General features: G+C 46.2%; 1 protein-coding gene and 1 pseudogene across 1 annotated transcript; one reads left to right on the forward strand and one right to left on the reverse strand.

Annotated features, from left to right (window-relative positions):
* Window positions 1-20379: 20379 nt before the first annotated feature.
* On the forward strand, window positions 20380-55384 carry LOC135018061 (uncharacterized; the record flags this gene model as incomplete). The annotated part of the gene is made up of 2 exons (XM_063952990.1): window positions 20380-20901; window positions 55103-55384. Coding segments are annotated over 2 exons (804 nt in total), but the record flags the coding sequence as incomplete, so codon positions are not given.
* LOC135051560 (5S ribosomal RNA) lies at window positions 35224-35342 on the reverse strand (annotated as a pseudogene).
* Window positions 55385-72089: the final 16705 nt, after the last annotated feature.

Genomic DNA, 72089 nt, shown 5'->3' on the forward strand with positions numbered 1-72089 from the left:
AATAATGGAATACTAAACAAAAGTAATAAATAAGCTATGAGACATCTGGTCTTAAGCAAATCTCTATGGGGAGATCAATAAGGGTCATGTGAAGAATACATTGATTATAATAGCCATACATCCAGGTGGGTCACGAGGAAAGTGGGTGCCTTAAGAATATAGTGCTATGGGGGTGTGGCTTGGCTGGCTAACGAGGCAGAAGCAGGGGACAGGAGCTCCTGCCTACCGTTCTATAAAAGTGCCTCTACCTTGCCATCAAGCCTCCAGAGCCACTGACTTGACCTGGGCCATCTGCTGGCAGCCACGCTGACTTGGGCAGAGCCAGTCTTACTGTCTCTGCGGGTTGCGGCCTGCATGCCTCATTGAAGCCGGGACCTCCACCTCCAGCTGCCTCGGAGGACGCCGGGAAGCAGTTCGCCTTACAGCCGCGACTGTGCTGCGGGGACCCCTTTAGCTTCTGCTGGCAGCCGGAGCTCCTGACCGCCCTTCCACTGCGGTGTGCCTCCTCCCATGCACCTCGGGACTCGTAGCGGGATCTGCCGGAGGACGCTGGCCAGGAGCAGAGACGCGGCGTCCATCTTGACGGAGGCGGGGGTAAGCGGCGCCGCTGCACGCTGACTCCCTGTTCACCTGCTGCAGTCACCAGCACATCTCCCTGCTCTTGCTCCCCACCAGCTCTCACAGCCATCTCCCTGACCCCCGTTGAGCATATCTACCATGCCCAGCTGTCAGCTCAGGGTTGGAAATCCTCTGTCCCCAGTGTGCTCACCAACCCCCACTGTATAAGCAGACAGTGTGCCAGATCCTCCCTGGCACTGTCCACTGACCACTACTGTGCAAGATCCACCTCTGCCTCTACACCCTACAGGTTGAGGTGAGACTGATAGGGGACATTAGAGATCCTCTCCTGACTACATCCTATATTTATAACTCCTGCAATATTTATAATTTGGGAAATACACAGCGTAGAACAGTGACATCTGTACCAGACTTCTATATTAGTACAGAGGAAGTGCATTAGTCTTACCTACATATTATATCACTGCTGCTGTTATTACTTTCCTTATACTGGGCCCAAGTGGGCGGGTACGAGTACCGACCATCCCCAGATACCGGATCTGCCACTGCTATGATGGGATATGACCACCTCTAATATGTGCTTCCCTTCTGCCTCCCTGCAGTCACTTTAGCCGACACTCCTACGCACACAGCATGATCACCTCTATGCACTATTGAGGCCCCCGCTGAGCTCCCCCTTTCTACTGGTGTTGAAAGCTTCTTTGGAAAGTGTCACATCATGCCTCCTAAGAAGCATAAAGCCACCAAACCGATCTCTCAGGTCGCCTTTTTTAAGCCTTCTCCTTATAGCAACAAGTCTCAGGAGACTGGGGCCCTTGCGACCAGATCGAGCCCCTCACCTGTGCGGTCCTCTCCTATGGCGACTGCTTCCCCAACTCAAGACTCCCCTCCCTCGCCACGTCTGGAGGATGGTGAGGCCTTAACAGTGGGCAACATGAAGCTTTTGTTACAACAGTTTAAGGACGAGGTGGCGTCCGAGTTTAGGGCAATATAACAATCCTGCCAAAGCTCTATCGATGACTTGGGTGAAAGAACCGGTTAACTGGAAACAAAGATGGGTGAGGTTGTGGGCTCGCACAACTCCCTTATTGACTCTCATGATACCCTCGAGGAGGAAGTGGCCGCCCTGTGAGATAAAATGGCGGCTTTGGAAGACCGCTCACGCAGAAACAACCTTAAGCTCAGGGGGTCCCTGAATCAGTTTCCAATAGCAGCGTACATGACTATACTATAGAAGTCTTCAAGAAACTCCTGCCCTCTGCCACCTCTTCAGATCTGATCCTAGACCGAATCCATCAGGTTTCGAAGCCCCGAAATGCTCCAGAGGGGTCGACGAGAGATGTCCTCATGAGAGTTCACTTCTTCCACATTAAAGAGTCCCTACTCAAGGCGGCAAGACCTTCGTCTGACACGGCTGAGGCCTTAGGCCCGCTTCAACTCTTTGGGGACTTGTCGCAGTACACTCTCACCAAAAGACGTTCCTTTCAACCTGTCACCGTTGCTCTTAGGAAAGCTGGCATTGTCTATAGGTGGGGTTTCCCCACGCGTCTGCTGATCTCTAGAGAAGGTTCCACCATTGCTGTGTCCTCAGTAGAGGACGGTATGAGACTTCTGCACAAATGGAATTTAGGGGGAGATCGCGGGACTGGCTCTCCGGACCGCCGACTTCAGCAGGACTGCTCGACGGTTGAGAAATAGGACCTTGCCTTTGTTACGTCCATTTGCCAGGACCGGCCTCTTTTGAGCTGGTATCACCTTTTCATGATGTTTTGCTGCAAAATTGCTATGGATATTGCCTTTGCTGCTCACTGTCTTTGAATTTCTGTTATGGTTTTCCTCTTTCTCCAGTTATAATTACCTATGTACTGTTTAGAGTTCTGTTTTAGGAGATGAGGATGCACAATACGTTTAAGTCTGTTTTCACTGCTATAACCACTAGGATACTTGTTTGTTTTTTAAACCTAGTGTTTTGCTCAAAATAGCATGTCGATGTTGCCCTGCCGTTATGTGTTCTCTATGCCAGGTGAATATGTGAATATATAATTACCTAGATTTGCATCTCTCGGCTGCTTGACTGCGGGGAGGTTGGCCACTAACCTCTCTACTTAGTAGTGTGAGGCGCTGGATGTATTGGCGCCTTACTATGACTCCGTATCTTTACGGGGTCAGTTTCTTTCCTTTCTGTCTTCTCTTTCCTTTTCCCCCTGTTTGTCTCCCTTCTGTGTCTTGTCTCCCCCTTGATTATTGATATACTATGTTTAAGTATTCAGGATATGGAAATCGCCAGGTATGCACCTGTTGGATTGAGCGGTTGGCCCGATTCCCGATTAGTCAGTTATGGTCAAATTGGTGTCACTGAATGCTAAGGGATTGAATTCTCCGCAGAAGCATAGGTTAGCTTTGTCCTCCTTCTATAAAATGAAGGCGGATGTGGTCGCGATTCAGGAATCTCATTTTTGGAAATTAGACCCCCCTAGATTCCATGATAATCGTTTCCCTACCTGCTACATGGCGAATGGTCCCACAAAAAAGGCCGGTGTTGCGATATTAATTTCCTCGCACTGCTCTTTCACACTAAACTCCCAATTTGTAGACCCTGAAGGTCGGTACCTCATATTGTTAGGGCACCTCGAAAATACTAGGGTCACCCTAGTCTCATGCTATGCACCTAATTCTGGTCAACTTGCGTTCTGCAAGAAATTATGCTCTCTAATACAGAAACATGCTACGGGGACCGTTTTGATATTGGGGGATTTTAATATGGTCGTTGACCCTATAATGGATAGATCTCGTCCTACTAGATGTACCTTGCCTAGGAATCGAACCACCCCCGAGAGAAATGTTGGCCTTCGGCACTTACTAGATGAATATGACCTTTATGATGCGTGGAGAACTAAACATCCCACGGATAGGGACTATTCATTCTATTCGCATGTTCACTCCTAATATTCCAGAATAGATCTCGTTTTGACTAATAAAGATACGTTATTGTCCATTAGGGAAATAACTATATTGCCGATGACCTGGTCTGACCATTCGCCATTATTGGTAGTATGGGACCCGGAGGCCTGTAAAGTTTCACCAGGCCCATGGAGGTTGGGGAATTTCTTACTTAGTCACCCTGAAACCAACCTCACTATACGAAGTTCCATACAACTATATCTAGATACTAATAAACCCGAGGATACCTCAATCTTTAATAACTGGTGCTCCTTTAAAGCTGTAGTATGGGGATCGGCCATTCAAACAGCTTCACAACTTAAATGTTCTCAACTACAGGAACGTGTGTTGGCTGAAAGAGAGGCGGCCAGGCTGGAGTTGGCGCATAAAGCTGAGCCCCAAACAAGATCTCTTTTCAACTTTTGCTAGCCGCCAGGGAGAAGGTAAATGTATTCTCTCTTCGGAATGTGCAACGTAATATTGCACGACTGAACCAGAGATTCTATGTGTTTGGTAATAAGGCGGTTCGTCTCTTGGCCCGAAAGTTACGGAATAGGCGAGCTAGGGCTAAAATCCATTATTTTTGTTCTTCCACAGGATCCAGGGTGTGTGACCCTTATGATATCACAAACACCTTTGCAGAATATTATTCCCAACTTTATAATTTGCAGTCTGACTCGGCTGCTCCTCAGCCCATGGAGGCTGAAATCCAGTCTTTTCTGGAGAAAATCTCCCTCCCGACGTTGGACTCCGCGACCTGCCTGTCCCTTAGCTCCCCTTGGACTATGAAGTAACTAGAAGCGGCTATCGATAATCTCCCGAGAGATAAGGCCCCTGGGCCTGACGGCTTCCCATCCAATTTTTATAAAACATATAAAGCTGAATTGGCCCCAGTGCTGTTGCCAGTTTTTAACGAGGCGTCAGATGTGGGGCGGCTTCCGAGGGAAATGCTTGAAGCACAAATTGTTGCTATCCCTAAACCTGGTAAGCCTCCTACATCTGTTCAAAATTACCGCCCAATAGCTTTGTTGAACACAGACGTTAAGCTTTTGCGAAGCTTATAGCTAAGCGTCTCTCCCCGCTACTACCGTCTCTAATAGCTGCTGATCAGGTTGGTTTTGTTCCGGGCAGGCAGGCCCTGGACAACACTCGGAGAGTATTTGACGTTGTGGAGTACTGCAATGCACATAAAACCCCCCTTTTAATTCTTTCGTTGGACACCGAAAAGGCGTTCGATAGACTCCATTGGGGATATCTGAGAGCTGTTCTGGGTAAATTTGGATTTATTGGGAGGTTTTTAGATTAAATTTTTGCTCTGTACTCCACTCCCTCTGCAAGGGTGTTTGTTAATGGGTGTCTGTCGGGTGGATTTGCTATATCGACCGGCACTAGACAGGGCTACCCATTATCGCCCCTTATTTTTGCTCTGGCTATAGAGAACCTAGCTGAAACTATTAGGTGTGAGGTGACAGTTACAGGACCCGATGACTCACAAGATTAGCTTGTTTGCTGATGATATTTTGCTATGTTTGACTCGCCCTGACACCTCCCTCCCCGCCCTCCATAGTATCCTTGATAAATATTCTAGAATTTCCTACTATAAATTAAACACTTCCAAAACAGAAGCCCTTCCGATTCATATCCCGCCACACACTCTGACTTTGCTCAAGGACAGATACAGATATGCTTGGCAAATGCGATCTATCAAATATTTGGGTATCCATCTTTCCTTAGACAGGGACTTACATGATTGTAACTATGTACCTTTATTGGATGCATTTGAAAGATTAGTTAAAGAATGGTTCCTCCATGAAATCTCCTGGCTGGGGCATGTATCCGCAACCAAAATGATTCTGCTCCCTAAGCTTCTCTACTTGTTTCCGGCTATCCCTCGCAGCTTCCCCAAACCTCTCAATGTTAGGGCTAATAAAATTTTGTCTCACTTTATTTGGAAGGGGTCTAGGGTAGATCTTGATTCTACCCAAGAATGTGGGAGGGGTAGCTTACCCAAGTTTAGAGGCATACCCAGTGGCGGTTCTTGCCACGGGCAAGCGGTACTTTTGCCCTGGCGCCGCCTTCCGGAGGGCGCCGGCGCCATCCGGAGGGCGCCGCACCAGGGCAAGATCCGCCACTGTGCCCCCCGCAGTGCCCTGCTGTGCCCCCCCCCCCGCTTTGAAGGGAACCAGACGCGTAGCGTCTAATTTCCCTTCATGTAGAGGACCTTTGCTGTGCGATGCGCGATTACGTCATCGCGCACCGCACAGCATAGTGGCACAGACACTTGGGGTCATAATTGACCTCTAGTGTCTATGCTGTTCTATGGGAGAGACGTAATAACGTCTCTCCCATAGATCGAAGAGAGGAGAAGAGCGGCGCCGCCGGCGGATGGGGGTCTGCAGCGGTCTGGATCAGGAACGGGGATGGTAAGTATACGTTTTTTTAATTTATTTTTTTCTTTCAGCGTCGTGACCACGCCCCCATTCGAAGCCACGCCCCCATATTTTGCCCGGGGTGGCCACAAGACTAAGAACCGGCCCTGGGCATACCACTCCGCATGTCTTCTTAGTCAGGCTTGGGACTGGTTCACAACACATAACACCAAGCCTTGGGTCCTCATTGAAAGGTCTTTCTTGGGACTGATTAACATTTGAGATCTCTTTCTGTTACCTGTCCATGGCGTTCCACAATGGCAGGGCCCAGGGGAAGCGATTAGAAGTACCTTGAAGCTTTGGCATTCAGTGGTTGCGTCTGACCCAACCATATTGCTGCCGTTGGACGATTTATCTATTAGAACTGTTGCCTGTACTATACCTAATCTCGCGCTTGCAGCTTGGACGGATGCTGGGATTGTGCACTTGAGGGACTTCTGCTCGGAAGGGGGTTTGGTGCCCTTCACCAGCTTGCAATCCCGCTTCCATATACCAAAACATGATTTCTTTAAGTATATGCAAATACGCCACTGGCTTCATATTTGTGCTGAAGGGTCGCAAGGTTCCTTTCCCCTCCCTGCTTCTGTGTATTCTAGATTATCTTCCCCAGGTCATAGGGGTGGAATATCTAGATGGTATCAATATATTGTCCTTCTGACTAAAAAGGGTAAAACTCCCTCGCAGCTTAAATGGGAAAGGGACCTTTCTATAGTTCTCAGGGAGGAGGAGTGGGACAATATCTCTTTAATGTGTTTTAAGATTTCTAAATGTCTCCAACATTCTGAAATGTTTTACAAATTATGTCACAGGGCGTACTTTACTCCGCAGCGGCTTCATAGCATTTGGCCATCGATTTCCCAACTATGGGGTATATTTACTAAGGTCCCGATTTTGACCGAGATGCCGTTTTTTCTTCAAAGTGTCATCTCGGTAATTTACTAAGCAAAAATCACGGCAGTGATGAGGGCATTCGTAATATTTTGGAAGTCCTAGGAAAAAATCACGAATCAATACACCATCGGTCAAATACGCCTGCAATTTGCTAGAAATCAGTCATTTACTAAAAAGTGCAAAACACAAACACTGCCGACAATAGCCAAACACTGCCATGATAAAATACAAATCGTGAAAAAGTGCTAAAAAAAAACAGACCTGTTTTTTTATCCCGTGTTTGTATAGGCATGCACCAGTTCGTGGTCGGGTATCCGTTTTTTTATTTTTTCAAGTACGTGGATTACAAAAGGATTACAAGCAGAGGAGCCTTCAACCATGGATTATGTGAGTATAATTTTTTTTACAGGTACACCATGGATTCTAGTAGTAGTACTACAGGTACCAGCGGGCCCATTTTTCCGCCGCATGCTGGTACTTGTGGTTCTCCAAGTACCAGCTTGCGGGGGAGGCTTGCTGGGCCTTGTAGTACTGCTACTAAAAACAATATCAATCACTTTTCACAAAGGCTATCAGCCCCCCATCCGCAGCCCATTGGATGGGGGGGACAGCCTCGGGCTTCACCCCTGGCCCTTTGGTGGCTGGGGGGGGGACCCCTTGATTGAAGGGGTCCCCACTCCCCCAGGGTACCCTGGCCAGGGGTGACTAGTTGGATATTTGATGCCACGGCCGCAAGGCACTGTATAAAAGTGACCCCCGGCTGTGGCATTATCTGTCCAGCTAGTGGAGCCCGGTGCTGGTTTCAAAAATACGGGGGACCCCTACTCTTTTTGTTCCCCGTATTTTTGGAACCAGGACCAGGCGCAGAGCCCGATGCTGGTTGCTTAAATATGGGGGAACCCCTGTCCATTTTTTCCCCATATTTCTGCAACCAGGATCGGCTCAAAGAGCCCGAGGCTGGTTTGCCTTAGGAGGGGGGACCCCACGCAATTTTTTTTTTACATTTAAACATTTTTTTTTTTTTACATTTAAACATTTTTTTTTTTTTTTTTACAAGCTGCACAATGAAGCCCAACACGGATCTCTCAGATCCGGCCGAGAGTCATTGTATTAAAGTCGGCAGTGTTTTACAAGTCACTCACGTAAAACACTGCCAAAAAAAACGAATGACATCGACATCGGAAAACCCGAAAATGCAGAATACGGCAGCTTAGTAAATTAGTCGTAATCAATTCAAAAAGTTGCATATTTACACTTTCGATGTCATTCGTGATTGAACTTTGACCTCAAACGGGAAAATACGAATCTTAGTAAATTTACCCCAATGTTGGAGGAATTGTGGACAGGTGGGGATGGAAGTGTTCTCTCTTATGAGGTGTTGGGGGTGGAGGTGCCACTGAATCCCATGTTTGCTTTATTTCATTATTCATCATGTCCCTTACTGAACTGTGATAGATATGTGGCTGGTCATATCCTTATTTCCACTAAGGCGGCAATCGGACAGCTATGGAAATCGCAGTCAATACCCGCTATTCAAACTATTATTAATAATACCCACAAACACTTCTTATTTGAAACAGCGGGAGGCGTATATTCTATGTTGCCTCCCTTAGTGCAGAGGAATTGTTTGAAATGGAGGGAATATCGGGAACGGCAGGGTCACACTATATTTGTCACTGATTCCACAGATCTGTCGCAATTACACTCCCCACATTCAGATTCTAACTGATTGTACCAGTCACTTCATGTCTAACCCCCTCTATACCCTCCCCTGGTTATGCCGTTTCTAGGAACACAATTATTGAAGAGCTTTGCCTTTGTCTTTATGTTCCCCCGTGTGTGTCTTTGTCTTGAATCTTTTCTTATCTTTCTTTTCTTTCTGCATTATTAGTTGTTTGATTTGTTCTGTTTCTGCTCTGTATTTTATTTGTTTGTTGGTATGGTGCCAAGATTAGGAGTACATGATGGACGAATTGGAACGCTCTGTTCTAAATGTCAAAGTATTTTTGTAAACTTCTGTAGTTCACTCAATTCGGTAATTTTTGTGGACATTTTATGTGAAAGTACTGTAATTCTTGTTTTTTTTGTTTCTCTAAAAATGTCATAAAAATCATTATTCAAAAAAAGAATATAGTGCTATAATTTGAACTGAGCATCGGTCCTTAAGATTAAAGGCACCTGTCCATGAGTTGGATTAAATTTTGGACTTTTTGCCACAAGTGACATAGATGTATATACTAACAACTCATTGCTGGAACAGTTTCTGAGATACCTGTTTGGAGTTTCTATCTAAATGGTCTGGTCAAGCTTTATTCATGGATATACCAGTGGCACTGGCGGATACTTTTGGCTACACGACTGAACAGGCACAGAAAATATTATTTAAGGAGGATTTCCTCACCAGCCAGGAAAATGTCTCAGTGGAGGAGATACATCACAATTTACTACAGTTAAGAAAAAGGAGGTGGGCTTCCTATTGTATGGCACCTCCCTATCAGACTATTTCCGTGCCAAAAGAATACCTAGGAGATTCCGAGTTAGGAATACCCCCACGATTGGCCGCAATAGTCTTGAATTTTGTCATAAATGGATTTCCATTTTGAACAAATGTAGCATGGATCTTATGCTCCTAGTAACTGAAAAAGCGGGCAAGGAACTAAAGAAATACAGGGCCAAAATCCAGGAGTATACTACTGAAAATCCATCCACCATAGAGGATAGCAAGTACCAGGCCACCTGGGAGAAACTGGAGGCACAAATTTGAATATATAAGAGTGACCTCATAAACTTCAAAAAGAGGAGACTGTCTACAGTGAACCTGGACTACGAGGAGAACCGGGTATACAGGTGGATGCATATGCTGGAGAATGAATACCAACAGTCCAGTAGGAAACAAAGTAGCTGGACAGATAGACATACCAGGGGGTACAAGATCCCCAACTCGTCAAACAGTGACAGTGACTTTAATATGTTGGAATCTGATGATACCTCAACCCCAGGTCGGGCCCCTTTACGGGTAACAACAAGAAGAAAACTGGAGGGTCGAAGTTCCACCAAACCAGACAAGGGGGACAAAATGAAAGGAGCCGCAAAGCCTCCAACAAGTTCAACCAGAAGGAAGAAATAATATTCAATTTATCACAGCACAAATTAACAGAAACAGAGATAGGTATATTAAGGAAGGGGCTATCCTTTATACCCACAAATCTTTACGATCCATTTAAATGGAAAATAGATGAATACCGCTTCTCCATATCATTATAATGATTAGATGAATACCACTTCTCCAGATCATTAAGATTGAAGGAACACATTTATAACCAACCCACTGTGGCTAGGAATGCATTTCTTACTAAAACTTCTAGATCTACATTTGACCCACCCTCGTCCATAGACGCAGTTAAGACCTTCTCTAGACTTCTGGATGGGTCTATTCACAAATATGCAGCAGCACAACCGTTGGTACACAGAAACACTACAAGGCCCTTAAAGACCTGGCATCTTATACTGACGTTGTCATACACACTGTGGATAAGGGCGGGGCGATAGTAATCCAGGATAGATCCAAGTAAATGGATGAGATTGACAATCAGCTCAAGGATATGGGTATTTACAAAAAAAAACTGCGGGGACCCTACCAGTAGATTTAAGAAGAAGTTGGATACTTTGTTGAAAGAGACTGTCACTAAGAATCTTATAGATCAGAAATTAGCTAAAGCATTGACGCAGCCATTCCCCATCACTACAATATTCTACACGGTTCCCAAGGTTCATAAAGATAGCAATAATCCACCTTGGAGATCGATAATCTCGGCTAATGGTTCCCTATCCCAGCCAGTCTCACAATACTCGGATACCCTATTACAGCCTTTAGTGTCATGGCACAATACTTACCTAAAGGATACAACACATCTACTCACTCTCTTGGGAGATCTGCATAATGTGCCGCCACATACCATTATGGCCACCATGGATGTCAAGAGTTTGTACACGAGTATCCCATATGTGGCAGAAATGGAGGCCATGAGTCGATTCCTGACTTTGAATGATTTCAAGGCTTTGGACATACAACTGTTCTTGGATTTACTATACTTTACATTGACACATAATTATTTTTTACATAACGGGGATTATTACCTTCAACTAACAGGCTGTGCCATTGGATCTAACGTGGCACCTATGTATGCCAATGTATACATGTTTACAGAAGAACATAAGTTTTTCTTATCGTCTACAGTGATCAGCAAGTAACTGTTATGCACACCAGTGCCTGCAGGAATGTACTGGTGTCAGAACTGTTATGCACTCCAGTGCCTGCAGGAATGTACTGGTGTTTGAACTGTTATGCACACCAGTGCCTGCAGGAATGTACTGGTGTCTGAACGGATAGGTATGCAAAGCAAATGAACTCACAGACAGACACAGAAGGTGATAGGGTAACAAAATACACACAAAGTGAACAGAGAAGCCCAGAGGCTAAGGAACTGGGTGTCTCCCTAGTATTAGTAATGCTCAGATGGGAAAAGCAAGATGTTGTGTTTTAATACGTAGAGAACCCGAAATGCTGTTGCTAAGGGCAACAGCAAAACCCTAAAGGGTTACCAACGGGTGTGGCAGTAAACTCCTTGGTCAGAGATGGAATGATAGACACAAGGAGAGTCTCCACAATCCTAATTCTCACTTGCAGTGCACAGGTTCAGCTTACTGCCACTAAACTGACACCTGACACCTTGCACAGTGAGACAGGATTTAGGCAGGCAAGTCTTAGAATACAGCCGCAAACTTGCTAAGTTCACAGAGTAGTAAAAGAACCCCAGAAAGCTAAATGACTGACTCCAGTCTTACTGCTAGGTCTGGATTGGCAGAGTGTAGTACCAAATCCCCAGGCCTATTTGCAGTAAGCAACAACAAATACAAAGCTACACAGTACTGGCTAACTTTCAGGAACTGACTAACCAACAAAGATTCAGCAGCATCTGCTTAACCTGAGAAGATGCCTTATAAAGCAGGTGCTGTCCACGCCCCACTCAGACCTCACAGACTGTGGGCACAAAAACCAGCACCGGATCCCCTGCCGTGCACAGAGCCTGTAACCACTGCACAGCAAAAGACCCGAACCGGAGTATCAGCTGCGCTCAGGTTACTCCGCTAGCACTTGTCTCCCGGTTGCCATGACGACGTGGCAGCACAGGGCAGGAGACCCTAACAGTACCCCCCCTCTGACGAGGGGTCAAAGAACCCCTACCACCGGGTTTATCGGGGAACTGCGAGAAGAAAGAGCGTATCAGTCTGGGGTCATGAAGATCACAACTGCGCACCCACGACCGCTCCTCCGGGCCATACCCCTTCCAGTGCACCAAAAATGACAGCCGACCCTGAACCATCTTGGAGTCAAGAATCCTTTCAACAACAAACTCCCTCTGGCCACGTATCAGAAGAGGGGAAGGTCTTCCACTGGAAGAAGGATTACTAATCGCCCGTTTTAAAAGGGAACAATGAAATGTTTTATTGATACCCAAAGAACGGGGCAGATCTAACTGAAATGCCACCGGATTGATAACCCTGGTGATCTTATAAGGGCCGATGAACCGGGGGCCTAACTTATGAGATGGCTGTCTCAACTTCAAATTCTTGGTAGACAACCAGACGAAGTCTCCTAATTTGAAGCTGCAGGGTCTTTTCCGCTTATCAAAAACCCTTTTGGTCACTAATGACACAGACACAAGGGCTTTCTTCACTTTCCGCCAAATACCTCTAAGGACCGAAACCACAGAGGAACCACCAGGCGTGGAGTCCAGGGGGTCAAAAGAATTGGCCTTAGGATGATGCCCATACACACAAAAGAAGGGAGAGATCCCTGTAGCAGAGTGAGCCGCGTTGTTATAGGCAAACTCCGCCATGGACAGATGAGCAACCCAGTCAGTCTGACACTTGGAGACATAACACCTGAGGAACTGCTCCAAGGACTGGTTCACCCTTTCAGTCTGCCCATTAGACTGCGGATGGTAGCCTGACGACAAGCTGACAGAAATCTGGAGATCGGAACAAAATGCCCTCCAGAATTTGGCCACAAACTGGGATCCGCGGTCAGAGACCACATCAAGTGGCAACCCGTGGAGACGCACAACATGCAGCATAAATAATTCAGACAGGCGTCTGGCCGATGGCAGCCCAACCAGTGGAACGAAGTGCGCCATCTTCGAAAACCTGTCAACGACAACCCAGATGGCTGTCATCCCCGAGGATTTGGGCAAGTCCACCACAAAATCCATTGAAATGGGGGTCCATGGCTTAGATGGGATAGAGAGTGGATGTAATGGGCCAACAGGAACCCCTCTAGGAGTCTTATTTCGGGCACAGATGTCACATGCCCGAACCCACTGATCCACATCCTTAGCCACCGAGGGCCACCACACCGCCCTAGATAGCAACTCCCGAGTTCTGGCAATACCCGGGTGACCTGCCGACTTCTTGGCATGGAATTCCAGGAACACTCGCTGTCTTTACCTAGGAGGCACAAACAAAAGACCTACCGGAAGGTCTGGAGGAGCCTGCTCCTGTGCTCTAAGGACTAATGATAAGAGGTCCTGGGTAATGCCCACTTTAATACATGATGGGGACACAATGGGCAACGGCTCCTCGGTGGTCTCCTGGATTGGAGCAAAACTCCGCGAGAGCGCATCAGCCTTGATGTTTTTTGACCCAGGGCGATATGTTATCAAAAAATTAAAGCGAGCAAAAAACAAAGCCCATCGTGCCTGCCTGGCATTGAGACGCTTCGCTGACTCTAAATATGCCAGATTCTTATGGTCGGTGAGAATTGAGACCACAAACTTAGCCCCCTCAAGCCAGTGTCTCCACTCCTCGAGTGCATCCTTAATAGCCAACAATTCCCGGTTACCCACGTCATAATTCATCTCGGCAGGCGAAAATTTACGGGAAAAGTAAGCACAGGGATGAAGGCGATTATCAGACACTCCCATCTGAGAAAGCACTGCCCCAATACCCATCTCAGAGGCATCCACCTCCACCACAAAAGGACGCTCTGGATCTGGGTGTCGCAGCACCTTGGCCGATACAAATGCCCTTTTGAGACGGGCAAAAGCCGCTTTAGCCTCACAAGACCAGTGAGCAACATCCGCCCCTTTCTTAGTGAGTGCCACCAAAGGCGCCACTATAGACGAAAATCCAGCGATAAATCGTCTATAAAAATTCGCAAAGCCCAGGAAACGCTGAAGCGCCTTCAAACTAGTGGGCTGCACCCAATCCAGGACTGCCTGTACCTTGGAACCCTCCATTTGGAAACCTTCTGGGGAGATAATATATCCTAGAAATGCGATTTGCTGAACTTCAAATTCGCACTTCTCCAGCTTCGCCCCAAGCCGGTGGTCTCTGAGTTTCTGGAGGACTAAGCGTACATGCTTCCGATGTTCCTCCAGGGAATGGGAGAAGATTAGGATGTCATCTAAGTATACAACTAAGAATCTATCCAAATATTCCCTGAGCACATCATTCATGAAATCCTGGAAGACTGCCGGGGCATTACAGAGCCCAAAAGGCATCACCAAATATTCATAATGCCCTGAGTGGGTATTAAAGGCAGTCTTCCATTCATCCCCCTCTCTTATTCGGATTAGATTGTACGCACCGCGTAGGTCAATCTTAGAAAAAATGGTGGCAGTACGAAGCTGGTCAAACAAGACCGAAATGAGAGGCAGTGGGTATGAGTTTTTAATCGTGATACGGTTCAATTCCCTGAAGTCGATGCAGGGTCGCAACGAACCGTCCTTTTTACCCACGAAGAAGAACCCCGACCCAACTGGAGACTGTGAAGGTCTGATAAATCCCTTAGCCAAGTTCTCCTGAATGTACTCTGCCATAGCCTGAGTCTCAGGACGTGACAGGGAGTACAACCTGCTCTTGGGAAGCTTAGCATTTGGCAACAAATCAATGGCACAGTCATAGGGGCGATGGGGAGGTAGTACCTCTGCAACTTTTTTGGAGAACACGTCCGCAAAATCTGCATAACACCCTGGCAATCCTGGCAAACTTAGCTGCGAGAGCCTGACTGGAAGGCTCAAGCAACTCCTGAAACAATCAGTACCCCAACTAAGAATCTCCCCAGAGACCCAGTCAAATTGAGGATTGTGGGCCCTTAACCAGGGTAACCCCAACACCAATGGGGCAAAAGTACAGACAGTCACATAAAAGGACAATTTTTCAGAGTGTGTGGCTCCAATAAACAAAGAAATCTGGCTAGTGCAAGAGGTAATTTTACCTTGGGATAATGGTTCCCCGTTTAACCCACAAATCTCAATTTCCGATGCCAAGGGTACTAAGGGAATAGAGTGTTTCAGGGCAAATTGGCGGTCCATAAAAACCCCGTCGGCCCCACTGTCCACAAAGGCCTCAGTCTTGACAGTTTGACGAGGATCTTCAAGGTCACCGGAATGATAAAAGTCTTCTTGGGAAATTCTGACTTCTGGCCTGACAGGATATTTCCCATCACCCTCAGGCCCTGAAGTTTTCCGGCTTTTCTGGGCATGATACTACCACATGACCTTTATTCCCACAGTACAAACACAACCCCTGCTGTCTCCTCCGCGTCTTCTCACGCGTGGAGAGGCGGGTAGCCCCAATCTGCATAGGCTCCTCGGAAAATTCCTCAGAGTCTGAGGTTCCCTTGGGAAAGAAGGAAACCTCAGTCTCCCTTTCAAGCCTACGCTCTCTCAGCCGTCTATCCACCCGGATGGATAACTGCATGAGCTGATCCAAGCTATCAGGCAAGGGATATTGTACCAGTTGGTCCTTTATCTGGTTAGAAAGACCTCTTCGGTACTGGTGTCTCAGGGATGGGTCATTCCACTGGGTATCATGGGCCAACCTCCGAAACTCCGTACAGTAAACCTCAACTGGCCTTCGCCCTTGCTTAAGGATCGAAATCTGAGCCTCGGCTGAGGCCGTCTTGTCAGGGTCATCATACAACATGCCCAGTGCCGTAAAAAAAGCATCAACACTTTTAAGCGACGGACAGTCAGGCTGCAACCCATATGCCCAGACCTGTGGGTCTCCTTGTAGCAAGGAAATCACTATGCCCACCCGCTGAATCTCCGACCCAGAAGACTGAGGCCTAAGCCGGAAGTATAGCTTGCAGCTCTCCTTGAAACAAAAGAACTGCGAGCGATCTCCAGAAAAACGATCCGGGAGATTTACTTTCGGCTCCTTAACCCCTGAAGGTGCTGCTGCTGCGGGAGCTCCGCCAGCGGCCTGGGAGGTGTGCATTTTAATGGACAAATCATTAAATTGTCGAGTCAGGACCTGCACCTGATCGACCACCTGTTGCAACGTATTTTGAGGGGTATGCTCCATATTCCCACAAAATTTCAACAGGAGTATTAGGCTGCTGAATATGTTATGCACACCAGTGCCTGCAGGAATGTACTGGTGTCAGAACTGTTATGCACTCCAGTGCCTGCAGGAATGTACTGGTGTTTGAACTGTTATGCACACCAGTGCCTGCAGGAATGTACTGGTGTCTGAACGGATAGGTATGCAAAGCAAATGAACTCACAGACAGACACAGAAGGTGATAGGGTAACAAAATACACACAAAGTGAACAGAGAAGCCCAGAGGCTAAGGAACTGGGTGTCTCCCTAGTATTAGTAATGCTCAGATGGGAAAAGCAAGATGTTGTGTTTTAATACGTAGAGAACCCGAAATGCTGTTGCTAAGGGCAACAGCAAAACCCTAAAGGGTTACCAATGGGTGTGGCAGTAAACTCCTTGGTCAGAGATGGAATGATAGACACAAGGAGAGTCTCCACAATCCTAATTCTCACTTGCAGTGCACAGGTTCAGCTTACTGCCACTAAACTGACACCTGACACCTTGCACAGTGAGACAGGATTTAGGCAGGCAAGTCTTAGAATACAGCCGCAAACTTGCTAAGTTCACAGAGTAGTAAAAGAACCCCAGCAAGCTAAACGACTGACTCCAGTCTTACTGCTAGGTCTGGATTGGCAGAGTGTAGTACCAAATCCCCAGGCCTATTTGCAGTAAGCAACAACAAATACAAAGCTACACAGTACTGGCTAACTTTCAGGAACTGACTAACCAACAAAGATTCAGCAGCATCTGCTTAACCTGAGAAGAGGCCTTATAAAGCAGGTGCTGTCCACGCCCCACTCAGACCTCACAGACTGTGGGCACAAAAACCAGCACCGGATCCCCTGCCGTGCACAGAGCCTGTAACCACTGCACAGCAAAAGACCCGAACCGGAGTATCAGCAGCGCTCAGGTTACTCCGCTAGCACTTGTCTCCCGGTTGCCATGACGACATGGCAGCACAGGGCAGGAGACCCTAACAGTAACATCTTACTATACAAGCGGTTTATAGATGACCTTTTGCTACTGTGGACGGGATCTGAAAGGGACTTACAGAATCTCTTGGAATCCATAAATTTGAAAGATTCTCCAGTAAAGCTGACAGCAACATATAGCCAGTTGTAGATCAACTTTTTGGATGTGCATATTGCTATCAACAATGGAGAACAGAGGTTCATAATAAACCTACAGACCGTTACACTCTGTTATTACACAGTAGTATCCATCCACCAGACCTTGAAAAGGGCCTACCAAAATGCAACTAATGAGGGTAGCCTGAATTACGAGTGACAAGGCAAAGGTGGAGCCGGCGCTGGACCAAGTGGTAAATAGGTTCCAACAAAGAGGGTACCATAGAAACTCCCTCCTTGCATTAAAAGAGGAGGTACTGAGTACCCCTAGAGAGGAATTGTTGGTACCATCATTAAAACCCAAGCAGGATATCAAAATACCCCTGATCACCGAGTTCACCACTGCTAGCTCGGTCTTGCCTACAGCCACATGGGCCTTATGGACACTAGTAACAACAGACCCAAAAGCAGTTTGCTTCAAGGGTAAAAATATCATGCCCAGTTATAAGAGGGGTCGAAAATCTCAAGGATAGAGTGGTTCATCTAGATGTCTCAAAGAAACCAACAGGACCCCAAAAGAAAGGTTGATTTAGGTGCTCCAAATGTGAAACGTGCATTTATATGGATGTAGGAATGACCTTCAAGCACCCATGTGCCAAGAAGGAATACGACATGAGACATTATCTTACGTGCACATCTCAATATGTTGTTTATGCCATAGTATGCCTGTGTGGGTTGATCTATGTTGGTCAGAAAATAAAAACCTTCGGTGAGCACATGGCACTCCATAGGTCGGCCATTAGGGCAGCTCTTGATGGGAAAGGAAACAACCAGCTGGTGACACGCCATTTTAAGACTGCCAACCAAACACTGGCACAATTGAGATATATCATAATTGACCATGTGCCAAAACCCATTAGGGGTGGAGATGGAGCTAGGACCCTTTCACAGAAAGAGTCCAAATGGATCTACATGTTGGACACACTCACCCCGAGTGGACTTAATGAACAACTGTTGTGGAATGTTTTTCTTTGAGATATCTGTGCATGTACTGCAGTATTTGAACTCCCAATAAAGAGCTATGGCACCCATCCTATATTTCTGTGTGGACTTACTTATCCATGTAGTATATACATATTTTCCTGTACCTGCTTATACCGGTATAGATCCCCCAAATTTCCCAATAATCGGGCCCTAAGTACCTATAAATAGCCCCTAACCTTTTCTTGTATCTAGCCATATTAGTTCTATAGGACTGCCCCGTGGTGTAGTCTGTTCACTTAAATTTTTCAGTCTTATATTTTACAACTGTCTGCGCAGGACCTTTAATTTCATCCTGTAGCAGGCAGCTAGCCATCCAGGTATCTAAGTTTTTAATTGTGTAGTATGTTTATGTATAATAAATCACAGCACATGGTTGTGCTCACTAATTGTCATGTTTTTACAGTACGCCATGCTGCCTCTTGCTCTCAGGGTGACGGCTTCCCTAGTGACCGGTGACGCAACATTGCCTGACAATGGCGTAAGCTGGAGTGGGATACGTCATCAGACCGACGACCGTAAGCTCACAGAGCGCAAGCTCCCAGCCCGGGGGACACACCGGCTATGGTGATTGGAGGTGGCCTTATCCACAGTAGATATAAGTTATGTAAGAAATGTATCAGCACATGTTTTGTTTGGTTTTGTTTTCACTTTTGACCATAGCACAGCACCTTGAAAAAGCACCTTTATGGCGTTGAAACGTCGGTGACCCTGCACTATGCCTGTACTTAATTTGATGTGATATCTGTTGAAATACAGTCTTCTTAAGCTTGTCGAAAAATCCTAAGGAGTGCCGCCCGGTTCTTGACTAACAGGAGGGGGTTTGCTACCCTGACACAGGAATCCATCCCATTGATATACAGAGCTGAGTCTTGTCGTTATTTGCCGTGAGTGCCGCCGAACCTCTTGCTATATATATATATATATATATACTAAAAGAAAGTGAGGGCGCACTTAGTGAGATCAGGTATCAAAATATATTTACTAAAAAGTAACAAGCTCACGTACATCTCAGTTTAAAATCATAAGCATATGGAAGGTTCTTATCTCTGCTCAAGCCTCTAACCCCAAACGACTCTTTAATACATTTAAATCACTTCTGAATCCTCCCGCACCTACCCCACCAGCCACTATCAAGGCACAGGATCTTGCTTCCTACTTCAAGGAGAAGATTGATAAGATCCGAGATGAAATGGTATGCTCTTCGGCAGCCAGTGACCTGCTCCGTTCTTTACCTGAACCCTCTGGCACTCTTTCTTCATTTGATCCCACAAATGAAGATGAAGTATCATCACTCTTCTCATCCTGCTTCTCTACTACCTCTCCTCTTGATCCTTTACCCTCACAAATAAGTAAAGCTCTGTCTCTGGTGCTCATCCCTACCTTAACTAACATCTGTAATCTCTCTCTCTCTACTGGTATTTTTCCTTCACTCTTCAAGCATGCAGTGATTACTCCCATTTAAAAAAAAACAAAATTCTGACCCTAATGCTCTCTCAAACTACCGCCCTATCTCTCAGCTCCCTTGTCTCTCTAAGCTACTTGAGAGACTTGCCTACACTCGACTCACACACTTTCTTAACTCATACACTTTGTTGGACCCACTTCAGTCAGGCTTCCGTTCCCAACATTCCACAGAGACGGCACTGACTAAAGTGGTTAATGATTTGGTCACTACGAAGTCTAAAGGCCACTACTCACTACTTATTCTTCTAGATCTATCTGCTGCATTTGACACTGTAGACCACTCTCTTCTCATACAGACACTACAATCCCTAGGTCTTAAAGACACAGCCCTTTCTTGGTTCCTATCATACCTATCTAATCGCTCCTTCAGTGTTCGCTTCTCTGAATCTTCCTCCTCTTTGCTACCTCTTTCAGTTGGAGTACCGCAAGGCTCAGTCTTGGGTCCTCTGCTTTTCTCTATCTATACCTCATCTCTTGGTAAACTAATCAGCGCTTTTGGTTTTCAGTATCATCTGTACGCAGATGATACTCAAATCTACCTATCCTCCCCTGACTTGTCCCTATCTGTACTGGACCGTGTCACTGAATGCCTTTCTGCCATCTCATCCTGGATGACATCTCGCCACCTCAAACTTAATATTTCAAAGACAGAGTTAATTATATTTCCACCGGCCAATAGTAGGTACCAACCTGATATCTCTATCACTGTTGAAAACTCGACTATCTACCCTACCCCACAAGCTCGCTGCCTAGGTGTCATCCTTGACTCTGATCTGTCCTTTGTTCCCCACATTCAATCTGTCTCAAGATCATGTTACATGCATCTAAAAAACATATCCAAAATACGACCATACCTTACACAAGACACTGCTAAAACTCTAATCCACGCTCTCATTATCTCCCGCATTGATTATTGCAATAGTCTCCTAACTGGTCTTCCCAAAACAAGACTCTCACCACTACAATCCATTCTGAATGCAGCGGCGAGGCTTATCTTCCTCGCTAGACGTTCATCGTCTGCAGATCCACTCTGTCAGTCCCTCCATTGGTTACCTGTACTCTACCGCATTCAATATAAAATACTTTTACTCACACACAAGGCCATTAACCAAACTACACCAACGTACATCACTTCGCTTATCACAAAATATCTCCCAACCCGACCTCTGCGCTCTTCACAAGACCTGCGTCTCTCATCCACACTCATTACTCGCTCCCACTCACGACTGCAGGACTTTCATCGGGCTGTGGAATGCCCTACCACGCACAATAAGACTCTCCTCTAGTCTCCAAACCTTCAAGCGTTCCCTCAAAACTCACCTCTTTAGGCAAGCGTATCAAATTCCTGAACCGACCACATAACTTTCATAAACCTTCCTATCAAATTACATCCACTCTGTACTGTCCACACATATCCTCACATGTCTTCTCATTCTATGCAATAGATAGCACCTTTCCTTGTGTACATATGCCTATTTCCCTATAGATTGTAAGCTTGCGAGCAGGGCCTTCCTACCTCTATGACTGTTATCACCCAGTTTGTTATTGTTATTTCAAATTGTAAAGCGCAACGGAATTTGCTGCGCTATATAAGAAACTGTTAATAAATAATAAATAAATAAATAAGGTTCGCCAGTGCCTCTGGATAGCAGCTAGCAGCACACTCCAAACAGCTTTCAATAGCTGTATTCTTTCCTCAGCATCTCAGCTCACGGACCTGGTGTTCAACACCTGTGTGCCAATCATGTCCTCCAAGGCCACCAACACCAGGTCCATAAGCTGAGACGCTGAGGAAAGAATACAGCTGTTGAAAGCTGTTTGGAGTGTGCTGCTAGCTGCTATCCGGTAAAGAGGTACCTGCATTCACATCTATTGGATACGGACTTATACTTAAAAGAACAGAGGACATTGATTGCACAACAATATCTTTCATATCTCTCTCTCTCTTGATATATATATATATATATATATATATATATATACAGTCACAGGGATAGGATGCTACGAGCGAACACTGGTGTTATGGGTATTGTAGGTATGTATAAATAAACTAGGGGAGTAAGCTTTCAAAACTTTAAAACACCATTTTTTTTATATAAGTTCATTGATAAAATGCTATCACAAAAGTCAAATAGGGGTAAATAAAAGATAATGTATAAAAATCACAAAAAATATAGTAAAAAATTACACATCAAAACATGACATAAAAGAAGCAAATAAATGATCAAAAGGTAGATGCTTATCTTTCTAATTACGTATAGTCTAGGAATGACCAATGCATTTTGTCCTGTGGACTTCATCAAGGTGTGATAGGTGAGTGTGACAAGGCTCTTACTTATACCTAGATGAATTAGGAAGTGCTAACCTCTCTTCCTGTTTAAAAACCATGTGTGGTGAGAAACATAAAAAAATATGATTTTATATATATATATATATATATATATATATGGGCACTGGTATTGAGCTAGCAGTAGTTTATGATAGAGGAGACATACAATAAATGAAGAAATTATATAAGAATGACTTCCTGTCCTAGATGCGGAAAGCATCACTTCCGCCTCACTTCCGGTGTCCAGAGTAGTGGATGTGTAAACTTCTTAATGGTGACATCTGGCTCCAGCGTCCCATGGAATGCACATGGACCGCAGTTGCACTTCCGGTTGACTTCTTTTCCTCTTCCTATTTGTTATGTACTATAGAAGCGGCCATTGGAAGAGGATTTATATAATGATTGTGGCTTGTTATATACAGTTTTGGGCAGGCTCCCAAAGATCAGTATATAAGAAAAAAATTATATATGATTTAAAACACTGCATAGGTGTGGCATATGTATTAGTAGCCAGTTTATTTAAAAATGATAAAATAATGGAATACTAAAAAAAAATATATATATAAGCTATGAGAGATTTGGTCCTAAGCAAATCTCTATGGGGAGACCAATAAGGGTCATATGAAGAATAAATTGATTATAATAGCCATACATCCAGGTGGGCATATTTTCATAACAATTTGTATGAAGAAACTGTATAAATTGTAAACGCTGGTTTACTTACAGGACTAAAAAGCATATACCTTAAACGCACTTGATACACTTTAATATTGAGCCACTGCGGCCGCGGTAACTAACCTTTCACCTTTATGTTATTCACAAACCTTACGTACACAAAGTCGCACAGTGTACGCACTCTGCGTACGTACGCCTAAAGGGCGTAGTGACTACACAGTTTGCGTACACAGGCCTATACGCTGTTAGCACAATGCAGCAGCCTGAGTGGCTGTAATTACACTTTAATACCTTAGCAGGGAAAGGAAACACGACACCGGTTTGTATTTATAATGCTGGGTTCCGACACCACAACATATTACTGAAAGGGGGTTACAATATCAAAGCAATACAATACAATAGAATAATGGCTACAGTCAATGGTACATACTTGTTTGGTTTTGTCGCCTGCGCTTCCCAGTCTGGTCCTCAGTCATCTGGGTAGATGACCTTTTGAGTCTGTGTGTGACCAGGCCTACAGCTGGCTCTTTTTATACAATCTTCCAAAACTTAACACAATGGATACTGTAATCTCTTTGTCCATTGGACACAGGGATTGTCATTTACAGTACAGGAGAGGTCATAGGTTGGTTTGAATAGGTGGGCGATGTCTGTTCCAGATGCACTTGTGGGTGGTCTCCTCTGGGTTCCTGCCGCATACCAAATGTACAGTAAATACAGTTTATATCTATATTCTGCTCCTGCGCATAACTATTCGCAGGAACGTGCGATCTTCTGCAAACCAACACCGGAATATTGCCCTTAAAATACCCTACTGCTGGATACCAAACACCACCTTATAACCTTGTTCTGTCCCCTCCTATCCTGTAAAGGTGAATCCCTTTGTTCTGATACCATTTAAACTGTTGTAACTTGCTGGTGTGGTGCAGGGAGACTATGTGTACATTATGCACTATTTGGATTAAATATGTAATGTGTTTTGATGGCTTTTCCATGCATTCACAAACTCTACCGTAAATACTCATACCACGCGCTAATGCGCAGGACCGCGGGAGCGACCATACGCAAATATGCGCATGCACGGCAGAACAAGTACACGCACGGAGGCCATCTGTGTGTAGTTTGTACGTGATGTGTGTACTGCAATATTTTTCGACTTTGACAGTCCACCCTTTGGCAGTCACCAATAACTGCCACTATCTAATCAATAAACAGAAAAATATCTATACCAAGGCTGGCCAAACCGGTCCTCAAGATCTACCAACAGTTCATGTTTTCCAGGCCTCCTGGAGATCTGTAGAATTGTCAGTTAGGAATGAATGCAGCACATCTTAATTAGTAATGACTACACCTGTGCACCAGCTAGGTGGTCTGGAAAATGTGAACTGTTGGTAGATCTGGAGGACTGGTTTGGCCAGCTCTGATCTATACAATATCTACAGAAGCTTGGATGGTCGGGGGAGAGTTGTAGGTGGGAAATATATGACCTAGTGGGATAGTAAAAGCATGTATGTATGAATCCATGTCTGAGGGGCATGTATCATCGTGCCGTATATGTTATACATAAGCTTCGAGGTATTGCGAAGTATACATTAAATCCTTCTCATCCCATATTAAGGGTCTGTAAATGGGCCAACAAACACTACCGAGCTCTTTTCGGCTTCTTGTTCCAACAAATGGGGTGCACATTTAGTTGATGATACATGGAGGGGGAAACATATGTGAGTGCTAGTATATGTGGATATCACCTGTCGACTATGTGTGCCACTAGCTGGAGGTTGCAGAGATGATGATAAGACACACATATAAAAATACATTCACATAAACATTTTGGGTAGGGCTAACGTCTTTTCCAGTTGGATGTATCTGGGCAGAGGGAGAGACAAAGAAAAACGGGTGAAAGAAACAGGCCATGAAATTCATTTGCAATCCTTATCATAACACTGTCTCTATGGGTGGATCATAAATTAAATCTGCTGCTATAACAGCGCCCTCGCTCCTTAGACTCATCAAATTTGTGCCGTGCTTGCGCCGCATTAGAATTTGAACACACCTAAATATCGAACCAATAATTATGACGACTCCCAGGATACAAAGGAGAAACTTCCCCACACTCATAATGACATTTTGAGCCCACTCTCCTAAACCTTAGAACCATTTGCGTGGGATCAACCATGAGACCCAGCCGGTCAGTTCATTACTCACAGTCGCTAAGGTAAGGTTGTGCTTCCTCCTGAACTCCCACTTCAACTGCAAGATATCGTCCATCTTTTGATCGATGATCTCCGTTGGGTCGTCAGTGCTGTTTGTAATATATGTACAGCACTTCACACCATATTGAGTGCCAGAGTAACACAGTACCCACCTGTCACGGCTGTGACATAATTAAGGACCATCCTGTGCTGAATCAGTTCCTTCTTGTAGGCTTGTAACTCCCTTCCTGTGTACCTGAAGGTGTCATCATACATCTCAGTGATATTATCTACCAAGTTCGCTAGCGCATGGATATACCTATAATTTATAGTTCCTCTGGCAGTACGGGTAATGTCTAATGCGAGAAGGAACTGAATCCCGGTGGATTCGTGGATCAAATCAGAGGCTGCGTGCTCTGCCCTATCTATGAGGTGTCTCTTGATAATGTGTTCATAGTGAGTATGAGTTATAAGGAGCCTGAGCACTGCGGTGAACGTCTTTCATTTAATCATGGGTTATGGTCATGACCTCCGGTAGTACTCTCCAAATATAACACAAACCCTCTGAGCTCGGGGCAAGCCACTTGTATGCTTTCCTCCCACCTATGAAATAGGCATCATTTGGGACAACATAGGGGACAAAATATAACATCACCATATTACAAATTTTCAAAGTAAAGAAACCAATCCCCAGTTCTCCCATCTGCTCAGTACAAATATCGGGCTGGATGATATGAGCACAATACCCTGACAATACTTTTCCAACCCACATGGTCTTGCTTCCACGGGTATACCTATACCGAAAATACCTCCCACTGTTGGCTAGTTGGTGTACAAGTTCAGAGTCTATGGGTATCCTATCAGCTCTGTATGAAAAGGTCATTGTCTGGTTATTCCATGTCACTTCCCAATTTCCCGGTTTTCGGTAATTGGAAAAACACAATAAGGACCTGTCTACATGATACTGGTGGAGCTTCAAACTAGGGGGCCTAGAGATATTGAATTTCTTGTCCACCGGTCTCCCACCCCGCAATTCGAGTACCTCATCTATTGCTAAAGGGTATAGTACTAATCCTGACTTACTCTGACCTTGAGGTACTTGTGAGCACACCCAGCATTCTGTCTGGTTTAAGACCTTACCCACTAGTGAGTGGTAATCACTCAACGGATGGCGGTCCATCTCGATATTAAGGTTGGACTGGCATCTCTGGATGCACCCATCCTCTACTATATTCTCACAATTCCTACAAATACAATATTCATCAGACAATAACCCTTCACAGTGCCTCCGAGCTCCCTGACTACCAGAGCGCTTACTGATACCAGCCTTTACTCGGGTGATGTGCTGCTCCTGAGATCCTACAAATTCATACTCTCCATCAGAACCCATTCCAGATCCCTGCTCAACCTCTCTGGGACCCTCACCAAAACAAACTGTCCTGATCAAAAACAGAATTACTAACAGAACCCGAAACGCAGTTTCTTGTGATCGATCCATTTCGTTAGGGGAAAGAAGGAAAATAAGAAGGAGAAAAGTAAGGAAAATGCAGGGGGAGGTGAAAAAAGAAAATGGTGCTACAACCGTTCTAGATCTTGTTACTCTCTGTGCTCAGGTGCCTGTCAACAGTCCTGCCTCTCAACTTTCCCGGAACAAACACTCTAGTGTCTCTTTGCCTTGCTCTTTGAACCCACAGTTCACTTTGAACTCACAGTTCACTTTGAACTCACAGTTACCAAACTACTTTGTCATGAGTTCTCTCCGGGTCAGTGACCTTCTTGCAGTGGGACAAGTGGACCCAAGTCTCTCTTTCGGCGACCTTTAATGCTGTCGTGCTGGTTAACAAGACTTTGTATGGTCCTTCCCACCTGTCTATGAGGCAACCTGAGCGTAAGAAATTTCAAATCATCACATAATCCCCAGGCTCAATGTCATGACAATTACTGTTCGGTAGGTCAGGAATCACCAGCTTTAAATTTCTTTGTTGATTTCTCAGCTACTGGCTCATCCCAACCAAATATTTCACAGTCACTTCATTATTACATTTCAAATCATCCTGGGGGTCTATCATTACATGAGGTTGTCGACCAAAAAGAATTTCAAAGGGTGATAAGTTAAGTGGAGACCTGGGAGTGGTTCTGATGCTGTACACCACTAGTGGCAAAGCTTCTGGCCACAACAATCCAGTATCAGCTATTAATTTGCTCAGCTTGTTCTTAATAGTGCTGTTCACTCTCTCTACCTTTGCACTCGCCTGTGGACAGTACGGAGTATGCAGCTTGCTATTAATTCCCATCAGTTTGCACATGACCTGAAAGACTTCACCTGTAAAATGGGTACCCCTGTCACTTTTAATCATTCTAGGGATACCATATCTACACACAAATTCCTGCACAATTTTCTTTGCAGTGAACGTAGCAGTATTTGTGGCAGCAGGGAACGCTTCTACCCAATTGGAAAATACATTAATACAAACTAACACATATTTCAAGGGTGGTAACTGTATGAAATCGATTTGTATTACCTGAAAAGGTCCGTCTGTAGGAGGGATATGGGATGGCTCTGTTGGTATTGTCTTTCCAATATTCTTCCTCAAGCAAGTAAAACATGTCATTTCTCTCTTACCTGCATGAGAATAGAATCCTGGCGCACACCAGTAGGCTCTCATCAGCCTGCACATACCCTCTTTGCCTAGATGAGGCAGACCATGTGCCACCTCAGCTAGACTTGGAAGATATGCTCTGGGGGCTACTGGCTTACTGTGTCCACCTGTCCACAGTCCTGAGGACTCCTGGCCATACCGCTTTGTCCTCCAAACTGCCTCTTCCTGTAGGGAACACAAATCTTTCAATTTAATTTACTATCGTGTGTTATCAGTTGTGTGAAGTAAACCGTCTCTGGATGAGAGAAGAGAGGGGAAAAAATAGTAAATAATAAAAAAAAGAAAATGTCAGGTTTGGAAATGTCAGGTTTGGCATTCACCAACAGGCTGTCACACCATCATGCATATCGGTGTCTGTGCACAGTCTCCCTTCACCAGTATTCTCATTCTCCACCCTTTGTGCATGACCAGGCACACTGCATTAATACTGGTGTCCTTATGTCCTTATGCTGATGATATACTGGATTTGGGCAGAGCTCTGAAGGACCGAGTAGGCCTGTGCCGTTTGAACTGTAATCGGGTCCATGTGTTGTACCCTCCTGTCGGTGAACGTAAGAGATGAGGAGGAAACTTTGAAGGAAAATCACATAGAGGTTAGTAATAGGTAAGTTTATAGAGGCAAAGAGGATTTTAGAAAATTTGACAACTGGATTGGGCACTATTGGGAAGTGATTCTCTACTGTCTATACCCCTAAAAAAAATTCTATGTGTCATATATCTACTGGGACTATCCCAGCCATCAATCCAGTGTCCTGTCCATCCTAAGTTCATAGGGAACCCGGTATCTGTGTGATAATTTCCTCTACCTGTGATGGACATGCATCTAGAACAGTAGAATGCGACATTAGCCTTTGAGGGGTGTCTAGTATATCTTGTACTTCTTGAGGATGGTTCTCAGGTATATCCAAGAAGACACCCTCAGGAGTACAATATATGACACATCGCATTTTAAACAATAAATCTCTGCCGAGTAGATTAGTCGGAGCCGATGCAGCCAGCAGAAAAGAATGTTTGGTTTGCAAGGGCCCTATCGTAATCTCTGCAGGTCTACTCAAAGGGTATTGTTGCACCGTTCCTGTTACTCCCATTGCCCAAATCTGTGTTTTCTATATGGCTCGTGATTCCTTACTATATGTCCCTTGATCCGTCTATGTGTTTAATAATGTGACTTGTTTTCTCTGTCTAGGGGTCTATATTCACTATGTGTTCTACTACTCCTACAGTCTCTGGCAAAATGCCCTTCCTTCCTACAAGTGTAACATATTATCAGTCTTTTCTTACTACTCGGGTTTTGGGGTTTAGGTTGATGAGGCTTTGCTGCAAGAGCCTGTAGACTTATTGTCATCCGCTTCTCCTCCTGTTGTTTTCTGCACCTAGCAGTATTCTTATGATGTTCCGTTGCGCACTCTCTAAGGCAAGCTACTGTGACCCCTCTCCAATTAGGCAAAGATGTTTGTACCCTGTCCCTTGCTGTCTTATTGAGTCCGTCCATTAGCACAGAGACAGCCACCTCCCTGTAATTCGCATCGTTCCCTGTATCTGATACCCCAATGTATCTATCCATTATTTGCAGGGCCCGATGCAAATATTCAGATGCCATTTCATTTTCCCTCTGTTTTATGGAGAAAATTCTTCTCCACTTAACAGTAATGGGGAAACACAACTCTAGTTGCCTATTAATTCGTTCTACATTCTCCTGATTGTTTCCGTCAGTCATAGGACTATCCGACTCTAACCTACAATCAGTGATACATTTTTGGGTGTCAATATTAGGGGGTAGGCACGCTATTAAAAGTAACCGCCAATCTTTATTAGCTGGTTTATAAGCATTACCCAGATCTCTGATAAACTTCTGACATCTGGCTAAATAATTCCGGGGATCGGGGAATTCTGAAATGATTGACCGCAGCTCAGCTCTGGACCACGGGCAATACATTGCATTATTCCTGGTGAGGATTACTCCCTGACTATCGGTTACCCCATTGGGAGTTACTATTTCCAAGACAGGATGTAATCCTACCATTTCGTTTCTAATCTGTATACTGTAGGGTGTTGTTGTCTCTGTGCAATGACCCATCTCACACTTACCGGTAGCTGTGACCTCACCAGTTCTTTCAGTGGGGAACACTGTTACTGCTCTAACTGGGTGGACAGGCCCCACCAGAGTTTCCTGCAAGGCGACTGCCTGAATGAGAGCTGTGATTTGGCTGGATCCTTCATCTTCCTGTGACCTATAACCTTGAAAAGACTTCAAAACAGGATACATCTTGTAAAAATTAGGGTTAATACATTTCTCTTGCATTATACTATCATTCATAGATATACCATTGACTGTAGCTATCTGTTCCCTCTCGACCTGTGTCGATAATGGTGTGTTTGTGTCCTCATTCCTGCTAGGTTTGGAACCTGCTTTGCGGGTTTGTTCCCTTTGCATTTCCCCCTCTTGTTGCCATAATTTTAAACAATCGTTATGTCTAATCCTTTGTTTTCTGGATTTAAGAAGACATATTTTACTGCTTACATTCTGCAGTACCGCTAGTTCTAAGCTGCCCACCTTAGCGAATGGTATCCTATCTTTGTCAGTCATACATACCCATTCATCACAATAAACTTCAGCGTGTGGACCGTATTTTCCACACATAATAAACCTTGCTGGCCCTCTCGGCCGCGGCTCTTCAACCTGAACCCTGGCTACCAAACGTCCCTTAGTTGAGCAACTGGCTCCCGTAATTGTGGACCTTTTCTCACAAACACCAAAATACTCAATATAAGGCGACGGTGAAAGTTCTCCGAGCGCTTTCACCCACTCCCGCCCACGTTGGCCGGTACTACCATACACTGTCAATAGCGAACGCGATGTACCCAACTTAGGGCCCCTAACTGACCTATATTTACTGGAAGTTTTTAGGAGTAACTTACCCTTTCCAGTAAAATATCTGTCATTGGAGATTTTCCTGAGAGACCAGCGAAAACTCCTTATACTTTTTATACACAAATCACGCTTGCGTATGCTCTACACATCGCTAATGATACCGCGATTTTACGCAAAAGCTCGTAAAGGGGTATCAAGTTGCGCTATATATCGCACCCACAAATGCGCGGTCCAATCGTACAGCATATAGGAACTTGTTACCTATCTGCCGTACGACCACTGGAATCGAATCACAAGCTGCGAAACATCAGCCGGAGCGTATCAAAAAAACTATATGGGTCACAAAGTTCACAATTCACAATTCCCTACAATGCTCCTGTGTAAGTCTCCTCACGACTTACGTATACCAAATCCTATACTAACGTGAGTCAGCCGCCTCACGCCACCAAGCCTCCACTCACTTGGTGTACCAAACGACGGGATCCCGAAATCCGGGGTTCAATCCACTCACTCCTACGTTCGCTCACTCAAATACACTTTGTTTTTCTGTACAGAACAGTTTCATTCATTCTGATTGGCAGCTTTACCCCCAGAGGCAATACAGTTTAAACAAAAGTTTTATACTTATCTGCTTTAGAAACCTGGTAGTTTTGTGCTATTGTAGCATGGCTACTGTCCCACCTTTTAACTAAACGACACTATTGTGTAATTTGTACTTAGTGCCCGCACTCTTACGCACTTTGCTTAAAAACGCGACCGTGCGTGTCTTTTACGCTGCGTGCGCAGTCCTGTACTTTGTCCAAGACACGTGTACAAAACCGTGCATCCGCAATAAAACAAATCCCACAGCTCTATAAATGTGAACAATACTAATTACTATTGCCCACTAGACACAACTTGTTCTGTATAAACTTTTATGCAGACCTGCGTTTGTGTCTTTACACTTACTTCCTTAAATTACTGTTATTTTAGTTTTAACTATATAGCAACAAATGTATCCGATTTCACACAGATCTAAATGAATACAATAATCTATCATTTAAATGATATGATTCAGATTGGATAGCTATCTTGCAGAACATACTCTGATATAAATATACACATAATTATAATAATATTATATATGTATCATTCACTAGCCTTCTATGTGACACCTTACCTCTTATTTGTATATCAAAGCTATGTGCTTTTCACTGCTAAAAAAAAAACAGTTACACAGGTTAATTTGCATTTCAATGGCTATCCTCCCTAGTAAGCAGATTCTACAAGTCTTGGAAGGAAAAAGAAAAAAAAAACCCTTTCTTTCCTTTTTCTATCTGTGTGCAATTTCTTACACCAAGCCAAGCATTTATCTCACCATTTACTCACACTAGGCCCAATTGAAACTATTTGTAATTGACTATGGCATGGGTTAAATAAATGCATTGGTAACTCATAAATGGTGCTTGATGTGACAAAGGAAACTGATTGTTCTGAGCAGACTGAAAATCAGCTATTTAGAAAATGACCTTCCTAAAATGGTCACTGCTCCTCCCCCTTCCACATCCATGAGGTTTACACAAGATGGTGGACAGGCCATGTGGTTAGTCCAAAATGGAGGACAGACCATGCGGCTTCCTTTGTCACACAGAAATCCCAAATAAATAAAAAAACTATATCAAGGCTATGCAGCAACTTTTAAATGTACTTTTAAATCTACTTAACAGATAAACAATCCAATCTGAATCAAACACAATATGACTTATTTGAACTTGGTTTTGCAACAATGTGAGAGGGTATGCAAAGTATCCGTGCCCTTTTGTGTACGTTTTTGGTGCCAAAAAAAAAATTCACAGATTTTTAAATAGCTTTTTTCCTGTGTGTTTTACGGGTTCTACCAGCACCTCTGCAGACTAGACAGAGCAGACGCCATCTAATCAGCACACAAGTACGGTTTTCAGCGTATCCATCAACCAAGAAAAGGTTACGTATGATTTTGCCCGCCCTTTGCTGATAGATTAAGTCTGCTGTGACCTGTTAGGCTGTGAGTATGTGTAAACAGGACGATGCTCCCAATTGTAAACGCTGGTTTACTTACAGGACTAAAAAGCATATACCTTAAACACACTTGATACACTTTAATATTGAGCTGCTGCGGCCACGGTAATTGACATTTCACCTTTATGTTATTCACAAACCTTACGTACACAAAGTCGCACAGTGTACGCATTCTGCATACGTATGCCTAAAGGGCGTAGTGACTACACAGTTTGCGTACACAGGCCTATACACTGTTAGCACAATGCAGCAGCCTGAGTGGCTGTAAATACACTTTAATACCTTAGCAGGGAAAGGAAACACGACACTGGTTTGTATTTAAAATGCCGGGTTCCGACACCACAACATATTATTACTGAAAGGGGGTTACAATAACAAAGCAGTACAATACAATAGAATAATGGCTACAGTCAATGGTACATACTTGCTTGGTTTTGTCGCCTGCGCTTCCCAGTCTGGTCCTCAGTCATCTGGGTAGATGACCTTTTGAGTCTGTGTGTGACTAGGCCTGCAGCTGGCGCTTTTTATACAATCTTCCAAAACTTAACACAATGGATACTGTAATCTCTTTGTCCATTGGACACAGGGATGGTCATTTACAGTACAGGAGAGGTCATAGGTTGGTTTGAATAGGTGGGCGATGTCTGTTCCAGATGCACTTGTGGGTGGTCTCTTCTGGGTTCCCGCCGCATACCAAATGTACAGTAAATACAGTTTATATCTATAATCTGCTCCTGCGCATAACTATTCGCAGGAACGTGCGATCTTCTGCAAACCAACACCGGAATATTGCCCTTAAAAAGTTAAAATACCCTACAGCTGGATATAAAGAAAAGAGTGTGCTCAATCTCCGCGCACCACTGTTTAAAACATGTAGACCCTTCACCTCAATATAAGGTCACAAGTAAATGCAGTATACTAAGCTTTAAATGTCCAATTTCTTTTGTCAGTTTGTTCACAATGATGTATTTTTGGAGGTTTCTTCAGTTCCAAAAGATAACGGTTCTGAAAAGATTGTGTTCCAAACCAGTGCTTGATAACAGCGGAATGGAGAGCACAAGAAATGCAATGATAGTGCAGTAGTAAAAACAAGGCTGATGTTTTAATAATAAGTTGCACTTACAGGAAAATGGAGTTAAATCGCATATAACAACCCAGTCGCACACAGAGATACAGCAAAGCAGCTCTCCGACGTATACCAAATGGTCTCCAAGAGATAACGACGGCCTCAAAGTACAAAAAATAAAACAATGATAGTGCAGTAATAAAAACAAGGCTATTGTTTTAATTAAGTTGCACTTACACAAAGATAAAATTAAAATCGCATGTAAAAACCCAGTGGAACATGAGGACACAGCAAGACAGCTCACAAATTTCTGTAGATGGTCTCCAAGAGGTAACGACGGCCTCAATGCCGGAATTTGAAGTCGTCAATCGTCGAGGTAACTTAAGTGTGGTTGTGGATTTCCTACTCTTGTGGACACCTGAGGACGCTGCCTGTTACCTCGACGATTGACGACTTCAAATTCCGGCATTGAGGCCGTCGTTACCTCTTGGAGACCATCTACAGAAATTTGTGAGCTGTCTTGCTGTGTCCTCATGTGCCACTGGGTTTTTACATGCGATTTTAATTTTATCTTTGTGTAAGTGCAACTTAATTAAAACAATAGCCTTGTTTTTATTACTGCACTATCATTGTTTTATTTTTTGTACTTTGAGGCCGTCGTTATCTCTTGGAGACCATTTGGTATACGTCGGAGAGCTGCCTTGCTGTATCTCTGTGTGCGACTGGGTTGTTATATGCGATTTAACTCCATTTTCCTGTAAGTGCAACTTATTATTAAAACATCAGCCTTGTTTTTACTACTGCACTATCATTGCATTTCTTGTGCTCTCCATTCCGCTGTTATCAAGCACTGGTTTGGAACACAATCTTTTCAGAACCGTTATCTTTTGGAACTGAAGAAACCTCCAAAAATACATCATTGTGAACAAACTGACAAAAGAAATTGGACATTTAAAGCTTAGTATACTGCATTTACTTGTGACCTTATATTGAGGTGAAGGGTCTACATGTTTTAAACAGTGGTGCGCGGAGATTGAGCACACTCTTTTCTTTATTTCTTGCCTTTGAGGAGTATTGGGTGATTACTCTCTGTGTGTTCTTCCGCTGCAATACACTGTCTGTTAACAGCGCACTATTGTAACATCAATTTTTCACACCCTACAGCTGGATACCAAACACCACCTTATAACCTTGTTCTGTCCCCTCCTATCCTGTAAAGGTGAATCCCTTTGTTCTGATACCATTTAAACTGTTGTAACTTGCTGGTGTGGTGCAGGGAGACTATGTGTACATTATGCACTATTTGGATTAAATATGTAATGTGTTTTGATGGCTTTTCCATGCATTCACAAACTCTACCGTAAATACTCATACCACGCGCTAATGCGCAGGACCGCGGGAGCAACCATACGCAAATTGCGAATATGCGCACGCACGGCAGAACAAGTACATGCACAGAGGCCATCTGTGTGTAGTTTGTACGTGATGTGTGTACTGCAATATTTTTCGACTTTGACAAAATATTGGATAAAAGATTATACATATATGTGTATATATCCTATATATGTATAAAAAGTTAACTCCACAACAATACCTACAGCACCTAGTCTTTCCGGATGGTCTCCCACCCCAGTACTAGCCAGGCCCGGCATTGCTTAGCTTCCAAGATCAGACAAGATTGGGCATGCCCAGTGTGGTATGACTGTAGTCAGTGCCAGATTAAGGTCCACATGGGTCTGGAGCTGAAATTGCTGAAGGGCCTATTGTGTGCCACCACAGAGGTGTGACCTGTGCTGTGACTAGTGATGTGGGGGTGTGACCTGTGCTGTGGGGTGGCATCTCGGGTGTCTGTATGTGCATATGCTCCTCTATGTCCATAGGTGCCTATGTCTGAATGTGCCCCTCTATGTTCGTATGTGCTCCTGTATGTCTGTATGTGCTCCTGTGTGTCCGTATGTGCCTGTAGTATACCTATATGTGCTCCTCTATGTCTTTATGTGCCAATGTCCGAATATGCTCCTTTATGTCCATATGTACCTATATCTATATGTGCCCCTCTATGGGTTGGGTATGGGATCCCAACAGTGAGGATGCCGACGGTCAGAATACTGACACTTATTGGTAAGCAAACTGACCCTACCCTCTCCCTAACCCACTCCTCATGCAGTCTAACCCTAACCTTCCCCTTCCACAGCCTATTTCTAACCTCCCCCTCCCACAGCCTAACACTTACCTTCACCATAGTGCCTAACCCTAACCATCCCTGCCATACTTCTATTAGCGAAAGGAGAGAGAGAATGGGGGAGAGAGAAGGGGAGACAAAGAAAGAGGATGGGGGTCAGACAGAGAAAGGGAGTAGGTGCAGAGAGACAGAAAGAGTGAAGGGAGAGACACAAAGAAAGAAGGGGTAGGCAGAGAGAGAGAAGGCGGAGATAGAGAGAGAGAGAGAGAGAGAGAGAGAGAGGGGAGATATAGAGAGAGGGAGAAGGGGGAGACAGAGAGAGCAAGAAGGGATGAGACAGAGAGAGGGGAGAGGGGGGTGAGAGGGAGAGGAGAGCGCGAGTGGGAGAGAGGGTGAAATGGAGAGGAGAAAGAGAAGAGAGAAATGGGGGATCAGGAGAGCTAAAGAAGGGTGGGTGACAGAGAGAGAGAAAGAGAGAGAAAGGGGGACATAGAGAGAGAATGTTGAAGAGACAGAGAGAAAAGAGAGACACACAGAGAGAAGGGGGAGACAGAGAGAGAGAGAGAATGGGAAAGATACAGAGAGAAGGAGAGAGAGGAAGAGGGCATGAGGGGGAGAGGAGAGAGAGAAGGGGGAGACAGAGAGAGAAGTGGAGACAGAGGAGAGAGGGAGGGAGAAGTGGTAGAGATAGAAATGAGGAGAGAGGGATTATGAGAGAGAGGGAAGAGAGAAAGGAAGATACATAGAGAGAGAAAGTGGGGAGACACAGGGAGAGAGGGGGAGAGAGAGAAGGGGGAGACATGGAGAGAGAGAGAAGGGGAAACACGGAGAGAGAGAAGGGGGGACACAAAGAGAGAGATAAGGGGAGACACAGGAGAGAGAGAGTAGGGGGAGAGAGGGGTGATGAAAGAGGGGAGAGAGTGCGAAGAGAGACAAGGGGGATACACAGAGAGAGAGAAGGGGGATACAGAGAGAGAAAAAGAAGGGGATACAGAGAGAGAGAGAGAGAGAAGGGGAGAAGGGAGGAGAAACAGAGAAGGGGGAGATAGAAACAGAGAGAGAGAGGGAGGAGGTAGACACAGAGAGAGAGAGGGAGGGAGAGAAAGAAAGGGGGTGAAACAGAAAGAGAGAGAGAAGGGGGAGACACAGAAAGAGACAGAAGGGGGTAGAAAAAGAGAGAGAGAGGGTGAGGAGACAAAGAGGGAGAGTGGGGAGGAGACACAGAGAGAGAGCCGAGACAGGCAGGCCCTCACCACCTGTACAGGTGGCAATTTGTTAACATGTGACCAGGTATGCCCTAACCCCCTCTCCCCATACAGGCAGCACTTTCTACCTTTGAAAGCAGCTGGTCCCCTCTATTAGCACCGGCAGCAGCCGGTACCCGTTATTGGAGCCATCTACAGCGAGTCCCCGTCACTGGCGCCGGCGGCAGCAGGTCTCCGTCATTGGCGGCAGCGGGTCCCCGTCATTGGCTGCAGCGGGTGCCCGTCATTGGCATCGACGGCAGCGGGTCCCCATCATTGGCATCAGTGGCAGCGGGTCCCCATCATTGGCATCGGCAGAAGCGGGTCCCCGCCATTGGCGCCGGCGGCAGTGAGGTACTCCCCGTCATTTGGATCGCGGATTTCAGCCGCGGCAACAGCACACTACAGCATGCGAGTGGAGGAGGGGGAGGAAACATGAGTGGAGTGGAGGGGAGGGGCTGGACTGCCTCAGCCCGTGACCAGCCTCTTAGAACTGCAGTGCATCCACACAGAGGCACACCGGTCCGAGTCCATTCAACAGCGCCGCACTACAGAGGTGTATGTGAGCACTAGTGGGGTGGAGGAGGTGAGGGAGGGAGTGGGCAGGGCTTTGGACGGCCAGTGATGATGGTGACAGAAAAAAAATATTTTCTTCTTGTCACCAGTGTCTACCAGTCAGTACCGTATGGGCCTGTTTTCATGGGAGGCCTGGAGCTGCAGCTCTACCCGCCCCATTGTTAATCCGCCTCTGACTGTAGTTAGTGGTAAGAGGACAGGAAAGAAGGTAGATAAAAATGCAGCACCTTGCGGTTAGAGGAAGGAGGCTATTTCGTAACTTTTGCTGAAACTTTCTGGATGTAATTTCTTCAGTTCAGAAATCCAGTATATCTCCCTACTGGACTGTAGATTGGAGAGGTCACCACCTCTTTCACCTAAGGTTACCAAGTTATGATATGACATGAAGGGTTTGGAAACTACAAGTGTTAGTATCTTATTTTTAATGTTCCGAACATGCTCTTGGATCATGAGTTTCAGTGGCCTTTTTGTTTTTCCTTATGGTCTAAGTCAGGTTTGAAACCAACATCCAAGTTTTATCAACTGTGTTGCCTTCCTACTGTATGTTGACTAGCCTCTGACTTCATGATGAACAAGTTGCCTCTTCTACTGTTCCTCTTCAGTTTTTCTATATTTTCATATCCAGGCCCAGATTTATCTAGCCTTGGAGAGTGATAAATTGCATGGTGATAAAGTACTAGCCAACCAGCTCCTAATTGTCACAGCCTGTGACATGGAAGTGAGGAGCGGGAGGCGGTGACTTGGCGGCGGCACAGCGTTTTGGAGGCGTGGATCAGACAATGGATAAGGTGTAGTCATGGTGTAAAGGACAGAGTATGATTACTGATTAGTAAAAGAAAACAAATACTGAGCAACATCCCCAAACAGGTAATTTCAACTTTAAACTTGTCATTTATTTTGTATGCTCTGGACATGGCTACTAATAACAAATGCACAGACAAAATTCTTAAAGCTATGTCTGCAAATGCTAGGAGCTTAGGAGACAAAATTCCAGAGCTAATTGCGATAATGACAAGGGATAACCTGGATTTTGTGGCAATTACAGAGTCTTGGTGCAATGAGAATCATGACTGGGACTTAGCTATACCAGGATACAATTTATTTAGGAAAGATAGAATAGGAAGAATAGGAGGAGGGGTAGCAATGTATGTGGAAAAAAAGCATAAATGCTACTTTAATACAAAATATTGAAGCCAAAACTGAGGCCCTTTGGGTCACCATAGAAACTGGGAAGAAGGACATTATTCGTATTGTGGTGATCTATAGACCACCAGGCCAGGGGCAGGATTTGGACAGGAACCTATTGTTGGACATCTCTAAAATGGCTTTTAAGGGAGTAGTCATAATCATGGGAGACTTTAATTTACCTGATGTAAATTGGGAGGGGTCTTTTGCAAGTTCAGCTACAAGTGGCAAATTTCTACATTCCTTACAGGGAGCATCTCTCAAGCAATTGGTGAGGGAGCCCACTCGCAAAGACTCAATATTAGATCTAATTCTTACAAATGGTGATAGGATATCTGATATATATATGTGGGTGAGCACCTGGGATCCAGTGATCATCAAGCAGTATGGTTTAGTATAAAGACAGGATCCAACTCCTGTCACACAAAAACAAAGGTGTTGGATTTTAGAAATGCTGACTTTGCAAAAATGGGGAGATGTTTAAGTGATTCATTGGCAGACTGGAGGAACTTGGAAGGAGTGCAGGAGAGGTGGAAAAACTGAAAAGTGCAATACTAAGTGCAACAGACCTTTGTGTCAAAATGGTTAGGAAAAGCACCAGGAAAAGGAAGCCAGTGTGGTTCACAAAAGAAGTATCAGCTAGTGTGAAAGCAAAAAAGATGGCTTTTAGGAAATACAAACAGACTCAAAATAATAACGACAAAGAGGTGTATCTGGACAGACGGAAGGATGCTAAGAAAGTGATCAGACGTGCAAAGGCAGAAGCTGAGGAGAAAATGGCCCAGTCAGTAGATAAAGGGGGCAAAACTTTTTTTAAGTATATAAGTGAAAGGAGAAAATCAAATGGAGGAATAATAAGACTTAAGACAGAGAGTGGGCATTTGGTAGAGGGAGACAAGGCAATAGCAGATCACCTAAATAATTATTTTTGCTCAGTATTTACTACAGAAGAAGGGATGGGGCCACAGTTAAGTTGCAAGGACATTCATAAAAATAAGGTAGATGAAAATACATTTACAGAGGAGAAGGTCCTAACAGAACTTTCAAAACTAAAAGTGGATAAATCTATGGGACCAGATGGGATACACCCAAGGATACTCAAAGAGCTAAAAGATGTGCTGGTTACACCTTTAACAGAATTATTTAACCAGTCACTAAATACAGGTGCTATTCCAGAGGACTGGAAAAGAGCAAATGTAGTTCCACTGCACAAAAGTGGAAGCAAGGAAGAAGCAAGTAACTACAGACCAGTAAGCCTTACATCAGTAGTAGGGAAAGTAATGGAAAAACTATTAAAAGAAAGAGTAGTGGAATATCTTAAATCAAACAACTTACAGGATCCAAAACAGCATGGATTTACTGGTGGGAGATCATGCCAAACAAATCTTATTGACTTTTTTGACTCTGTGATGAAAATAATAGATCAAGGGGGAGCTGTAGATGTAGCATATCTAGACTTTAGTAAGGCATTTGACACTGTCCCACATCGCAGACTGCTAAATAAACTTGAAAGCCTGGGGGTGGATTATAAATCAGTTAAATGGATAAGAACCTGGTTGCAGGATAGGAAACAGACAGTCGTAGTTAATGGAGTGCAATCTATGGAGGGAAATGTTACCAGTGGAGTACCCCAGGGATCTGTACTTGGTCGAGTTCTCTTTAATATCTTTGTTGGTGACATTGCAGATGGTATTGAAGGGAAGATATGCCTTTTTGCAGATGATACAAAGATATGCAACAGGGTAGACACACCGGGAGGGGTCATACAAATGATTAATGACCTAGGTAGGCTTGAGAAATGGTCAAGAACGTGGCAACTACAGTTTAATGCTAAAAAATGCAAAATCATGCACTTGGGTCTCAAAAACCCAAAGGCTAAGTATAGTATCAAGGGTACTATAATGGAAACTACTGAGGAGGAAAGAGATGTAGGAGTCACTATTTCAAGTGACTTGAAGGTAGGAAAGCAATGCAACAAAGCAATGAGAAAGGCAAGTCAGATGCTTGGTTGCATAGGGAGAGGAATCAGTAGCAGGAAAAAAGAAGTGATAATGCCACTGTTTAGGTCATTGGTACGGCCCAATCTGGAATACTGTGTCCAGTTCTGGAGACCCTATCTCCAGAAGGATATAAATACATTAGAGAGTGTACAAAGAAGGGCAACTAAAATGGTGCATGGCCTACTAGAGATGTGCACTTGAAATTTTTCGGGTTTTGTGTTTTGGTTTTGGGTTCGGATCCGCGGCCGTGTTTTGGGTTCGACCGCGTTTTGGCAAAACCTCACCGAATTTTTTTTGTCGGATTCGGGTGTGTTTTGGATTCGGGTGTTTTTTTCAAAAAACACTAAAAAACAGCTTAAATCATAGAATTTGGGGGTCATTTTGATCCCAAAGTATTATTAACCTCAAAAACCATAATTTCCACTCATTTTCAGTCTATTCTGAATACCTCACACCTCACAATATTATTTTTAGTCCTAAAATTTGCACCGAGTTCGCTGGATGACTAAGCTAAGCGACCCTAGTGGCCGACACAAACACCGGGCCCATCTAGGAGTGGCACTGCAGTGTCACGCAGGATGGCCCTTCCAAAAAACACTCCCCAAACAGCACATGATGCAAAGAAAAAAAGAGGCGCAATGAGGTAGCTGTGTGAGTAAGATAAGCGACCCTAGTGGCCGACACAAACACCGGGCCCATCTAGGAGTGGCACTGCAGTGTCACGCAGGATGGCCCTTCCAAAAAACACTCCCCAAACAGCACATGACGCAAAGAAAAAAAGAGGCGCAATGAGGTAGCTGTGTGAGTAAGCTAAGCGACCCTAGTGGCCGACACAAACACCTGGCCCATCTAGGAGTGGCACTGCAGTGTCACGCAGGATGGCCCTTCCAAAAAACACTCCCCAAACAGCACATGACGCAAAGAAAAATGAAAGAAAAAAGAGGTGCAAGATGGAATTGTCCTTGGGCCCTCCCACCCACCCTTATGTTGTATAAACAGGACATGCACACTTTAACCAACCCATCATTTCAGTGACAGGGTCTGCCACACGACTGTGACTGAAATGACGGGTTGGTTTGGACCCCCACCAAAAAAGAAGCAATTAATCTCTCCTTGCACAAACTGGCTCTACAGAGGCAAGATGTCCACCTCCGATATATCACCGTGTACATCCCCCTCCTCACAGATTATCAATTCGTCCCCACTGGAATCCACCATCTCAGCTCCCTGTGTACTTTGTGGAGGCAATTGCTGCTGGTCAATGTCTCCACGGAGGAATTGATTATAATTCATTTTAATGAACATCATCTTCTCCACATTTTCTGGAAGTAACCTCGTACGCCGATTGCTGACAAGGTGAGCGGCGGCACTAAACACTCTTTCGGAGTACACACTTGTGGGAGGGCAACTTAGGTAGAATAAAGCCAGTTTGTGCAAGGGCCTCCAAATTGCCTCTTTTTCCTGCCAGTATAAGTACGGACTGTGTGACGTGCCTACTTGGATGCGGTCACTCATATAATCCTCCACCATTCTTTCAATGGGGAGAGAATCATATGCAGTGACAGTAGACGACATGTCCGTAATCGTTGACAGGTCCTTCAGTCCGGACCAGATGTCAGCATCAGCAGTCGCTCCAGACTGCCCTGCATCACCGCCAGCGGGTGGGCTCGGAATTCTGAGCCTTTTTTACTCGCACCCCCAGTTGCGGGAGAATGTGAAGGAGGAGATGTTGACAGGTCGCGTTCCGCTTGACTTGACAATTTTCTCACCAGCAGGTCTTTAAACCCCAGCAGACTTGTGTCTGCCGGAAAGAGAGATCCAATGTAGGTTTTAAATCTAGGATCGAGCACGGTGGCCAAAATGTAGTGCTCTGATTTCAACAGATTGACCACCCGTGAATCCTTGTTAAGCGAATTAAGGGCTCCATCCACAAGTCCCACATGCCTAGCGGAATCGCTCCGTGTTAGCTCCTCCTTCAATGTCTCCAGCTTCTTCTGCAAAAGCCTGATGAGGGGAATGACCTGACTCAGGCTGGCAGTGTCTGAACTGACTTCACGTATGGCAAGTTCAAAGGGCAGCAGAACCTTGCACAACGTTGAAATCATTCTCCACTGCGCTTGAGACAGGTGCATTCCACCTCCTATATCGTGCTGAATTGTATAAGCTTGAATGGCCTTTTGCTGCTCCTCCAACCTCTGAAGCATATATAGGGTTGAATTCCACCTCGTTACCACTTCTTGCTTCAGATGATGGCAGGGCAGGTTCAGGCGTTTTTGGTGTTGCTCCAGTCTTCTGTACGTGGTGCCTGTACGCCGAAAGTGTCCCGCAATTCTTCTGGCCACCGACAGCATCTCTTGCACGCCCCTGTCGTTTTTTAAAAAATTCTGCACCACCAAATTCAAGGTATGTGCAAAACATGGGACGTGCTGGAATTTGCCCAGATTTAATGCACACACAATATTGCTGGCGTTGTCCGATGCCACAAATCCACAGGAGAGTCCAATTGGGGTAAGCCATTCCGCGATGATCTTCCTCAGTTGCCGTAAGAGGTTTTCAGCTGTGTGCGTATTCTGGAAACCGGTGATACAAAGCGTAGCCTGCCTAGGAAAGAGTTGGCGTTTGCGAGATGCTGCTACTGGTGCCGCCGCTGCTGTTCTTGCGGCGGGAGTCCATACATCTACCCAGTGGGCTGTCACAGTCATATAGTCCTGACCCTGCCCTGCTCCACTTGTCCACATGTCCGTGGTTAAGTGGACATTGAGTACAGCTGCATTTTTTAGGACACTGGTGACTCTTTTTCTGAGGTCTGTGTACATTTTCGGTATCGCCTGCCTAGAGAAATGGAACCTAGATGATATTTGGTACCGGGGACACAGTACCTCCAACAAGTCTCTAGTTGGCTCTGCAGTAATGATGGATACCGGAACCACGTTTCTCACCACCCAGGATGCCAAGGCCTCAGTTATCCGCTTTGCAGCAGGATGACTGCTGTGATATTTCATCTTCCTCACAAAGGACTGTTGGACAGTCAATTGCTTGGTGGAAGTAGTAAAAGTGGTCTTACGATTTCCCCTCTGGAATGACCATCGACTCCCAGCAGCAACAACAGCAGCGCCAGCAGCAGTAGGCATTACACGCAAGGATGCATCGGAGGAATCCCATGCAGGAGAGGAATCGTCAGAATTGCCAGTGACATGGCCTGCAGGTCTATTGGCATTCCTGGGGAAGGAGGAAATTGACACTGAGGGAGTTGGTGGGGTGGTTTGCGTGAGCTTGGTTACAAGAGGAAGGGATTTACTGGTCAGTGGACTGCTTCCGCTGTCGCCCAAAGTTTTTGAACTTGTCACTGACTTATTATGAATGCGCTGCAGGTGACGTATAAGGGAGGATGTTCCGAGGTGGTTAACGTCCTTACCCCTACTTATTACAGCTTGACAAAGGCAACACACGGCTTGACAAATGTTGTCCGCATTTCTGTTGAAATACTTCCACACCGAAGAGCTGATTTTTTTGGTATTTTCACCAGGCATGTCAACGGCCATATTCCTCCCACGGACAACAGGTGTCTCCCCGGGTGCCTGACTTAAACAAACCACCTCACCATCAGAATCCTCCTTGTCAATTTCCTCCCCAGCGCCAGCAACACCCATATCCTCCTCATCCTGGTGTACTTCAACACTGACATCTTCAATCTGACTATCAGGAACTGGACTGCGGGTGCTCCTTCCAGCACTTGCAGGGGGCGTGCAAATGGTGGAAGGCGCATGCTCTTCACGTCCAGTGTTGGGAAGGTCAGGCATCGCAACCGACACAATTGGACTCTCCTTGTGGATTTGGGATTTCGAAGAACGCACAGTTCTTTGCGGTGCTTTTGCCAGCTTGAGTCTTTTCATTTTTCTAGCGAGAGGCTGAGTGCTTCCATCCTCATGTGAAGCTGAACCACTAGCCATGAACATAGGCCAGGGCCTCAGCCGTTCCTTGCCACTCCGTGTGGTAAATGGCATATTGGCAAGTTTACGCTTCTCCTCCGACAATTTTATTTTAGATTTTGGAGTCCTTTTTTTACTGATATTTGGTGTTTTGGATTTTACATGCTCTGTACTATGACATTGGGCATCGGCCTTGGCAGACGACGTTGCTGGCATTTCATCGTCTCGGCCATGACTAGTGGCAGCAGCTTCAGCACGAGGTGGAAGTGGATCTTGATCTTTCCCTAATTTTGGAACCTCAACATTTTTGTTCTCCATATTTTAATAGGCACAACTAAAAGGCACCTCAGGTAAACAATGGAGATGGATGGATACTAGTATACTTATGGATGGACGAGCGACTGCCGACACAGAGGTAGCTACAGCCGTGGACTACCGTACTGTGTCTGCTGCTAATATAGACTGGATGATAATGAGATGAAATCAATATATATATATATAATATCACTAGTACTGCAGCCGGACAGGTATATATATTTATTATGTAATGACTGATGACGGACCTGCTGGACACTGTCAGCTCAGCAGCACCGCAGACTGCTACAGTAAGCTACTATAGTAGTATGTATAAAGAAGAAAGAAAAGAAAAAAACCACGGGTAGGTGGTATACAATTATGGATGGACGAGCGACTGCCGACACAGAGGTAGCTACAGCCGTGGACTACCATATTGTGTCTGCTGCTAATATAGACTGGATGATAATGAGATGAAATCAATATATATATATATAATATCACACTAGTACTGCAGCCGGACAGGTAGATATATTTATTATGTAATGACTGATGACGGACCTGCTGGACACTGTCAGCTCAGCAGCACCGCAGACTGCTACAGTAAGCTACTATAGTAGTATGTATAAAGAAGAAAGAAAAAAAAAACCACGGGTAGGTGGTATACAATTATGGATGGACGAGCGACTGCCGACACAGAGGTAGCTACAGCCGTGGACTACCGTACTGTGTCTGCTGCTAATATAGACTGGATGATAATGAGATGAAATCAATATATATATATATATAATATCACACTAGTACTGCAGCCGGACAGGTAGATATATTTATTATGTAATGACTGATGACGGACCTGCTGGACACTGTCAGCTCAGCAGCACCGCAGACTGCTACAGTAAGCTACTATAGTAGTATGTATAAAGAAGAAAGAAAAAAAAAACCACGGGTAGGTGGTATACAATTATGGATGGACGAGCGACTGCCGACACAGAGGTAGCTACAGCCGTGGACTACCGTACTGTGTCTGCTGCTAATATAGACTGGATGATAATGAGATGAAATCAATATATATATATATAATATCACACTAGTACTGCAGCCGGACAGGTAGATATATTTATTATGTAATGACTGATGACGGACCTGCTGGACACTGTCAGCTCAGCAGCACCGCAGACTGCTACAGTAAGCTACTATAGTAGTATGTATAAAGAAGAAAGAAAAAAAAACCACGGGTAGGTGGTATACAATTATGGATGGACGAGCGACTGCCGACACAGAGGTAGCTACAGCCGTGGACTACCGTACTGTGTCTGCTGCTAATATAGACTGGATGATAATGAGATGAAATCAATATATATATATATATATATATATAATATCACACTAGTACTGCAGCCGGACAGGTAGATATATTTATTATGTAATGACTGATGACGGACCTGCTGGACACTGTCAGCTCAGCAGCACCGCAGACTGCTACAGTAAGCTACTATAGTAGTATGTATAAAGAAGAAAGAAAAAAAAAAAAACACGGGTAGGTGGTATACAATTATGGATGGACGAGCGACTGCCGACACAGAGGTAGCTACAGCCGTGGACTACCGTACTGTGTCTGCTGCTAATATAGACTGGATGATAATGAGATGAAATCAATATATATATATATAATATCACACTAGTACTGCAGCCGGACAGGTAGATATATTTATTATGTAATGACTGATGACGGACCTGCTGGACACTGTCAGCTCAGCAGCACCGCAGACTGCTACAGTAAGCTACTACAGTAGTATGTATAAAGAAGAAAGAAAAAAAAAACCACGGGTAGGTGGTATACAATTATGGATGGACGAGCGACTGCCGACACAGAGGTAGCTACAGCCGTGGACTACCGTACTGTGTCTGCTGCTAATATAGACTGGATGATAATGAGATGAAATCAATATATATATATATAATATCACACTAGTACTGCAGCCGGACAGGTTGATATATTTATTATGTAATGACTGATGACGGACCTGCTGGACACTGTCAGCTCAGCAGCACCGCAGACTGCTACAGTAAGCTACTATAGTAGTATGTATAAAGAAGAAAGAAAGAAAAAAACCACGGGTAGGTGGTATACAATTATGGATGGACGAGCGACTGCCGACACAGAGGTAGCTACAGCCGTGGACTACCGTACTGTGTCTGCTGCTAATATAGACTGGATGATAATGAGATGAAATCAATATATATATATATATATATATATAACTAGGTGCTTCATCGCGCCCTACGGGCGCTCTTCACACCGTCGCAAGGGGCTTAACCCTTGCATGCCTTTCTGGGGTTTAATATTTGTATTATATGGAGTATTACCTGCATTCCTTTGTTAGTGGTTAAATATTGCACAATGAAAGGGCGTGCGATGGTGAAGGAGGTGCAGCCCCTTGCGACGGCGTGAACAGCACCTGCAGGGCACGATGTACAGAATGTAGCGGGTGCGGGGGGACTGCGGATGGTGTCTGTGCGGGTGGAGGGGAGGCAGAAGTGGGGGTGGGGCCCGGATGGGGAAGGTTCGGGAGGTGCTGCGCGTGGGGGAGGGGCAGAGGAGTGGGGGATGCAGATGGGGGAGGGGTCCGGAGGCACTGCAGGTGGGGGAGGGGCAGGGGTGCCACGGGTGGGAGAGGGGCAGGTGTGGGGATGTTGTGGATGGGTGAAGGGTTCCGGAGGTGCTGTGGGATGGGAAGGGACGGGAGTGCCGGGGGTTGGGTAGGGGACCGCAGGCACCATGGGTAGGGTAGGGGCAGGTACGGGTGTTGCGGCGGATGGGAAAGGAGGTCCGGAGGTGCTGCAGGTGGTGGAGGGGCAGGTGCGGGGGTGCCATTGGTGGGGGAGGGGTGGGTGAGGGGGGGACCGCTGATGGAGGAGGGTGTCTGCAGATGCTGCGGATGGAGGGGGGCAGGTGTGGGGGGAGACATATAAGGGGGGTGAATGGTGGAAGGGGCCAGGAGGTGCTGTGGGTGGTGAAGGGGTGGAGGAGTGGGAGCCAAGGGTGGTGTAGGGGGTCTGGAGGCACAGCATGTGGGGGAGGAGTGGAGTGCCGCATGTGGTGGAGGGGAAGGTGCGGAGGTGTGGTGCATTGGGGAGAGGTCTGGAGGCGCTGCGGGTACTGTACATGCCATAAAAGGTAGTTGGAGGGTATGCAGTAACAGGGCCAGGACAGGGGTGACAGGGTCAGTACAGGGTTGACGGGGCCAGGACAGGGGTGACAGGGTCAGAACAGGGGTGACGGTGCCAGGACAGGGATGACAGGGCCAGGACAGGGGTGACAGGGCTAGGACAGGGGTGACAGGGCCAGGACAGGGGTGACAGGGCCAGGACAGAAATGATAGGGACAGGATAGGGGTGACAGGGCCAGGGTAGGGGCGGCAGGACCAGGACAGGGGTGACGGGGCCAGTATAGGGTTGACAGGGCAAGCACAGGGGTGACAGGGCCAGGATAGGGGTAACAGGGCCAGCATAAGGGTGACAGGGCCAGGATAAGGGTGAAAGGGCCAGGATAAGGGTGAAAGGGCCAGGATAAGGGTGGCAGGGCAAGGCCAGGGGTGACAGGGACATGACAGAACACAGGGCACGGGAGAGATTGGTATTAGGGACAAAACAGTGGTGACAGACAGATGTGTCTTACCGGAGTCACTGCTGCTGGCTGCTGCTGTTCCACTCCAACCTGTTGGGATCTGCTGCTGCTGGAGACTTGGCATGGCTGACTCTCTCAGGCTGGAGTCCTGCTTTCTCTGCCCATCCGCATCCCTCCCCCCCTCCTCAGTCACACACCGCAGACCTCGCGCAGCTGCCGGGCACTGTGGTAAGGTGAGACTGGAAATGACTGGTTAGCCCCCTGGAGATGCTGCGGCTGGAGGGAGGAGGGGGTCATAGCATGCACGTGGCGTGGACCTCGCGGCTTCCGGGCACTGTGGTAAGGGGAGACTGGGAGTGACTGGTTAGCTCCCAGGAGACGCTGCGGCTGGAGGGAGGAGTGGGTCAGAGCCTGCAAGCAGCTCGGATTTCTGCAGTGCTACCCGCCAGCTAAAGTGTGTGAATGAGCTGGGCGCACTCCACTGCGGGTGGCAGCGCTGCAGCTAGCGGTGGGGTTGCCGGGGCTGGAGATAACAGAGGCAGTATGGAACCTGCACAGCGGCAGGTGCCCCACAAAACTGCAGCTAAGAAGCGTGGAGTGTGCCAGAAAGTGACGCTCCTCCGCATCAGAGAGACCCTGCTGAGTATGCCGATGTGGGGGGTCAAGCACACAGTGAGCCGGTGCCCGTCTGTCTGTATGACATACCCCTCACACAACCCCATACCTCCCAAATGTCCCGATTTTCACGGGACAGTCCCATTTTTTGGGGTCTGTCCCGCTGTCCCACCCGCGGGTCGCAGTGTCCGGCGGTGGTGGGGGGAGGGGCAGTTGGAAAGCTCCTGTACTCGCTGTTCTGCTTAGCAGAGCAGCGGTGAATAGTGGAGACAGAGGGAGAGGGGGCATCAGGGGGTACGGATTAATGGGGGGGTTCCAGCAGCAGAGCCGGATTAAGGGGGGGGGGGGGGCAGGGGATACGTACCATTGGCCCCACAGTTTTAGGGGGCCCCCCGGTTGGAGTAGCTCTGTCCCAGCTCAGAAGCTCCCCCCCCGTCCTGCCAGCAACAGCGGCAGCATTGTGCTACAGTCAGCACACGCTGCTGCATATTGGCAGGTCTGTGGTGTTGCATGGAGGCAGCAGTCTCCCTGCTTTCTTCTGCCTGTCCGGGTGTGCACGGGGGAGCGACCACCCCTTCTGGATTTAGCCCTAGCTGAGGGGCCAAAATCCCATTAAAAAAATAAATATCGGAATTTGCATAAGGGGGCGTGGCCGCGCGGGCCGCGATTAGGCCACGCCCCCAACCCACAGCAGGCACAGCAATGAGATAGGGCTCCACTGTATCAAGTTCCCTGGGCCCCCAGGACTCATAATCAGCCCCTGGGAGCATGCCAGCAGCTCACAGAGCGCTGGGCATGCTCCCTCACTGACGAAAACGGGGGCCCTCCCGTGAAGCCACGCCCCCTTTTCGCCGAGTGTGTTTCCCTCCTTCTGCCTGGAGAAAGCTCCTGCAGAAAGCTGGGAGGTCTGCACCCCTGCCTGTGCCATGCCCAATGCCCATGCTATCTGCTTCTGCTCCTAGTCTCCTGTAGATTTGGCCAGATCTCTGTGACTCATTTGAATAACTCCGCCCACTGTTGTGACTCCGCCCAGCGTTAGCAAATGAATCACAAGGTCACAGAATAGGGCTATTATATAGGAGATATCACTAGTACTGCAGCCGGACAGGTATATATATTTATTATGTAATGACTGATGACGGACCTGCTGGACACTGTCAGCTCAGCAGCACCGCAGACTGCTACAGTAAGCTACTATAGTAGTGTGTATAAAGAAGAAGAAAGAAAAAAAAAAAAAACGGGTAGGTGGTATACAATATTATATATATATTATATACAATTATTATACAGAGACTTGGCTGTCAGCACTGCACCACTGGAGGGTTCCTTATGCTTGCGAACCAGTTAGATTCTATACACATATGAATCTTCCCCATATTCGAATATCTGAATGTCAGACTCAAGCTGATGATATATGAGGTATGGTCCCCGCTGTATCAATCAAGTCCCATTGAAATATTAAAACGTTGTTCATACATCTTTGAATGACCTTTTATGTGCTGACAATATGTTCTGAAATGAAGAGATTTTACCCCTGATGAAGTCTTGGAACAAGACGAAACGCGTTGGGTTATTTATCTATCTATTATCTGATGTTACCTCCGAATCTACAATAAGGAGAAGGAGGAAATCGTAGTGATATATCTACGCTTTTTCCTCATCACTACAAACTGATTGTTCAAATTGTGCGACAAATGTAAATGTATCAACTCTGTATACTTATGAACATTTGTGTCGGGTTTATATGTTGTTTTAATAAATTTTTATGTTAGTATTTGTTATCTGATGTAATTTATCCGGAGAGTACTGTAAGGGTCCGTTTTTAGGTAGGGCGTTGATATAACTCCCTTGGCGCCATCTCCTCTATTTCGTTTCATATTTCCACATTTAGTTCCTCCTAACAGGGAACTTAGAGGATACAGGCAGCCATATAATTAATTAATTTTAGTGTTTTATTTGAAATAGCGCAGTGGGAGAGTAATTCTTGTCATATATATATATATTAAACTGGTGGTGATTATTAAACTGGTGGTCAGGTCACTGGTCACACTATCAGCAACTTGCAAGTAGTACTCCTAAGCAGACAATCACAATATATATTATACTGGTGGTCAGTGTGGTCACAATGGCAGTGTGGCACTCTGGCAGCAAAAGTGTGCACTGTACGTTATATGTACTCCTGAGTCCTGCTCTCAGACTCTAACTGCTCCCCACTGTCAGTGTCTCCCCCACAAGTCAGATATACATTATACAGTCACACTATCTATCTATCACTTCAGCAAGTAGTAGTACTCCTCCTAATGCTCCCCAAAATTACTACTGTGTCTCTCTCTACTCTAGTCTCACTCTCTTCTCTATAAACGGAGAGGACGCCAGCCACGTCCTCTCCCTATGAATCTCAATGCACGTGTGAAAATGGCGGCGACGCGCGGCTCCTTATATAGAATCCGAGTCTCGCGATAGAATCCGAGCCTCGCGAGAATCCGACAGCGGGATGATGACGTTCGGGCGCGCTCGGGTTAACCGAGCAAGGCGGGAAGATCCGAGTCGCTCGGCCCCGTGTAAAAAAAAATGAAGTTCGGGCGGGTTCGGATTCCGAGGAACCGAACCCGCTCATCTCTATGGCCTACATCACAAAACTTACCCGGAAAGGCTAAAAGATCTTAACATGTATAGTTTGGAGGAGAGAAGGGAAAGGGGGGACATGATAGAAACTTTCAAATATATCAAGGGTCTTAACAAAGTTCAGGAGGGAAACATTCTTCAAAGGAAAAGAAGTATTAGAACTCGAGGGCATACATTGAGACTGGAGGGGGGGAGGTTCAGGGGAAATTTAAGGAAAAATTACTTCACAGAAAGGGTAGTGGATAAGTGGAATAGCCTCCCATCAGAGGTGGTAGAGGCTAAGACTGTAGGGCAATTTAAATATGCTTGGGACAGGCATATGAATATCCTTACAAAGAATTAAGGTTAAAAAAGGGTTGAGATTGCCTAGGATAAAATAAAAAAGGGGCATACTAGATGGGCTAAGTGGTTCTTATCTGCCGTCAAATCCTATGTTTCTATGTTTCTATGTCCGGAACATTTGCGGGAAGGGCCGCATTGGCTATGTGACATCACACGCAGCCCCTGCGACACAAAATATGGCAGCCTGGTGACTGCCTTCACAAGCTGCAAAGGCAGAGGGCTACCCTTAATATGCGAGCACTTCTCTGTTTAGCGAAACGCTCTCATTTCAGCAAGGGGGGGGGGGGGCGGCCTTGCCCTGTGCCGGATGACCCCCCAAATGCTAGACTAAGGAGTTGTAGTTTTGTGATTTTTCACAGAACTACAACTCATGCTGAATTAGGCCCTCAATGCGCTCGTGGCAGCTGTTATAGGACAGAAAGTCCTACTTACAGCAGTTTTCTTTTCGAGCCTCCTGAGGCTCGAACAGAAATTCACGTTGAGTGCAGCCCGCATGCTTATCATGGGCTGCCGCCAGCAGCAATGGATTAGCCCTGGCCACTGCTACAAGCCTGTGGTAATTAGCACAGTTAATTCAATCCAGCCATAAATGTACAGTACCACCATAAAACTATAAATAAGAACTGTTTATATCTGCACTTACTGCTCATTCCTGTATACCAAAATGCAGAACTATTATTTATTTATACAAGTGGGATTGATTCTGCTGGGTATACCATAGGTATTTCTATGGGTGCACGGTGCGCATTGTAAATGGACTCCTGGGTCTAGGGGGGCCCATACTGCACACCCTGTACCCATATATTATACCTACCCCTCGGGCACTGCAGACACAAAAATCACTTGGAAAATTAACGCCATGGCCATTTCCGAGTGATTTGTGCATGCACCATGTTCCCGGAAACCTTCTCATGCGCATTAGACTCTGGCATAATGCCAGTCTGCTCGCTGCCAGAGGGGAGGGGACATGCAATGGAGGGCCCTCTCCTCTCTTAAAATGACCCTGGAGTATACTGTATACCCCTGCTGCTCTTATAAATCCACAATGCTCTGCAGCCAGGAACGATTTATGTAACTGTGGGGCAAATGTACTAACCTGTAAAAGGCATAAGGAAGTGATAAACCAGTGATATGTGCAAGGTGATAAACGCACCAGCCAATCAGCTCCAATATGTAAATTAACAGTAAGGATCTGATTGGCTGGTGCATTTATCACCTTGCACATATCACTGGTTTATCCCTTCCTTATGCCTTCTCCAGGTTAATACATCTGCCCCTGTGTCCCTTAAGTTCAAATAATGGAGATTTCGAATGAATTGAGTTTTGTTGCAGATAAAGTTATTTCACAGAGGTACTATCTTCTTTCGAATACAGATTTTGTCTTAAAATTCTACAGAACTTAAATTTTAATTTTGTGCAATATATACAGTAGTATATGAATAAACCTGGGACAATTCATTCATCTGTGTTTTGGGAATCAGAAAAAGGAAAAATGAAGCAAATACGTTATGAAAATGTCACTTATCTTTAGTACGAGGGTGGTTCAATAAATAAGGTAACATTGCCTACATTTATTCAGCGTGTGTGAATAGGTGCAGCCAGGCGCAGCTATATGTTACCGCAATGCGTATGTGTGACACTCTGAACTGAACCCCCTTAATTTGTACTACACATGGTATGCATTGCAGGCAACTGTCGGGCTGGATAAGACATGAGTAAGGTTCCCTAATTTTGACCCTTGCTGAGCTTCAATTACTACCCATCCTGTTAACGCTGAAGGGGTTAACACTCCCTTCTGCTGTTGCCTGGGAGACGTCAGCAGGACCAGTGAGCGGACGGGCACTAGGACCCTTGGACTTACTTATAATAGAGGAGGGAGTGAGAAGGCTGATGGAGTTTTGATTGGCTGTGTCAGAGCAGGAAAAAGAGACACAGCTATTAAGAGTACTGGACAGTATAAAAAATTGTACCTTTCAACAGGGAGGTCCACTTAATGCCCAACACAAACCCTTTTGGTTATAATTTACCTCAGGAAAGGCGGGCATCAGATTGATAGCACAAGAAACTCTAAACTGCCTCAGTGATATTAACCCACAACAGTATGCATACCCTCCAGCTGTACCTTTTTAATAGGTACAGTACCTTTTTTTATGGTCTGTACCGATTTTTGGCTCTCTAAACTTCCATTGAAAGTATAGGAAAAGGGACGTGCCCACGCCCCCTTTAACCGTGGCAACGCCACTTTTTCTAATTTGTACCGATTTTTATGTGTAAAATGTTGGAGGGTATGCAGTATGTCAGGCAAGTGAGGACCCTTTGTGTACTTAAGACCCTCCACAGCTCATCTCTGTTTTATTTACACCTTGTCTGCCATCTGCTTGCACCTTGCATGTAACGCTGAACTGTACTGCTAGCACAACCTAGCTATTCTGAGCCACCTGAACTAATATAATCTGCATCTACCAGTGCGCTTAAAATCTTATGGCTTTGACTGAAAACTGATCTTTAGTTGCAATCTCTTTGAACTCTGCTGCTTATATGCTAATGCCTCATCCGTTAAATTTATCAGCATATGTGTAAGGGGGGTACCGTGCTGGGGAGGGAAGGGAGGATCCTTACTTCCGTTTCCCCCTGGCGGGCGTCAGCTCAAGGCGGGGTGCGACGCGGCGCCGGGTTCCCAGTACGGAGGGGCTTGCATCCATTGGGATTCAAGCCCTTCCAATCAGTTTGCGCCTATTTTAGTGGTGCGCCAGGCATGAGCCAATCGGGGCTCCTGCCTGGGTAGCCAATAGAGACTGGCCGCGACGATCCAATCAGGGCTCACCGCATCACAGCTCCTCCCCCTACCAGCATCATATAACAGACGCTGCAGAGCGGGAGAGGTCAATTGAGCGCCGGAGCAGTGAAGAGCTCCAGAAGAAGAAGAAGACCGAGTGGCGGCAGAATACACAGCGGCGGAGGCGGCGAGAGAAGATCCGGCGGCAGGGGAAAGAAGAGGCAGCGGCCGAGAGGAAGGGAAGAGGTGAAACCCGGGATCCAGCGGCGGAAGACCGGCGGAGAGTGCTGCAGTGTGTTGGAAGCAAAAGAGCTGACGACGCTCCCCACTGCAGCCTCTCCCACCGATCCGGCTAGACGGGCGACCACCCATTGGCACTTAATCGAACTGTGGGATCTGTACAGCGGCAATTACCGGCCTTATCATCCTCCATACTACTGACTGTCGGCGGACGGTGCACGTCCAGGCAGTCCAAAAGGAAATACCACAGTGCAGCCTGATCTCTGTGGACGGCTTTTTCATCTAACGGCTTCACATCCGCCGCCCGCCCCTGTCTGCACGGTATACACCGGATGCTCAATAGCAGGCTAATTGGGCAAAATTTAGCGGATAGTGGATATATCCATACACACCACGTACCCTCCAGTTGCACAATTCACTGGGCAAAATTCTGGACTCACCCGGGGACGCTCGGGTTCACCAGCCCCTTTGGAGAGGTAATTATTTCATTCCACACCGTCAATTTATGCCACTAATTTTTATTGAAGCTCAGTTCTAAAAAGTACATCCACTGTGTCATATCCTGGAACTATATTCAAAAATTTTAGCAACAGTGTTTCTAAAGGACTGTAACATATCGTTACACTGTGAACTTTTAAATCATCTAGTTCAGTGGAAGTTTGAATGCTACACATAATAATGGTTATAGCTTAGATAATTTATGTAATTCTATATACTTCTAAACATATGTATGTGGTAATTTAGAGAGTTATTATTAATTATCTATATTAGAGGATATTTTTATCAATTATTGTGAATAATAAATATATATACTTTTTATTAATTTAATTGATTCTTTGGTTGTTTTTGAAACTGTGAAAACATGGTGTGTGGATTTCATGAGCGCCTCTATTAATTCTTTGCATAACACTGCTGTTGTTTTGAGCTGCCACTTGATAACTAGCCACTTCATATACTAGTCACTGCAGCGTCCTAATAGGCCTGGCGTCCTATGCTATACTGAGTAAATGAGTCTACAAACACATGTCCTTTCTGATTACAACCCCCTCCCCCACACAGCAACCCTCCCACCAAAAGGTGTTAATCAACTACCAAATGTGAGGTTTGTAAACCCCAGTCAATCACTATAAGTTTTTGCACACTACAGATATTAATCCACTTATAAATTTTTTCAAAACATGCAATGTAATGAGCAATGGTCTGCAATAAATTACCAAGTAGATCTTTACTAAAAAAGGAGCAATAGTCTGCAATAATTACCAAATAGATCTTTACTAAAATAAGATTTTACTCACCGGTAAATCTATTTCTCGTAGTCCGTAGTGGATGCTGGGGACTCCGTAAGGACCATGGAGAATAGACGGGCTCCGCAGGAGACTGGGCACTCTAAGAAAGTATTAGGACTACTGGTGTGCAATGGCTCCTCCCTCTATGCCCCTCCTCCAGACCTCAGTTAAGGAAACTGCCCGGAAGAGCTGACATTACAAGGAAAGGATTTTGGAATCCAGGGTAAGACTCATACCAGCCACACCAATCACACCGTATAACTTGTGATAACATACCCAGTTAACAGTATGAACAACAACAGAGCATCAACAAACGGATGCCAACATAACATAACCCATAATTAAGCAATAACTATATACAAGTATTGCAGAAGAAATCCGCACTTGGGACGGGCGCCCAGCATCCACTACGGACTACGAGAAATAGATTTACCGGTGAGTAAAATCTTATTTTCTCTAACGTCCTAGTGGATGCTGGGGACTCCGTAAGGACCATGGGGATTATACCAAAGCTCCCAAACGGGCGGGAGAGTGCGGATGACTCTGCAGCACCGAATGAGCAAACACAAGGTCCTCCTCAGCCAGGGTATCAAACTTGTAGAATTTTGCAAAAGTGTTTGAACCCGACCAAGTAGCTGCTCGGCAAAGCTGTAATGCCGAGACCCCTCGGGCAGCCGCCCAAGTAGAGCCCACCTTCCTTGTGGAATGGGCTTTTACTGATTTTGGATGTGGCAATCCAGCCGCAGAATGAGCCTGCTGAATCGTGTTACAGATCCAGCGAGCAATAGTTTGCTTTGAAGCAGGAGCACCCAGCTTGTTGGATGCATACAGGATAAACAGCGAGTCAGTTTTCCTGACTCCAGCCGTTCTGGCTACATAAATCTTCAAAGCCCTGACTACATCTAGTAACTTGGAATCCTCCAAGTCACGAGCAGCCGCAGGCACCACAATAGGTTTGTTCAAATGAAAAGATGACACCACCTTCGGCAGAAATTGCGGACGAGTCCGTAATTCTGCCCTGTCCATATGGAAAACCAGATAGGGGCTTTTACATGACAAAGCCGCCAATTCTGACACACGCCTAGCCGAAGCTAAGGCCAATAGCATGACCACTTTCCACGTGAGATATTTTAACTCCACGGTCTGAAGTGGCTCAAACCAGTGAAATTTCAGGAAACTCAACACCACGTTAAGATCCCAAGGTGCCACTGGTGGCACAAAAGGGGGGCTGAATATGCAGCACTCCCTTTACAAACGTCTGAACTTCAGGAAGAGAAGCCAGTTCCTTTTGAAAGAAAATGGATACGGACGAAATCTGGACCTTAATGGACCCTAATTTCAAGCCCATAGTCACTCCCGACTGTAGGAAGTGAAGGAAACGGCCCAGCTGGAATTCCTCTGTAGGGGCCTTCCTGGCCTCACACCAAGCAACATATTTTCGCCATATACGGTGATAATGTTTAGTCGTTACGTCCTTCCTAGCCTTCAGTGTAGGAATAACCTCATCCGGAATGCCTTTTTCTGCCAGGATCCGGCGTTCAACCGCCATGCCTACAAACGCAGCCACGGTAAGTCTTGGAACAGACAGGGCCCCTGCTGCAACAAGTCCTGTCTGAGAGGCAGAGGCTATGGGTCCTCTGTGAGCATTTATTGCAGATCTGGATACCAAGTCCTTCTTGGCCAATCCGGAACAATGAGTATTGTTCTAACTCCTCCTTTTCCTATGATTCTCATCACCTTGGGTATGAGAGGAAGAGGAGGAAACACATAAACCGACTGGAACATCCACGGTGTCACCAGTGCGACTACAGCTATCGCCTGAGGGTCTCTTGACCTGGCGCAATATTTTGTTGAGGCAGGATGCCATCATGTCCACCTGTGGCAGTTCCCACCGACCTACCATCTGCGCGAAGACTTCTTGATGAAGTCCCCACTCTCCCGTGTGGAGGTCGTGTCTGCTGAGGAAGTCTGCTTCCCAGTTGTCCACTCCCGGAATGAACACTGCTGACAGTGCTCGTACGTGATTCTCCGCCCATCGAAGAATTCTGGTGGCTTCCGCCATCGCCACCCTGCTCCTTGTGCCGCCTTGGCGGTTTACATGAGCCACTGCGGTGATGTTGTCTGATTGAATCAGCACCGATTTGTTGCGAAGCAGGGTCTCCGCTTGACTTAGGGCGTTGTATATGGCCCTTAATTTCAGGATATGGATGTGAAGGCAAGTCTCCTGACTTGACCACAGCCCTTGAAAATATCTTCCCTATGTGACTGCCCCCCACCCTCGGAGGCTTGCATCCGTGGTCACCAGGACCCAGTCCTGAATGCCGAATCTGCGACCTTCGAGAAGGTGAGCACTCTGCAGCCACCACAGGAGAGACACCCTGGCCCAGGGGGATAGGGTGATTAACTGATGCATCTGAAGATGTGATCCGGACCACTTGTCCAGTAAGTTCCATTAGAAGGTCCTCTCATGGAACCTGCCGAAGGGAATGGCCTCATATGATGCCACCATCCTTCCCAGGACTCGAGTGCAGTGATGCACTGACACCTGTTTTGGTTTTAATTAGAGATGAGCGCCTGAAATTTTTCGGGTTTTGTGTTTTGGTTTTGGGTTCGGTTCCGCGGCCGTGTTTTGGGTTCGAACGCGTTTTGGCAAAACCTCACCGAATTTTTTTTGTCGGATTCGGGTGTGTTTTGGATTCGGGTGTTTTTTTCAAAAAACACTAAAAAACAGCTTAAATCATAGAATTTGGGGGTCATTTTGATCCCAAAGTATTATTAACCTCAAAAACCATAATTTACACTCATTTTCAGTCTATTCTGAATACCTCACACCTCACAATATTATTTTTAGTCCTAAAATTTGCACCGAGGTCGCTGTGTGAGTAAGATAAGCGACCCTAGTGGCCGACACAAACACCGGGCCCATCTAGGAGTGGCACTGCAGTGTCACGCAGGATGTCCCTTCCAAAAAACCCTCCCCAAACAGCACATGACGCAAAGAAAAAAAGAGGCGCAATGAGGTAGCTGTGTGAGTAAGATTAGCGACCCTAGTGGCCGACACAAACACCGGGCCCATCTAGGAGTGGCACTGCAGTGTCACGCAGGATGGCCCTTCCAAAAAACCCTCCCCAAACAGCACATGACGCAAAGAAAAAAAGAGGCGCAATGAGGTAGCTGTGTGAGTAAGATTAGCGACCCTAGTGGCCGACACAAACACCGGGCCCATCTAGGAGTGGCACTGCAGTGTCACGCAGGATGTCCCTTCCAAAAAACCCTCCCCAAACAGCACATGACGCAAAGAAAAAAAGAGGCGCAATGAGGTAGCTGTGTGAGTAAGATTAGCGACCCTAGTGGCCGACACAAACACCGGGCCCATCTAGGAGTGGCACTGCAGTGTCACGCAGGATGTCCCTTCCAAAAAACCCTCCCCAATCAGCACATGATGCAAAGAAAAAGAAAAGAAAAAAGAGGTGCAAGATGGAATTGTCCTTGGGCCCTCCCACCCACCCTTATGTTGTATAAACAAAACAGGACATGCACACTTTAACCAACCCATCATTTCAGTGACAGGGTCTGCCACACGACTGTGACTGATATGACGGGTTGGTTTGGACCCCCCCCAAAAAAGAAGCAATTAATCTCTCCTTGCACAAACTGGCTCTACAGAGGCAAGATGTCCACCTCATCTTCACCCTCCGATATATCACCGTGTACATCCCCCTCCTCACAGATTATCAATTCGTCCCCACTGGAATCCACCATCTCAGCTCCCTGTGTACTTTGTGGAGGCAATTGCTGCTGGTCAATGTCTCCGCGGAGGAATTGATTATAATTCATTTTAATGAACATCATCTTCTCCACATTTTCTGGATGTAACCTCGTACGCCGATTGCTGACAAGGTGAGCGGCGGCACTAAACACTCTTTCGGAGTACACACTTGTGGGAGGGCAACTTAGGTAGAATAAAGCCAGTTTGTGCAAGGGCCTCCAAATTGCCTCTTTTTCCTGCCAGTATAAGTACGGACTGTGTGACGTGCCTACTTGGATGCGGTCACTCATATAATCCTCCACCATTCTATCAATGTTGAGAGAATCATATGCAGTGACAGTAGACGACATGTCCGTAATCGTTGTCAGGTCCTTCAGTCCGGACCAGATGTCAGCATCAGCAGTCGCTCCAGACTGCCCTGCATCACCGCCAGCGGGTGGGCTCGGAATTCTGAGCCTTTTCCTCGCACCCCCAGTTGCGGGAGAATGTGAAGGAGGAGATGTTGACAGGTCGCGTTCCGCTTGACTTGACAATTTTGTCACCAGCAGGTCTTTCAACCCCAGCAGACCTGTGTCTGCCGGAAAGAGAGATCCAAGGTAGGCTTTAAATCTAGGATCGAGCACGGTGGCCAAAATGTAGTGCTCTGATTTCAACAGATTGACCACCCGTGAATCCTTGTTAAGCGAATTAAGGGCTGCATCCACAAGTCCCACATGCCTAGCGGAATCGCTCCCTTTTAGCTCCTTCTTCAATGCCTCCAGCTTCTTCTGCAAAAGCCTGATGAGGGGAATGACCTGACTCAGGCTGGCAGTGTCTGAACTGACTTCACGTGTGGCAAGTTCAAAGGGCATCAGAACCTTGCACAACGTTGAAATCATTCTCCACTGCACTTGAGACAGGTGCATTCCACCTCCTATATCGTGCTCAATTGTATAGGCTTGAATGGCCTTTTGCTGCTCCTCCAACCTCTGAAGCATATAGAGGGTTGAATTCCACCTCGTTACCACTTCTTGCTTCAGATGATGGCAGGGCAGGTTCAGTAGTTTTTGGTGGTGCTCCAGTCTTCTGTACGTGGTGCCTGTACGCCGAAAGTGTCCCGCAATTCTTCTGGCCACCGACAGCATCTCTTGCACGCCCCTGTCGTTTTTTAAAAAATTCTGCACCACCAAATTCAAGGTATGTGCAAAACATGGGACGTGCTGGAATTTGCCCATATTTAATGCACACACAATATTGCTGGCGTTGTCCGATGCCACAAATCCACAGGAGAGTCCAATTGGGGTAAGCCATTCCGCGATGATCTTCCTCAGTTGCCGTAAGAGGTTTTCAGCTGTGTGCGTATTCTGGAAAGCGGTGATACAAAGCGTAGCCTGCCTAGGAAAGAGTTGGCGTTTGCGAGATGCTGCTACTGGTGCCGCCGCTGCTGTTCTTGCGGCGGGAGTCCATACATCTACCCAGTGGGCTGTCACAGTCATATAGTCCTGACCCTGCCCTGCTCCACTTGTCCACATGTCCGTGGTTAAGTGGACATTGGGTACAACTGCATTTTTTAGGACACTGGTGAGTCTTTTTCTGACGTCCGTGTACATTCTCGGTATCGCCTGCCTAGAGAAGTGGAACCTAGATGGTATTTGGTAACGGGGGCACACTGCCTCAATAAATTGTCTAGTTCCCTGTGAACTAACGGCGGATACCGGACGCACGTCTAACACCAACATAGTTGTCAAGGACTCAGTTATCCGCTTTGCAGTAGGATGACTGCTGTGATATTTCATCTTCCTCGCAAAGGACTGTTGAACAGTCAATTGCTTACTGGAAGTAGTACAAGTGGGCTTACGACTTCCCCTCTGGGATGACCATCGACTCCCAGCGGCAACAACAGCAGCGCCAGCAGCAGTAGGCGTTACACGCAAGGATGCATCGGAGGAATCCCAGGCAGGAGAGGACTCGTCAGAATTGCCAGTGACATGGCCTGCAGGACTATTGGCATTCCTGGGGAAGGAGGAAATTGACACTGAGGGAGTTGGTGGGGTGGTTTGCGTGAGCTTGGTTACAAGAGGAAGGGATTTACTGGTCAGTGGACTGCTTCCGCTGTCACCCAAAGTTTTTGAACTTGTCACTGACTTATTATGAATGCGCTGCAGGTGACGTATAAGGGAGGATGTTCCGAGGTGGTTAACGTCCTTACCCCTACTTATTACAGCTTGACAAAGGGAACACACGGCTTGACACCTGTTGTCCGCATTTCTGGTGAAATACCTCCACACCGAAGAGCTGATTTTTTTGGTATTTTCACCTGGCATGTCAACGGCCATATTCCTCCCACGGACAACAGGTGTCTCCCCGGGTGCCTGACTTAAACAAACCACCTCACCATCAGAATCCTCCTGGTCAATTTCCTCCCCAGCGCCAGCAACACCCATATCCTCCTCATCCTGGTGTACTTCAACACTGACATCTTCAATCTGACTATCAGGAACTGGACTGCGGGTGCTCCTTCCAGCACTTGCAGGGGGCGTGCAAATGGTGGAAGGCGCATGCTCTTCACGTCCAGTGTTGGGAAGGTCAGGCATCGCAACCGACACAATTGGACTCTCCTTGTGGATTTGGGATTTCGAAGAATGCACAGTTCTTTGCTGTGCTGCTTTTGCCAGCTTGAGTCTTTTCATTTTTCTAGCGAGAGGCTGAGTGCTTCCATCCTCATGTGAAGCTGAACCACTAGCCATGAACATAGGCCAGGGCCTCAGCCGTTCCTTGCCACTCCGTGTGGTAAATGGCATATTGGCAAGTTTACGCTTCTCCTCCGACAATTTTATTTTAGGTTTTGGAGTCCTTTTTTTACTGATATTTGGTGTTTTGGATTTGACATGCTCTGTACTATGACATTGGGCATCGGCCTTGGCAGACGACGTTGCTGGCATTTCATCGTCTCGGCCATGACTAGTGGCAGCAGCTTCAGCACGAGGTGGAAGTGGATCTTGATCTTTCCCTAATTTTGGAACCTCAACATTTTTGTTCTCCATATTTTAATAGGCACAACTAAAAGGCACCTCAGGTAAACAATGGAGATGGATGGATTGGATACTAGTATACAATTATGGACGGGCTGCCGAGTGCCGACACAGAGGTAGCCACAGCCGTGAACTACCGCACTGTACTGTGTCTGCTGCTAATATATAGACTGGTTGATAAAGAGATAGTATACTCGTAACTAGTATGTATGTATAAAGAAAGAAAAAAAAAACCACGGTTAGGTGGTATATACAATTATGGACGGGCTGCCGAGTGCCGACACAGAGGTAGCCACAGCCGTGAACTACCGCACTGTACTGTGTCTGCTGCTAATATATAGACTGGTTGATAAAGAGATAGTATACTCGTAACTAGTATGTATGTATAAAGAAAGAAAAAAAAACCACGGTTAGGTGGTATATACAATTATGGACGGGCTGCCGAGTGCCGACACAGAGGTAGCCACAGCCGTGAACTACCGCACTGTACTGTGTCTGCTGCTAATATATAGACTGGTTGATAAAGAGATAGTATACTCGTAACTAGTATGTATGTATAAAGAAAGAAAAAAAAACCACGGTTAGGTGGTATATACAATTATGGACGGGCTGCCGAGTGCCGACACAGAGGTAGCCACAGCCGTGAACTACCGCACTGTACTGTGTCTGCTGCTAATATATAGACTGGTTGATAAAGAGATAGTATACTCGTAACTAGTATGTATGTATAAAGAAAGAAAAAAAAACCACGGTTAGGTGGTATATACAATTATGGACGGGCTGCCGAGTGCCGACACAGAGGTAGCCACAGCCGTGAACTACCGCACTGTACTGTGTCTGCTGCTAATATATAGACTGGTTGATAAAGAGATAGTATACTCGTAACTAGTATGTATGTATTAAGAAAGAAAAAAAAACCACGGTTAGGTGGTATATACAATTATGGACGGGCTGCCGAGTGCCGACACAGAGGTAGCCACAGCCGTGAACTACCGCACTGTACTGTGTCTGCTGCTAATATATAGACTGGTTGATAAAGAGATAGTATACTCGTAACTAGTATGTATGTATAAAGAAAGAAAAAAAACCACGGTTAGGTGGTATATACAATTATGGACGGGCTGCCGAGTGCCGACACAGAGGTAGCCACAGCCGTGAACTACCGCACTGTACTGTGTCTGCTGCTAATATATAGACTGGTTGATAAAGAGATAGTATACTCGTAACTAGTATGTATGTATAAAGAAAGAAAAAAAAACCACGGTTAGGTGGTATATACAATTATGGACGGGCTGCCGAGTGCCGACACAGAGGTAGCCACAGCCGTGAACTACCGCACTGTACTGTGTCTGCTGCTAATATAGACTGGTTGATAAAGAGATAGTATACTCGTAACTAGTATGTATGTATAAAGAAAGAAAAAAAAACCACGGTTAGGTGGTATATACAATTATGGACGGGCTGCCGAGTGCCGACACAGAGGTAGCCACAGCCGTGAACTACCGCACTGTACTGTGTCTGCTGCTAATATATAGACTGGTTGATAAAGAGATAGTATACTCGTAACTAGTATGTATGTATAAAGAAAGAAAAAAAAACCACGGTTAGGTGGTATATACAATTATGGACGGGCTGCCGAGTGCCGACACAGAGGTAGCCACAGCCGTGAACTACCGCACTGTACTGTGTCTGCTGCTAATATAGACTGGTTGATAAAGAGATAGTATACTCGTAACTAGTATGTATGTATAAAGAAAGAAAAAAAAAAAAACCACGGTTAGGTGGTATATACAATTATGGACGGGCTGCCGAGTGCCGACACAGAGGTAGCCACAGCCGTGAACTACCGCACTGTACTGTGTCTGCTGCTAATATATAGACTGGTTGATAAAGAGATAGTATACTCGTAACTAGTATGTATGTATAAAGAAAAAAAAAAAAACCACGGTTAGGTGGTATATACAATTATGGACGGGCTGCCGAGTGCCGACACAGAGGTAGCCACAGCCGTGAACTACCGCACTGTACTGTGTCTGCTGCTAATATAGACTGGTTGATAAAGAGATAGTATACTCGTAACTAGTATGTATGTATAAAGAAAGAAAAAAAAACCACGGTTAGGTGGTATATACAATTATGGACGGGCTGCCGAGTGCCGACACAGAGGTAGCCACAGCCGTGAACTACCGCACTGTACTGTGTCTGCTGCTAATATAGACTGGTTGATAAAGAGATAGTATACTCGTAACTAGTATGTATGTATAAAGAAAGAAAAAAAAACCACGGTTAGGTGGTATATACAATTATGGACGGGCTGCCGAGTGCCGACACAGAGGTAGCCACAGCCGTGAACTACCGCACTGTACTGTGTCTGCTGCTAATATATAGACTGGTTGATAAAGAGATAGTATACTCGTAACTAGTATGTGTGTATAAAGAAAGAAAAAAAAACCACGGTTAGGTGGTATATACAATTATGGACGGGCTGCCGAGTGCCGACACAGAGGTAGCCACAGCCGTGAACTACCGCACTGTACTGTGTCTGCTGCTAATATAGACTGGTTGATAAAGAGATAGTATACTCGTAACTAGTATGTATGTATAAAGAAAGAAAAAAAAACCACGGTTAGGTGGTATATACAATTATGGACGGGCTGCCGAGTGCCGACACAGAGGTAGCCACAGCCGTGAACTACCGCACTGTACTGTGTCTGCTGCTAATATAGACTGGTTGATAAAGAGATAGTATACTACTAATATTATATATACTGGTGGTCAGGTCACTGGTCACTAGTCACACTGGCAGTGGCACTCCTGCAGCAAAAGTGTGCACTGTTTAATTTTAATATAATATTATGTACTCCTGGCTCCTGCTATAACCTATAACTGGCACTGCAGTAGTGCTCCCCAGTCTCCCCCACAATTATAAGCTGTGTGAGCTGAGCAGTCAGACAGATATATAATATATATAGATGATGCAGCACACTGGCCTGAGCCTGAGCAGTGCACACAGATATGGTATGTGACTGACTGAGTCACTGTGTGTATCGCTTTTTTCAGGCAGAGAACGGATATATTAAATAAACTGCACTGTGTGTCTGGTGGTCACTCACTATATAATATATTATGTACTCCTGGCTCCTGCTATAACCTATAACTGGCACTGCAGTAGTGCTCCCCAGTCTCCCCCACAATTATAAGCTGTGTGAGCTGAGCAGTCAGACAGATATATATAATATTATATATAGATAATAGATGATGCAGCACACTGGCCTGAGCCTGAGCAGTGCACACAGATATGGTATGTGACTGAGTCACTGTGTGCTGTGTATCGCTTTTTTCAGGCAGAGAACGGATTATAAAGTAAACTGCACTGTCCTCACTAGTAAACTCTCTCCACTCAGTCTCTACACTTCTACAGTAACAGTACTCCTCCTAGTCAGCTCCAGTAAATCTCTCTCAGTCTCTTATAATCTAAATGGAGAGGATGCCAGCCACGTCCTCTCCCTATCAATCTCAATGCACGTGTGAAAATGGCGGCGACGCGCGGCTCCTTATATAGAATCCGAGTCTCGCGATAGAATCCGAGCCTCGCGAGAATCCGACAGCGTCATGATGACGTTCGGGCGCGCTCTGGATAACCGAGCAAGGCGGGAAGATCCGAGTCGCTCGGACCCGTGAAAAAAAACATGAAGTTCTGGCGGGTTCGGATTCAGAGAAACCGAACCCGCTCATCTCTAGTTTTAATAGATACCTGACCAGTGTCACGAGCTCCTGAGCTCTCTCTATCGGGAGATAAACCCTTTCCTGGTGTGTGTCTAGGATCATGCCTAGGAGAGGCAGATGAGCTGTAGGAACAAACTGCGACTTTGGAATATATAGAATCCAGCCGTGTTGCCGTTACACTTCCAGAGAAAGTGATACGCTGTTCAGCCACTGCTCTCTTGATCTCGCTTTTATGAGGAGATCGTCCAAGTACGTGATAATAGTGACACCTTGCTTCCGCAGGAGCACCATCATTTCCGCCATTACCTTGGTGAATATTCTCGGGGCCGTGGAGAGACCAAACGGCAACGTCTGAAATTGGTAATGACAATCCCGTACCGCAATTCTGAGGTACGCCTGATGAGGTGGATAAATGGGGACATGAAGGTATGCCTCCTTTATGTCCCGAGTCACGATAAAATCTCCCCCTTTCAGGCTTGTAACGACTACTCTTAGCGATTCCATCTTGAACTTGAACCTTTTCAGGTATATGTTCAGGGATTTAAATTCAATATGGGTCTGACCGAGCCGTCTGGTTTCGGGACTACCACATGGTCGAATAATAACCCCCTCCTTGTCGAAGGAGGGGACCCTTGACCACCACCTGTTGAAGATACAATTTGTGAATTGCAGTTAACCCTGTTTCCCTCTCGTGGGGGGAAGCCGGCAGGGCCGTCAGTGAGGAGGCATCTTCTCAAAGTCCAGCTTGAATCCCTGAGACACAATATCAATTGCCCAGGGATCTAACAGGGAGTGAACCCACTTTTTGCAGAACTTACGAAAGCGTGCCCCCACCAGGCCTAGCTCCGTCTGTGGAGCCCCAGCGACATGCGGTGGATTTTCATAGAGGCCGGGGAGGACTTCTGTTCCTGGGAACTAGCTGTGTTGTGCAGCTTCTTTCCTCTGCCCCTGCCTCTGGCAAGAAAGGACGCACCTCGGACTTTCTTGTTTCTTTGTTCGAAAAGCTGCATTTGATAATGACGTGCTTTCCTAGGCTGTGCAGGAATATAAGGCAAAATATCAGAATTACCAGCTATAGCCGTGGAGACCAGGTCCGAGAACCCTTCTCCACACAATCCTCAGCCTTCCATATGCCACTTAAGTTGGCATCATCTGTCCATTGCATATTCTACAGGACACGTCAAGCAGAAATCGACATAGCTTTGACTCATGTCTCTTTGGGCATGTTTGATTATATATATCTCTTAAGACAGCATCTTTAATATATATACATATCTCTCTATATACATATATATATATATATATATATATATATATATATACATACTAGGGTCTCAATTTCTGCTGATAAGGTACCTGTCCACGCCGCCCCAGCGCTATAAACCCATGCCGACACAATCGCCGGTCTGAGTAGTGTACCAGAATGTGCACGCTATCTGCAGGATCCCTGAGAATAGCTAGGGCTACCTTCTGGGCAAACGTGACACCCTAGGGGAAGATTCCCATCACATCCTGGCCCTAGTGGGGAAAGGATACTGCCTGAGAATTCTTTGTGGGAAGCTGCAGTCTCTTGTCTGGAGATTCCCGCTCTTTTTCCTCATGAGAGGAGGGAAATTTACCTCAGCTTTCTTCCCTTAAAACATGTGTATCCTTGCGTCAGGGACAAATGAGTCATCAGTGATATGCAAATCATCTTTTATTACAATAATCATATATTGAATACTTTTCTGCCATTTTGGCTGTAACTTTGCATTATCGTAGTCGACACTGGAGTCAAACTCCGTGTCGATATCAGTGTTTATTATCTTGGATAGTGAGCATTGTGAGACTCTGAAGGTCTCTGCGCCATAGGGACAGACATGGGTAGATTTCCTGTCTGTTCTCTAATCTTTTGTGCAATAAATTCACCTTAGCACTTACACATATCCAAACAGGTGTCGGCGTTGTCGACGGAGACACCCTCTCACACACATATTAGCTCCATCTCCTCCTTAGGGGAGCCTTTTCTCAGACATGTCGACACACACGTACCGACACACCACACACACAGGGGATGCTCTATTTGAAGACAGTTCCCCCACAAGGCCCTTTGGAGAGACAGAGAGAGAGTATGCCAGCACACACCCCAGCGCTATATGTCCCAGGAATCACACAGTAAGTTAGTGTTAACCCAGTAGCTGCTGTATATATTGTTTTTACGCCAAATTTATGTGCCCCCCCTCTCTTTTTCACCCTCTTCTATCATGCTTCTGCAGGGGAGAGCCTGGGGAGCTTCCTCTCAGCGGAGCTGTGGAGAGAAAATGGCGCTGGTGAGTGCTGAGGAAGAAGGCCCCGCCCCCTCAGCGGCGGGCTTCTGTCCCGCAATTTTGTGTAAAAATAATGGCGGGGGCTCATGCATATTACAGTGCCCAGCTGTATATATGACCTATTTCGCCAGGAGGTACTCAATTGCTGCCCAGGGCGCCCCCCCCTGCGCCCTGCACCCTACAGTGACCGGAGTGTGTGGGTTAGTGTGGGAGCAATGGCGCACAGCTGCAGTGCTGTGCGCTACCTCATATGAAGACAGGAGTCTTCTGCCGCCGATTTTGACGTCTTCTTGCTTCACCCGCCGGCTTCTGTCTTCTGGCTCTGCGAGGGGGACGGCGGCGCGGCTCCGGGAACGGACGACCAAGGTTAAGTTCCTGTGTTCGATCCCTCTGGAGCTAATGGTGTCCAGTAGCCTAAGAAGCGCAACCTAGCCGCAGTTAGTAGGTTTGCTTCTCTCCCCTCAGTCCCACGTAGCAGAGAGTCTGTTGCCAGCAGAAGCTCTCTGAAAATAAAAAACCTAACTAAAATACTTTCTTATTAGCAAGCTCAGGAGAGCTCACTAAAATTCACCCAGCTCCGTCAGGGCACAGATTCTAACTGAGGTCTGGAGGAGGGGCATAGAGGGAGGAGCCAGTGCACACCAGTAGTCCTAATTCTTTCTTAGAGTGCCCAGTCTCCTGCGGAGCCCGTCTATTCCCCATGGTCCTTACGGAGTCCCCAGCATCCACTAGGACGTTAGAGAAAAAATGATGAGCCTGGCTGCATCTGTAGCATTTGTTCCAACAGTACACCAAGGCATAGAAGAAATCAATGGCAAGCTCCTGAAGCCAGGACATGACGACTTGCTGAACTTCGCGCTGGTTGCGAATTGCCTTTCACCCAGATGCTTCTTCAATGGTCTAAACAGTTGGAAATCACTCCGGATCGCTGCTCATCTTGAACGTCTGTCCTGCCATTATCAAAGGCAGTGCACCGAACCCAAACCTGCTTCTATGACATGACAATATCACCGCACACCTTGACAAGTTGGTAATGAATTTCTGTTGCTGATGTGTCCTTTAACGCACCTAAGGGGGATATCCAATTATCCATGGTAAAACATCGGATCTGAAAAACTGACTTTCTTCCAATGTTGCACCGATTTCTGTTTTACAGGCTATCCCAAATGAATTAAAAAAAAAAAAAAAAAAAAAACCTGATCTCCCGACAACACACAGGTTCAGTGAAACCTGTGTGTTCTCGGATGAAACAGCCCCGTTTTCGCACGAAAACAAGGCTGTTTCCCGGGATATTGCTTCGCCTGCCTGAGGCAGGTGAAACAAAATCCCTGATAAGCCGGGTCTCGTGCCCGCTTATCAGGTCTAATTAGATAGCCCCCTGCGGGACAATTAGCCCCGGTAAATTACCGGGGCTAATTGGATATCTCCCTAGTGTTTGATTATGTTTCCACCAACCCTGCTATCTTACAACTGATACTTGATACAGTATGACTGAAATAAAGTGCAGTCTAATGGCCATGTGGGGAAGCAGTGGTATACCTGCTATGGTTTGGCAGGAAGTTAGACTGTCATTTGTGGCCTCCGTCCCCCGTCCCCTTCCCCGGCGCCGCACAGGGGGGTGACGGGCGCCCGCTGAGATTGCGTTACCAGCGGGCGCCTGTCTCTCCTCACCGAAAGCTGGAGGCAGGAGCTCAGTACTGAGCTCCTGCCTCCGGCGCTGTCACTGTGCGGCGGCATGCGCTATGGGAGAGATGTCAGTCATGACGTCTCTCTCATAGTGCTGAGGAGCAGACGCCAAGAGGAGGAGTACTGCAGCGGTACGGGAACGGGGCTCGGTAAGTATGTTGTGTTTTCTCTTCCTCAGTGCAGCGGGGGCATCTACTGGGGGCAAACTACGGGGGGGACATTACTACTGGAGGGCATCAACAAGGGACATTACTACTGGGTGGGGGGCATTACTACTGGGGGTATTATTACTGGGGGAGCATCTACTGGGGGCATTACTACTGGGGTCATCAACAAGGGACATTACTACTGGGTGGGGGGGCATTACTACTGGGGGCATTACTACTGGGAGGCATCAGCAAGGGACATTACTACTGGGTGGGGGGGGCATTACTACTGGGGGCATTATTACTGGGGGAGCATCTACTGGGGGCATTACTACTGGGGGCATCAACAAGGGGCATTACTACTGGGGGGGCATTACTACTGGGGGCATTATTACTGGGGGGCATCTGCTGGGGGCATTACTAATGGGGGTCATCTATTGGGGGCATTACTACTGGGGGCAGCTACTGGGGGGCATCTACTGGGGGCAAACTACTGGGGGACATTATTACTGGTGGCATCTACTGGGTGTATTACTACTGGGGGGTCATCTATTGGGGGCAAACTCCTAGGGGGCATTACTACTGGGGGACATTATTACTGGGGGGCATCTACTGGGGGCACACTACTGGGGGACATTATTACTGGGGGCCAACTACAAAGGGGCTAACTACTGGGGGCAAACTACAGGAGGGCATTACTACTGGCGGCGTAACTACAGGGGCATTACTACTGGTGGCATAACTACAGGGGCATTACTACTTGGGGGCTAAACTACAGGGGGGCATAAATACAGGGGCCAAACTACTGGGGGATAACTACAGGGGCCAAACTACTGGGGGCATTACTACTGGGGGCTAAACTACAAGGGGGGCATAACTACAGGGGCTAAA

The sequence above is a fragment of the Pseudophryne corroboree genome, chromosome 2 (assembly GCF_028390025.1).
Source record: "Pseudophryne corroboree isolate aPseCor3 chromosome 2, aPseCor3.hap2, whole genome shotgun sequence".
In the NCBI taxonomy this organism is placed as follows: domain Eukaryota; kingdom Metazoa; phylum Chordata; class Amphibia; order Anura; family Myobatrachidae; genus Pseudophryne; species Pseudophryne corroboree.